At 36.4% G+C, this 72,089-nt stretch overlaps 1 protein-coding gene across 1 annotated transcript; it reads left to right on the top strand.

The window, feature by feature from the left end:
* Positions 1 to 21,866: 21,866 nt before the first annotated feature.
* On the top strand, positions 21,867 to 55,825 carry LOC145670544 (uncharacterized). Its single transcript, XM_081739348.1, has 2 exons — positions 21,867 to 22,253; positions 52,573 to 55,825. Exons 1-2 carry the CDS (start codon positions 21,889 to 21,891, stop codon positions 53,756 to 53,758), a joined length of 1,551 nt encoding a protein of 516 aa, XP_081595474.1. The 5' UTR covers positions 21,867 to 21,888; the 3' UTR covers positions 53,759 to 55,825.
* Positions 55,826 to 72,089: the final 16,264 nt, after the last annotated feature.

Here is a 72,089-nt window from a genome sequence, read left to right as displayed (position 1 = left end):
AGTACAATTGAACTTCGGAGTTTTACCTTCAACTTTTTTGACAAAATCTTAGCCTCGCTCGAGGTGTGGCTAGACCAACCAGCCCTCAGTGGTAATCGTACCTGAGGGATCACCTTGGAAGCTTTATTCATTACACAGTCAAGGGGAAGGTTTAGGTATCACATAGGTCCGGTTCGTCCAGGGGACCCCTTCGTGGTCGACTATGCATATTTCCCTGAGGCGACTCTTGAATAGTGATGGGTAAATTCCCGAGAAGATGTTTTTCGGGAAGATTCCCAAAATGGGAATTTTTCCTAGAATATATGTAGAATCACAAAGAAAATTGCATTCTATTACTATATTATGATTTCAAAATTAATTTCTTTTTCTGATCACCGTATATTATTATAGTTCTCTCCAGAGGGTTCTTTAAAAATATATTCTAAACGGTTGTATGTTACTTTATTAATATTTTATTAGATTTTGAGAGTACGCATAAATTTACATTTAGTTACAGTATGTTATATAAAAGTAAATATGAGGAAATAATGGTATATTAAGTCCACATATTTTATCGCCGCTAGACAGTTTAAATTTTAATTAAGTGGATTTTCTAAACTTCCCTCTACAACAGAGATTCTAAACATATTAAACTATTTTAATGTTATAAAGAAATTATATTGAGTACCAATATATTGAGAGAAGATACATGTCTCACCAATTTATTAACATTTGCGCATACATATTTATGTTCACAAAATTTGCAAGATACTGACTTATCTTTATAATATAGCAATAACATTGCCACACACGACCTTCTTCCTACTCATTCCTCAAATTCCATGCGTTAATTCACATGAAAAGATGTCCGAGTACCCCTTCCGAAATTCGAGTCTGAGACAGAAGACAGACCGATGTCTATTTGTGGAACGGACAGAATGGCAGGAGGACAAAATGGCAGGGGACATAATGACAGGAGGACAAAATGGCAGAGGACGAAATGGCAGGGTACAAAATGGCAGGCGGACGAAATGGCAGGACATAAAGGCTGAAAGTATAGTTTGAATTCTCGGGTTTTAAACTATTTTGTTTCTTAATTGGTAAATGAAGTTTTCAACATAAATTTTCGATATATTCATTATGTTCCAAAATTCGAACTGCTAATAATATTTCAATTCTGAGAATTCTAATGTAAGAATTAAGAGCGTGCCATCAAGATTTCCGCCGGAAGTTTGGAATGCTCATGAGGTAACTCTTGTTTAAGAATCCTCGCACAAATAACTTATGTGAGGGGTGGAATCATAAGTTTTTCCATTTGGTGGGACACAACCACCCAACAGTAGTAATTGCGACACCTGACCGCACTCTTAATAATCCAATTTTGGGGCCACATGGACCATAGTGAATGAATCAGGGATGCTTTGGCCTGGGATTGCGTCACCTATTGAAATTTTGCTTATGCTTATTCAGGGGCCATGCACGCTGGTACGAATGAGTCAGAGGTACCTTGCCCCTGCTATGACGTCATTGAATTGGGAGTTTTGGATCAGAGGTCATGATGATTCTTTAAAATTACTAAAAATATGGTCTTGATGATTCATTACGTTACGAAATAGTACAGGTTTACGAATGCTTTTTTTTCGTTCCCTTTTATGGCATAAAATTTGGAGATTGTTATATCTTTGATAAGATGGAGTAATACGGCTGCAAATGAAATCTTTAGTTTTACGTCCCACGCTTATACCGTTTAGGCTAAAGGATACGGTGACGATGAGAAATGAATGAAACTGTGGGAGAAAATTGGAGTATCCCGAGCATAATGTTGTCCACCACAAAACTATTTTCGCGGAGTTTGAACCAGGGACCATGTACAGCAGAGATGAACGCTCTACCATTGAGACACCGCACCTCTACTGGTATGAATGAATTAGAGGTAGTTGATTCGAGCTAATATGTTCGTTTGACATCACTGATCTGGGTTTTTTTTAGCTTGGAGCTTATGATGGCTTGTTTCGTTCCCTTTTATGGGTATAAAATTACCAAAACAAGGTTTGATCTCTTTCTTGATGATCTATTACATTATGAATTAGTAGACCCCAGTAATAGTATAAATTAATATTAGTATTAATATGAAACTCGAAAACTTTGGAGTTCCTTTGTGGCTAACCGGTTAGCGTATGCGCCTTTAACGTGGGGGACCAGAGTTTGCTTCCCGAAAGGAGCTCATGCGGTTCGGATTTCACGTTAATTAGTAGGTTCTATTTTCGCTGCTGAACTTTGGGAGGAATATTTGGTTTTTGGTTGTTATCCCTTTGATGAGATGGACTAACACTGGTGCAAATGAAATCTTTAGTTTTACGACCCACGATTATGCCGATTAGGCTAAAGGAGACGGTGACGATGAGAAATGAATGAAAGTATGGGAGAAAATTGGAGTATTCCGATCATAAAGTTGCCCACCACAAAACTACTTTGCGGTGTTTGAACCAGGGACCCTATACAGCAGAGGTGAACGCTCTACCACTGAGCCACAGCGCTCTCTACTGGTGCGGATGAATTAGAAGTATTTATATTGAGTTCGTTTGTGGATTAAATAAAACTGTTGGAAAGATTTAAAAAAGATTCTTTCTGCATTGACTTATAATCATATGTTGAAAAGGAAACTTCAACTATATCGTGTTACATATGCTTACGTATTCGTTGTCACAGTATCGTTGGCATTGTTTGTTCAAACAAGTACGATGTTTAATTGTCAAATAGTATGTAATGGTTTACTTTGCAAAGATACAGGAGTTCATTTCATATCATAAGACAGGGGTATATTGATGCATCCTTTAAAATTTGACAGGGGTCCACTCCCCACCCCCTTCAATTTAAGCATTTATAGGGCCTCATGGTAAATTTCGGTGGTCCTTTCATGCGTACAAAGTAGTACAACCATGTGTTCGGTTATTGACTTAGTCCGTTTCCTTTGATGAGTATTAATGATTGATTTTGAAGCCTTATTACGTTATATGATTATTTGGAGGCGTACTTAAGATTATTCCTTAAATTTGATATGTACTTCAGGATCCATTTCGTTTCATCTTAGGGATGAACATGGATATCTTACATATGCTGATTACTATGTTATAGACATTGCAATCGTCCTGAGTTCGATTCTTGGTGCTAGTTTCAGGAAACTTTAAGTTTAACGCCCAGCAAAACGATGGTGATCAGAAATATTAGGACGAAACAGGGGAAAAGCATGAACTTCCTTGACTGAGGATTGAAGCAGGGACCTCACACATTAGAGACAAACGCTGAGCCAACGTGCCCCATTGAGAAATTTTAGTTTGTTGATTACTACGTTATAGACATTGCAATCGTCCGAATTCGATTCTTGATGCTAGTTTGAGGAAATGTTAAGTTTAACGTCCCCTTGAAACGATGATGAAAAATGATAGGACGAAACAGGGGAAAACATGAACTTACTTGACTGAGGATTGAAGCAGGGACCTCACACAAACGGTAAGCGACCGTGCCCCATTGAGAAGTTTTAGTTTGTTGATTACTACGTTATAAACAATGTAATGGTCCCGAGTTTGATTCTTGGTGCTAGTGTTGGGAAATTTTAACGTCCCCTTGAAACGATGATGAGAAATGATGAAATGAGAAAACATCATAAACTTACTTGGCTGAGGATTGAAGCAGAGACCTCACACATCAGGAAAAAAAACGCTGAGCCACCGTGATCCAATGAGAAGTTTTAATTTTCTGTGCGAGCAGTTTTGCGTATGAAAAAGAATATGATCATATTATGTTACATTACACATTTCTGCTCGTTGTTAAGCAAAGAAGTTTGTTATTGTGAAATTGCAGCAAGTGCTTTTACGAAGAGTACTACATCATCATTTTTTCTCAGCTGACGGACTTTTAAAGCTCAACTTTAAATTTATGTCAAAGACAATTTCGTAACATATCGATGAGGGTTACATTTTTCAATCAAGTGTAAGGAAAATGAATCACATTTTAGATGTTTTAATTTGAATGTCGTAAGAAACTAACGAGTCAACGGTATGATGTCATGACCAGAATCGCGATACTAGATGTCGTAACGATTGATGTGTAAGGAGAAAAACGTGAATAATGTCACAACCAATCAGATTGTTTGTTACATCACGTTTCGGCTCATGATACATGATGAAAGCTGTGTTTTCATTGGTTCTCCGTGATGTCATTGATACATTTTCCCCGTTTCTGATTGGCTGATAGTGATGTCAATTTATAGTTGAACACGTTTCAGACCTAAATAAAATTCTTAATTTCATTTTTCAAGTCCTATTTCCACGAAGATCGTGAAATTGAACAGGTGTACCTCTTGTGACAGCGTGACTTTACTACGTTCCTTGAATTTGAGGTAAGTATCAACCGCGTTACTTAATATCAATGGAGTGTTTTTGAAATGTATTACGCATGATGATAACATTGTTATCACTGTTTATTTTATCATGAAATATTTAGCAAATGGAAGAATAAGTGGGAGTACCCTCACTTACTTGACCGGGGATCGAATTAGGAATCCCACACATTAGAAGTAAGCAGGAGAAGTGATGTGATTTGTGAATTTTGGTTTTAGCGTCCCTTCAGTAGTAGGGCTAGGAATACAGGTTAATGTTGAATCTGAACTCATACTGGGTGTTGAACCAGGGCCAGAGGTGCGTAACGCTAGCCACTTAGCTCAGTTTCTGAAAGTTACCATTAACGTATACAAAATTTTAGTTTTTCGAAAAAACTACGCACGAATTTGTTCCCCTTCAGCGTGCCTTTTAACAGTGAGACGTGGACCTTCAGTTTAATGTGGGATCTGATCTCCCGCCGAGAATCGAATTCGAGTCTTTCTTGTCTTAGCTTGAGAAAAGCAAGCGCATGAGATTTTGTTTTCGTTTTATGTTCGTGATACGTTTTAAAGTTCAGTGTGAGGGGAAAAATGCTTACTACAATGATTCTCTTAGCACAATTAGAAAAACAATTTCATTTATTCTTTTTATCACTACAGAAACTTATGTCAGTTCCATGTTGATGTTGGTCCCGGGTTTGATTTCCAGTATGACGACAATAAAAATTTTTAACAGTAGAACTATTTGAGATACGATAATTCTTTTAGGATTGATCATGTAGTCATTGATACCGTTAAACGTATTAGCGATCTCTGAATTCAATTTTAATTCGTGGTTTTTTCTTTTCTCGTTTTAGATATTTGTTTTCTTTGCCAATTACCTTACCTTTTCCTATTTGAATATGGCTACTTCTGGCTTTACTGTCTTGCGGGAAATCAATAGACATTATCGGCGTTTTAATCTCGAAGGACGAATGCTGGAAATTCAAATTAATGCTTCGACCAGTGACACCGATATTGTTGAGTGGGTTCAGGCCTCCTTTCAACAGATGTTGGATTACTTATTGGAAAATGTCGACGAATCATCGATGGTTGGATTATCGATTTTATCTCACGATGAGAAGAACAAACCGTTTTATTTATCTGTTCGGCGTGCAAGTAATCTGACACTGGAGACTTTATGGGCTTCCTTTGATCGCATCCTTCAAAGTAACGATAGTTTTCTCATGAACGAACCGTTCATTGTACATTTTCATCATGTGGATGTGCCTCGTGGATTTGGAAGAATGCGTCGAGGTCTTTTATCAAACGACGAGTTACTGAAACGCAAGAATGGCATTTTACGAGTGAAAAACACCGACAAGAAATGTTTGGCTTATGTAATTGTGATTGCTATTGGCCTAAAGAAATATAAGGATACGAACAAGAAACTGTACAGACAATATCAGGACCAGAGGAAGTGTGTCGTTCTCCCTGACGTACATGAACTTTTGTCTCGATCCTCAGTGAATTTAGAGCATGGGGGATCCGTGGAAGAATTGCGACAATTGCAACGCTACTTGACCGATTATAAACTTTCCGTATACACCAGCTATTCCGGAGAAGATATTCTGTATGAAGGGCCTGGTGGCGAAGACAAGATTCCAACCAATTTACTGTGCATCATTTCTCATTATGACATCATCACGTCATTAACGTCTGTTTTTTCTACTGGATATTATTGTGTAGCATGCCACAAAAGATATGATCATCGCACTGCACACGTCAAGAACTGTTCGGCCATGAATGAAAATGTTTCCAGAAACCACCATGCAGTAAGACCAATACGGAGAAGCAGTGAATGCAATCGTGAATTTTATGGTGAAACATGCTATACAAATCATCTGACTGTACCATATCATAAGGGCCAGCCAGTATGCAAGATGGTAAAACAGTGTGCCAAATATCTACGCATTTATTCGTTTGTCCATACAGGTGAAAGAGAACATCATTGTACAGATTATTTTTGTAATGTATGTCATAAACACATTATGTCTACCCACCAATGCTACATGAAGCCTGATACGAGTTAATTAAAACCTGGAGTTCCATCAGTGTTACATGTCAAGAAGGCTATGATTGTCTTCTATGATATCGAAGCCACACAGGATACTTTCTTCGATGAAGACGCGTTCATTCATAAGCTCACTGGTGGCCCAACAAGTATGTTAGAACTGTGTTCAAGATGAAGATATACATCATCCATGTCAAGTTTGTGGACAGCGGGAACATATTTTTCAAGATGATCCGATCAATGCCTTTCTTGCGTATTTACGTCAACCACGACCCAACATCAAACTTATTGTATCTTTGGCACATAATTCTAATTGATATGATGGTCATTTTATTCTTAAATCCTTAGTGGAAGAACATGAATTGAAATCTACTTTGATCTTGAACGGAGCAAAATTTTAAGCATGAAAGTGAATCACTTATCGTTTATTGATTCCTTAAATTTCATGCCAATGGCTTTAAGTAAATCATTTACCAGCGACCAAAGGATATTTTCCACTCTTTTTTAATACTGCTGCAAATCAAACGTATGTGGGAAAATTACTGGACATCCATTATTATGGTGCAGATGAAATGAAAGTGGATGAACGAGAAAAATTCATGACATGGTACAACGAACACCAGAACGATACGTTTATTTTCCAAGAAGAATTGGTGAACTATTGTGTCCAGGACGTCAACGTACTTCGAATGGCTTTTATATCTTTCATGACCACTTTTAAACAAGAAACCCACGTCAATCCTTTCCTGGAGGCTATCACTTTGGCGAGTGCGTGCAATTTAGTATTTCGACGAAATTTCTTAAAACCCAATACTATTAGCATTCTTCCTACACGAGGATACCATCACAGAAACAATCAGTCACGGATTGCTTTGCAGTGGCTTGCCTACATGGAAGAAAAAGAGGGCCATGCAATTCTACATGCGGCAAAAGGAAAAGAAGTTTATGTTGCTGGTTTTCATCTGGACGGCTACTACAAAGATCCCGACACTAAAGAGGAACACGTGTATGAATTTCAAGGGTGCAGAATGCATGCCTGTCCTCTATGTGTCCCTACAGGCCGTGATCAGCCCATTTATGAGAACTCCGAAGAAACAATGAACTATCGCTACGAGAGAACACAGCGTAAAATGAAATTATTACGATCCATGGGATATAAAGTACATGAAATGTGGGAATGTGAATTTCGTCAAGTGTTAAAATCCAATCCAGCATTGGCCTCTTCTTTAAGCACACATCCTTATACTAATAAAACACCATTAAATCCAAGAGACAGTTTCTATGGTGGCCGTGTTAATGCCATTAAATTGTATCACGTCGCAAATGAAAATGAAGGCGAAGAAATTAAATTTTTGTATATCGTTTCACTGTATCCTTATGTGAATAAATGTGGACGGTATCCAATAGGGCACCCACGAATATATCTACAGGGAGAACCAAAAATGCCCGCCATTCAAGATGTCAACGGATTAGTCAAGTTGAAGATTTTGCCTAGCAGAAATGTGTTTCATCCAGTACTTCCATTTCGCTCAAATAAGAAGTTGTTATTTCCGCTTTGCTGCTTGTGCCACAGCATTAAATCAAGATTCTGAATGTACACATTCCGACAGTGAACGAAGTCTAACAGGCACGTGGGTGTCCTATGAAATTCAAAAACCATTGATCTTGGGTATCATGTCATTGAAATTTACGAAATTTGGGATTATGACATCACCGTATATGATCCAGAAACCAAGACTGGCGGATTATTCAGCGAATACATTAACACATTTTTGAAATCTAAGCTAGAAGCTTCTGGATGGCCCACCAATTGCGTCACCGAAGAAGAAAAGCAGCAGTATATTCAAATAGTACAACAACGTGAAGGCATAACTTTGGATGCAGCAAATATAATTACAAATTCATCACGTCGTAGTCTTGCAAAAATCTGTTTGAATGCCTTCTGGGGACGACTCGCTATAAGAGAGAATTTCAGCCAAACGACCATCATTAATGACCCCAAAGAACTGTATCAGAAATTAACGGCTCCAGATATAAAAGTCAATCAAATTTTACCTGTTAATGATTCGTTGTTATACCTTTATTGGCAGTATGAAGATGATGTACCAGTACAAAATCACAATGCTAATGTTGTCCTTGGAGCATTTACAACGTGTCAAGCTCGTCTGGAACTCTACAAATATTTAGAATTGCTGCAAGAAAGAGTACTATATTTCGATACAGATTCCGTAATATTCACACAGCGACCATCAGACCCCACAATAGAACCAGAAGTATTTCTTGGTTCAATGTCAAATGAACTGGAATCAATTGGACCAAAAGCATACATTAAAAAATTCGTGTCTGGTGGCCCAAAACAGTACGCCTCGGAAATCTACGACCCCGACACGAAATCATCCAGTTATATATGCAAAATTCGTGGATTCACACTCAATTATACTGCAAGTCAAAAGTTAAATTTCAATAGTCTGGAGCAAATGATCGTAAATCAATCCAGTGAAAAAATCTCCATTAGCACGCCACACAAAATTTACAGAACCTACGATCATCAGCTTGTCACAAAACCTGAAGAAAAGAAATATAGTTTCAACTATAAAAAAGGCCTATTAATACCAGACACATACGAGACATTGGTTTATGGGTATAAAAAAGCCAGAACAGAATAACAGCCATATTTTTCCCTAATCCCAATAACATCATTTCCCAAAGACGGGGCAAAGAATCAACCGCAACACGGGACATGCTTCAACGAGGCCACAGCGGAGACAAACTCAGATGACATCACCTTGCAGAAATCAGTGGAGAGAAAAAAAAAAAAGGAATTCAGATACGTCACATTTGCGTTTCTTTTCTCACCTCACTCTCTCTTGATCAGTTAGTTCGATGTTAATAATCTTTTCTTCTTCTTTCACAGGAAACAAAATAAATACTACCACGTATGTTCATATGTTTTATTTTCTCTTTACAGAATTTGTACCCGTCACGGTCACGTCTTTCTTTGAAGAAAAATAAATGCACACAAAGATGAAGAAAAAGGAATTCTGTATTGTATGCTAAAAATAAATGTACAGAAACATGAAAAAAAGTAATTGCGTGTTTTATTTCACATCCTAAAATCAAATTCTTTTCATGTACTGCGATTTGAATTTCTTTTTTCTGAATCAGTTTACCGGTAAAATAAAATTTCTAAAAATGTTTTAGGGAAAAAATCAAACTAAATTTTTGTTTCAGAACTTTTTTCGAGTACGAAATAAAATTTTTGTGTACAAAATAAAATTGTTTCAGAAAATTTTTTTGTGTATGAAACAAAAACTGATTCAGAAAATTTTTTGTGCACAAAATAAATATTGTTTCAGAAAAAAATTTTGTGTACAAAACAAAATTGTTTCAGAAAAAAAGTTTTGTGTACGAAACAAACTGTTTCAGAAAAAAATTTTGTGTACTAAAAGAAAATTCTGTTCCAGAAAAAATTTGTGTACGAGACAAAATCAGTTTTCATCACGAAACTGCTCCGACTAAAAGAATCGATTCATTCTGATAGTGTTGGCAACACCGAAAAATCACGCGACCATTGTTACCGATTCATTGTTTTTACAGCGATCACAACTAGTCTCGAATCAACAATCCTACAGGTCTGATTCATCTCTAAATACAGCCAACTAAGCAATAAGGTTATGTTTATACATTTCAATGCCAATGCTTAGCACTGAGTCAGCAAGGTTTCTTTCAAGGTCAAAGTCGTACACGTAGTAAAAGATGATAACATAAACCTCCTTTTTTATATGAAACATAAACCTAGTGTGAAAACTGTTCGCACCGAAATGTGTAACGTTACATAACTTGTCCATGTTCTTTTCATACGCAAAATTGCACACCGAAGGGGGCATGGTGACTCAGCGCTTATTTGTGATATGTGAGGTCTCTGCTTCAATCCGCAAGCAAGTAAGTTCATGTTTCCACCTGTTTCGTCCTATCATTTCTCAACATCGTTTCAAGGGGACGTTAAACTCAACATTTCCTGAAACTAACACCAAGAATCAAACTTGGGACCATTGCATAGTAATCAACAAATTAAAATTTCTCAATGGGGCACGGTCGCTTAGCGCTTGTCTCTAATGTGTGAGGTCTCTGCTTCAATTCTCAGTCAAGGAAGTTCATGTTTTCCTCTGTTTCGTCCTATCATTTCTCATCACCTTCGTTTTCGCGGGGACGTTAAATTCAACATTTCCTAAGCTAGCGCCAAGAATCAAACTCGGGACGATTGCAAGGTATCCATGTTCACCCCTGAAGCGGAACAAAATGGATCACAAAGTACTTATCAATTTTTAAATACGTCTCCATATAACGTAATAAGGCTTCAAAGGAAACGATAGCTCCCAAATTTAAAAAGTAAACCATTCTACTCTGTTATTTAACGAAAATGTCTCGTGAAAGATAATAGGATAAGCTAAAAAAAAAAAAAACTTACAAAATTGATATTTTTATGCTCATCAAAGGGAACGAGGTCCTATACCCCCCCAAACTCCTGATATAAATCAAGGTGATCTTATGTGTCCTGAGTAGAGATGCAAGGGCTCGGAAAAAATCCGGCTTTTTTGGAAAAAACTCGGTTTTTTCTGCTTCGCTTTTTTGCTTGGGAAATTTAGGGCTTTTTTCAAAATTCTGCTTTAAATTGATAAAGCAGACTTTGTTTCGCTTCTCTATAACACAAAAAGTCATTTAATTAGTGGTTGATGCCGATAATAATATAAAACCTCGAAAGTAAACCATGAATTTCGAAAAGATATTTTAAACAATTTTACTTCAACATTTTTACATTATGAATTCCAAAGGATTAACCAATGTATATAATAAAAAAAATTAACCTCCTATATACAAAAGTAAGCAGAGTTGGCAAGAACCATGGTTGTTTCTGAAAATGCCAAAAACCCGTTTTTGGGGGGCAGTTTAAAACCAGGCTTTTTTGGGGTTTAAACCAGGTTTTTTGATTTAGATATTTTGCTTTATGTATTTATATTACATATTCACAGAAATAAGTTTGTTTCGCCTTGGTGTTATTATTCAACAACAGGGTTATGCTGGAAGAGGTTCCATAAACTTAAAGAAGTCCGGTCAGTAAATTTCTTAAATTGGGAAACTCCCGCCCTAGCCATCGGGAAAATCCCGTCATTCTTTTAAATGTAAAACAATAACGGGAAAATTCTGTAAAATTTAATTTGCATATAAAATTTAAAGGTCAACGTATTATAATCAGTACGCTAAAACTGAGGTATTAAATTACAAATTTAGCATGTAGATATCATTGAAAGTCCAATCCAAGCTAATGTTGGAAGCTACGTAGGTAATCGATAAATTTACCAATTTTAATCAATATATTTAAGCAATCTTGGCTTCTTTATAAAACAACAGGCATGCAGAAATATATAATTTGGTTTCGTTTCGTATTTTTAGCCTTAACATCCTTACGTAATACCGAGGTTATCAAGGAGAAGACTTTCGCTTAAAGTGACATCCGAAAGAGTACTTGGTTTACACATGAAAGAAGGGTTGTAGTTCGACCGAGAATTGAACATGGGACACCTTGATTAAAAGGTGAAAAGGAAATAAGACTAATGCAGATGGTTTGACATGTGAAACGTCACCAAGAAGTTCACACGATTCGCATTTTTGTTCTTTTAAGAGTAAAAACTTCTTTTAAAAAATACACAAAGCTAGCAAATTTGTATGTAGCATTTTTACTTCAAAATATTCCATACCCTCTTTTTGAAACAAAATAAAATTAAAGTAAAACGTAAGAGAAATGCTTAGATTTATATGATACAATTAAAGGCTGCACATCTGGAACTTTTGGTTCTGTATATTCTTGAAATTCTACAGTCAAGTTTTTTATAACCACCATCAAGGGCGCCCATCAGGGGGGTTAAGGGGGCGCTCGCCCCCTAGAGGAAAATGTACTTCAGAATGTTGAAAATCCAATAGAATTTTTACATTAGTTACAGCAAAATTTGAAACTATTTTTGAAACGTCGCTTATACTTGCCCCTCCTTGGAAACCACAACATGGGCGCCCTTGACCACCATCACGGTTTATCCAGTCCTCAAGTTTTCTGAATTTTTAACAAGAGGGATTCAACATATCATTACGGAACTCCCCCCCCCCCAAAAAAGGACTACGGAATATATTTAAGTTAAGCTAAATACAACTGCACAACAACATGACTGAGTGGTTGGCTTTTTCGCTTCTATCGGGAAGTCCGGGATTCAACCCAGCATTCGACCATTCTGACAAAGCCTTCCTTCATTCCATCTGTGAATGTAGAAATAGTGCGTGTATTGGCCGACTAGGAGTGTAGGAGTTGGCCGACTTCCTTTCTTATTGTTTTTAAATCGTTATTATTACTAATTACCAGCAGTGACGGTTTTGCGAAGGTTAGAGGATCGGTCTTTCGGACTGAAGCCTGTTCCCCAAAGTTGTGGAATGTCTAAAGCGAACGAAATATCTATTAATTATGCCGTTACTCATAAACTTTAAGCTCCCGTCAAATAAAAATTACGAATGTTTAGAAAAACTAAACATTAGTAGTAAGAAAACCCCTCCCAAAACACTTTTTTAAATTCGCCACTGATTCTCAGTATAAAATGATCTTCAAGGTTGTATCCGGAAGATTATTGCTAAACATATAAACGAAACGAAATATTAGTTATGCCTGTACTCATAAACTTGAAGCACCTCCCAAATAAATTTAGGACTTTTTAGAAAACGAAACAATCAGAGAAACCCCTCCCAAAATACTTTTCTAAATGTAGAAGTACGGTTTGACGGACATATCGAAAAACCTATATTTGACGGATATATAGGAAAACGTAAGTTTAAATTTTATGCTAGAAGCTGGAGTATTAAGCTCTTAGAAATGAAACACGAATGACAAACTAAAATGATCTAGAGAAGGAAAAAAAAAATGTCGATAATTCAAAAGTTGAAATAAAGTTAAATAGCCTCTAAAATTGCCCTCAAATACTACATTCTTCATGTTAGCTTTAATTCGTAAAATATGTGCTCCATCCATCTTGATGGTGAATTACAGAGCTAAATATGGCATTCAGGTCATGGAATTCTTATCTAACTATAAAATATACTATAAGAAAGCTATTTAGATAGAAAAATCATTAAAATGAAAAAAGCCAAAATTTCCAAAATTCTCGTTTTTTCCCCAAAAAAGCCGGCTTTTTATGTGAAAAAAAAACATCGATTCAAAAAAGCCGGCTCTTTTGCATCTCTAGTCCTGAGTAAACCTATGCATTCCCTGCCCCTCGAGTAAGCATAAGCAAAATTTCAATAGGTAATGCAATCCCGAACCAAAGCATCTCTAACTCTTCGCTATGGTCCATGTGGGTCCCCAAATTGTATAATCAAGAGTGAAATAGGGTCACACCGACGTCAAACAAACACATTAGCTCAAACCAAATACCTCTACTTCATTCGCACCAATAAGGGACGTGGTGGCTCAGTGGTAGAGCGTTCAAACCCCGCGAAAGTAGTTTTGTGGTGGGCAACATTATGATCGGAATACTCCAATTTTCTCCCATACTTTCATTCATTTTTCATCGTCACCGTCTCCTTTAGCCTAATCGGCATAATCGTGGGACGTAAAACTAAAGATTTCACTTGCACCACTGTTAGTCCATCTCGTCAAAGGGATAACAACCAAAAATCAAATATTCCTCCCAAAATGCAGCAGCGAAAATAGAACCTACTAATTAACGTGAAATCCGAACCGCATGAGCTCCTTCCGGAAAGCAAACTCTGGTCCCCCACGTTAGAGGCGCATACGCTAACCGGTTAGCCACAAAGGAACTCCAAAGTTTTCGAGTTTCATATTAATACTAATATTAATTTATACTATTACTGGGGTCTACTAATTCATAATGTAATAGATCATCAAGAAAGAGATCAAACCTTGTTTTGGTAATTTTATACCCATAAAAGGGAACGAAACAAGCCATCATAAGCTCCAAGCTAAAAATCCCAGATCAGTGATGTCAAACGAACATATTAGCTCGAACCAACTACCTCTAATTCATTCATACCAGTAGAGGTGCGGTGTCTCAATGGTACGGCGTTCACCTCTGCTGTATGTGCTCCCTGGTTCAAACTCCGCGAAAATAGTTTTGTGGTGGACAACATTATGCTCGGGATACTCCAATTTTCTCCCACACTTTCATTCATTTCTCATCGTCACCGTCTCCTTTAGCCTAAACGGCTATAAGCGTGGGACGTAAAACTAAAGATTTCATTTGCACCCGTGTTAGTCCATCTCATTAAAGATATAACAATCTCCAAATTTTATGCCATAAAAGGGAACGAAAAAAAAAAGCTTTCGTAAACCTGTACTATTTCATAACGTAATGAATCGTCAAGACCATATTTTTGGTAATTTTAAAGAATCATCATGACCTCTGATCCAAAACTCCAAATTCAATGACGTCATAGCAGGGGCAAGGTACCTCTGACTCGTACGCTCTGACTCATTCGTACCAGCGTGCATGGCCCCTGAATAAGCATAAGGAAAATTTCAATAGGTGACGCAATCCCGGGCCAAAGCATCTCTGATTCATTCACTATGGTCCATTTGGCCCCAAAATTGGATTATTAAGAGTGCGGTCAGATGTCGCAATTACTACTCCAACGGTGTGGAAACTCATACAAAGCCTCCAGAAAGAAAATTTCACCGTTCATTCTACCATTTCCTAGTGCGAATGAGGACAATATCCGTCAAGAAAACTAAAAAGGTTTATGTTGATCTGCAGCATAGATTGAGGAACCTATGTGTGAATGGTTTTTACTAGTGCTGTCGAAATCGTTTTTGCGTTTTCGGTTTTGGAAACCGCTTTTGTTGTTTCGGTTTTGAAACCCACATTTGCGGTTACGATTTGCAAAACCGCATTTGCGGTTTCGGTTTTGAAAACCGCTTTTGCGGTTTCGGTTTACAGAAAATTGGTTTTCTCAAAAACCGAAAACCGCAAATGTCACAAAAAATCAACAGCACTTGTTTTTACAGTGTATTCTAGGATATGTGTTAGAGGATGTTGACGCCACTGTAAGTAGCTTGTCATTCTTACGACTGCAAAATGTGTTTATAGTCTATATTACGATATATCCTATCCTAACTATATTTAAAACTACATGAGCTGACATAAATTATTGAGCACTTACTGTAGGGCTAAATAATTAAATTTGGTATGATTGTAGGTTTCCGGAACTAACCCAGAGGAAAATCGCCAAAAGTGAATATTTTTAATTTTTAGGGGTTCTGAAAAGGGAATGAAGAATTTCCCCGTGTTATTTAAATTGACCTTTTTTGGACATATAATCTCATGTTTTAGGTACTTAGAATTGGAATATAAACTTGAAATTCGGTATGTTTGTACGTTTTGATTGGCACTACCTAAGTGAGTGAGTAAAAATAAAAAAATCCAACTTTAGAGTGGTTTTATAAGAATCGGAAAAATCTTTCCCAAGTTATTTATATGAAACACCTTTTATACACCCAAATTATTGAGCAGTTCTTGTAGGGCTACAATTGTAGCTTTCCGGAACAATCCCACAGGAAAATTGCCAAAAGTAAATATTTTTAATTTTTTAGGGTTCTAAAGGGAGATGAAGAGATTCCCATGTTGTTTAAACGGACGTTTTCTTGGGATAGAAAATATTTTTTTTATTTTAGACAGTTGAAATACGAAAAGAAACGATAGAATAATGGGTGTAAGAGATGCGAGGCCGTAGACCGAGCAAAGAAAATGTTTCGGGGTGAAGTCCCCGGATGGCCAGATTCAGAAAATACGAAGAGCAAGTTCAAGAGATTCATTGTTGATGAAAAGGCCTATAGATAAGAAATGCGAAGCCGTAGGCCTAGCAGACCTGGAGGTCTGGTGGAAGAGCTCCCAGCTAGCCAAAGACTAGTCTTGCTATATAAAATTAATGATGATGTAAGTAATTGGTTATTCTGACGACTGCAGAGTGTTCCTTATAATCTGTTCTACGATATCTTTATTATTGAAAATTAACCCTTTGGGGATCTTATGGTACATTTTGTACCATACGCATTTTTCATGGTACATTGCGTTATTTCTCTTCTATTTGAGCTTTTTCGTCCGGGTTTTTTTGATTTTCAAGTCCAGAGACATTGTAGAAGACATTACGTATGGTTTCAGACCGTCCTGCGTCTAGACATGGGAGGTGATGACGTCATAATCTTAAAATGTATTTTTTCCCTTTTTAAGCCTATGTTCATTATTTTTTGGCGGGCTTATTTTTTCACGTAGAAGATTGAAATTTTGCACAAACGTTCAGTCCACCGAGTAGTATTTACCAGATTTTTTGTTCCGATGTCAGTGTTAAAACATGGGGGGAACCAGACGGGCAAAAGGGTTAAAAAAAGGGATATTTTTACCCCCAAAATCCCGTTTCTCGTCATTTTCTCGCCTCACATACATGATAGGACCACGTGAGTCATACCGTCTGAAAGGCCGTTCCATTCTGAAGAGAATGACGGTCGAATTATTATTCTAGGGTAATTAGGGATGTCTCAGAGATTTTTTGAAAATATACTTCTATATAGGGAAAAATGGGGCATTGTCGGTATATATATATATTTTTTGGCGTTCTTATTTTTGAACGTAGAAGATTGAAATTTTGCACAAACATTCAGTACACCGAGTGGTATGTACCAGATTTTTTGTTCCGATGTCAGTGTTGAAACAGGGGGGGGGGAACCAGAGGGGCAAAAGGTTAAAAAAGGGATATTTTTACCCCAAAATTCCAGTTTGTCGTCATCTTCCCGCCTCACATACACGATAGGACCACGTGAGTTATACCGTCTGAAAGCCCGTTCCATTGTGAAGAGAACGACGTTCGAATTATTATTCTAGGGTAATTAGGGCCGTCTCATTGAATTTGTATTCAAATATACTTCTGTATAGGGTAAAAGTGGGGCATGGTAGGGAAATTTTTTCTGGCGCGCCTATTTTTTCACGTAGAAGATTGAAATTTTGCACAAACATTCAGTCCACCGAGTAGTTTTTTTTTCGATTTCTGCGTAAAAACAGGGGGGTCCAGAGGGGCAAAAGTTGAAAAAGGGAAATTTTGCCCAAAAAATCCCTTTTTTCAGGAATATTCCGCCTTAGATACATGATGGAGACATGTGAATGGTACCACCTGAAAGACAGTTCTATTCTGTAGAGAATGATTGGCGGATTATAGTCCTAGGGTAATTAGGGATGTCTCAGGAATTTTTTTCCCTGAGATCATAGTGTTTTATGGTGTTTTGGGGTATTGTGGGAATTTTTGATAAAAATTCTCCCGCCCTTACTATTCAAGATAGAAACTTGAAATTTGGCACACACATTCAGTATACCAAGTACTAGTTATCAGATTTTTTTAAGATGGCTACGATCACACAGGGGGGTCCAGGGGGGGCCAAAGTTCGAGAAAAAATTTTTTCCCTCCGAAATTTTCACTTTGACATTTTTTCCCGCTTCTGGTATATGGTATGAGCATGCATGTGGTACCATTTGAAAGCCAGCTCTATTCTGAAGAGAATGAGGTATGAACCATGATCCTAGGATAAATAGTGACGATGCAGTAGCTGCTTGACTGAAAGTCTCAAAAATAGCCCAAAAAGCCAAGATCTCCAAAGGGTTAAGAAAGATGTACCGGTACGTAATTAGTCATTCTTACACCTACTAGCTGTTTTTATAATTTAAAGGATATGTTATAGAAAATTAGAAAAAAACTTTGTCATTCCTGTAACTGTAAAGGAATTTTATAGGTCTATACTATGATATGTTTGCTTTCAATCTATATTTTCTTGTAGTTAGAATTGTTATAAGACCAAGATATCAATTGGAAGATGGTTACAAAAAAATAAATTTAAACTAAGTTACGATTTGTTAAATTAAGTTTGGATAACTGATATTTACCGTCTTTTACTCTCTTGGTGCAATTTGGCTATATTTATATGCTTTGGGCGTTCGAGGCAAAAATGACTAAATCAAGAACCGTTACCTACTAACAAACACAATAGGTGAGACCTAAAAATACGAGCCCTAGGAGTTATAATTTTTGCCAAACTAACTTCATGCCATTTTGTCTTTCTACCATTTCGTCCGCTGCCATTTCGTTCTCTGCCATTCCGTCCGCTGCCATTTTGTCCTCCTGCCTTTATTTCCTGCCATTATGTCCCCTGCTATTTTGTCCTAAATTCACTAACGGTGATTCTGTGTGTATGAATAGTACCTTATCTCTATTTCTACATATTGTTTACATTACTTTACGAACTGGTTCGTTTTCACCACTTGTAAATTAGTTCTTTGCTTCTTTTTATTGCAAATGGAAATAGAACTGTAAAAATCATATGACTAATTATATAAATTACAGTCAACGAATTTGAATTTTTTAAACTCCAAATTATTTAAAACCTAGATGTATATCAGAATAAATGAAAATATAGTAATTTGTCATACTTTTCTTATAATTTGGAAGATAAAATAAAGAAATGGAAATAAATTCCTTCCCAGAAATTAATATGCGAGAGAAAAACCCGGGAATATTCACGTTTTTTTTATTTTCCTTCCCACCGGAAATATTCCCACTGCCCATCACTACTCTTGAACGAGCTAACATTAGTAAAAGTTAACATTTTACGAATACAATAAAAAAATAACTGGAGGAATTTAACTTGCGGTGGAAAATAATACTGATGTCAAAACAAAAGTACAAACACACTAACCACTTTTTGTTCGTTGTTACGAATATCATTATTATTATTATTATTATTATTATTAACAATAATAATAATAATAATAATATAGAAGGTCAGTGGCTTCAACAAGTATACTCCAGTGGCTTTATACTTGTGAAGACGAAGAAGTATTTTTTTTTTCAGAAAGCAATTATTCTGTATCATTATAAACCTAATCGTATATTTGATTGGAAGTACCGTCTATAATTGCCGGGAGAGTATCCTTCAAATATCGAGTAGATTGGCCGTATGCCGAGTGCATCGTGTTTTGTGTGCCCTGTGATGACGAGAGTTGTGTGGGGTTTCCTATACATATTTACTACACTTACACTCTTTTTTCCCTTTACACGTTCATACAATCCTTTCCTTTTTCTACACTTTTTTCCCATTCATTTTACACTCCTCACTTTTCTCTACCTTTTGCCCTGTCCAATTTGGCCTTCTGGCCCCTTTAACTGTTCGATCTTCTCTCCTTATTTTAACCTTTTCCTATTGTACCATACTTCTCTCCAAATTTGACTATTTCCCGATTGCGACATTACTTTCTTCACGTATTTTTACTTTATCATACTTACTACTTTCTATCTGTTTTATGACTTTGTACTCATCTTGTTACTTTTTTATAATTTTTGAACTATTCAAATCTTTACATTTTACACGTTTAATTACCTTTCTAAATTGCCGATATTCTTGTTCAATACAGTGGTAATGATATTATGCACAACTTTTGTGATGCTTACTACAAACAAACAATTAATTGCCGGGAGAGCGTCGTGAAGAAGAAAATAAGCAACTGCAGAAGAAGAAGATTGGAAATATAAAGTTGCTTTTGTGAACCAGCGTTGCCAGATCTAGCATAATGATACTAGATCTAGCATAATTTGCACATCTTTAGCATCTAGCATCTTGCTTTTAGCATCCTGTCCAAATCTAGCATAATTTCAGCAAGTTTATCAAAAAGCCGTAAAACCTGGAGATGTGAAAGAAGTTGGTCGTGGAAAGAAAAAGAACGGCAGAAATGTACACTCTCCCATTGATTGATACAATCGGTAAACCATACAGGCAGTATTATTTTCCGAAGCTAGAAACGGCATTGGGCTTTTTCTTTTCTTTTTCTTTTTTGTTTTTTTGGCTCCACCCAGGGTTTTCTAATCCTTTAACTGCGAGACATGAGCAAAGCTATGGGAGCCATTCTCCCCCCAACTTTTTGACAACTTCACCATCTTTATTTCTGACTTTATGACCATCTTTATTCCTGAAATGAAAGGTCCGAGACCGACCAAAAATCTGCACTCCAGCAGACAATTCTCAACTCCGCTTATGCTGCGAGGTAATTTTCTTTCAAAATATGTGAACAAACATTTTGCATTCATTTATACGATATATACGCCATTGAGTCTGGCAACGACTGCATTAGTTTATTGAGTTAAAGCTTTGTTGTGTGAAGTATTGAGTTCTATCCACGCATTCTTGCGCTCTACGTATTTTAAGTTACGTTATCGTATCTCAACTTCGTTTTTTTTTTAAACTCCTGAATTAGTAATTATGAGAATCTAGCATAATTTGACCGAATCTAGCATAATTTCGATCAGGTTTTGGAATAATTCCGAGCTGTGAGTCTGGCAACGCTGTTGTGAACGTTTTTGTAAATCATTTCGTTAACACTAGTGATGCGCAAAACGATTCATTTCGGAGAATCGATTCATTTACTTTGATTCACTAAAATGATTCGAACATTTAATTCGTTCATATGAATTGGTTGTCCGCGCATTCCTTTTGCGCAAGTGAATTGGTTGGGAATGATTCGCTCATTGAATCCGTTAGGTTTCCGCGCATCTCTTTTGCGCAATGAGTTATTCAATCATATGAATTGAGTGGGAATTATTCGATCATATGAATCGCTTGGGCTATTGCACTTCTTTTCTGCGCAACTTAATAAATTCCTTGGGTGGAGTACAACCTCGTGTATCATGTGTGCCAAATGACACGGCCAGCGTTTCATTGGGTGAGTGGAGTGGCTCGGGAACTCGTAAGCTTCAGTGCAGTTATGAAGTTTCAATAATATGCTGTTGTTCTATTCCCATTGTTGTTATTTTTGCATCCTGCTTTCATATTAGAGGTTGAGACAAACACTAAAAATGTTGCAATCTCCACGTTTTGTCTGCCAACTTCAGTTTTTCGAGGAAATATTTTGCTGAAATATACTCCGTAAGATTTTCACGGGATACAAGCAGTTATAACAATTTAGTTTCAACTTCTTATTGTCGTACATATTAATATGGGGAAAAATATAGAGCTCTGTATAGGGGACATTCATGCATTCCCCAATCTCCCACCCAAAAAACTATTCACACTCTTAAGAGGGAATGGGGAAAAGTGGTTCAAAATTTTAAGTATTTGCAAACTTTTAATGCTGTATTTATTAATTTTGTATTCTTCGAAGGCATAGTGCAGTGGTTTTGTCAAGTGATCATTTTTTTAAAAGAAAAAAATAGTCGAGTTTTCCATTGTAAATGAAAAATATTTAAATTATTTTAATTCCTTTGTAAAATTATATAGCGACTTTTTTAGCGACTTGGCCGGAGGCGTTTAGCGACTTTAGAGTACTAAACTAGCGACAATTCATACTGGCGAGTTGGCAACAGTGAGTATTAAATTCTTATTATATTTCAATTCACAATGGCTGGGGAGGCGTCTTTTAAGGTGGAATTGATGTGCAAAGAAGAAATTGCTTATGACCTACCTCAGGAAGATCCACTCGAAGGGAAAGGGTGGACGTACGAACTGATGACTGACAACAAAGAGTTAATATTATCTACAACAGAAGGAGAGGAAACAATGGACAAGGATACAGCTATGTGTTCTTTGGATGTGAAACTAAACGTTGATAGGGTGAAATCAGAATTAGCAGTAGAAGAAGATCCTGCATTTGAAAGTAATATAGAAACGCTAAGGAAAATAGTGGTTCAGGAGACTTGCGCGTCGTACTCTAATGACTCCCAAGAATTAACAACAAAAAGTTTAAATTCAGTTCGGCCAGAAAGGTAATGTTCAATTTTGCATATACTAATTGGTTCAGATTGATAATACGGTTACATGCAATTGAAAACTTTGTTGGTTAAAAGCTATACTTTACGAGAAATATTTAGGTATAGGAGATACCTCGAACGTAAATTAGTAACCTACAATTTGGAAATGGCATGGCACACATAGACTAGCTGTATACCAAATAAAAGTAATAATAAGATCGATACCACTCATACAAATTTTATGTAGTTCATATCTTGATAAAATAATTATTTCTTTATTATTGATTACACATTTTTCACATATTTGTTTCACAAATTGTTGCACATATTTAAAATATGGGTGCTCGACGATATTGTTTATTTATATAGAGACTTAAGTAAAATAACAAATCGTGAGAATGGTATTTATCCGAAAATTTTCCAAATCTAAACGTGGAATGTACTATATTGGAACAAAAGTTATGGACGTTTGTGTTTTTACTTAGGATTTAGCTCAAATGGGTCTAGTCTAATTTTTCCGGTGGGCTTCAAAAGACATAAGCAAAATACAAGATAAAGAATATTTTCACCAACAATGAATGTTCATTAATTGTAGAGGTCCATACATCATCAATCCACTTCATAGCTGCACTCATTTCTTTCAAGGAAGTCGACATTTTACATTGCCAGGAATCATTTCTAGGGTATGGACCTCCGTTTCTCAATATAGGATCACTTTAGGGGCTTAGTGAACGTACATGATATATAAATTATTGTAAAAAGAACGCCAACCAGCATGTGCTAGACGGCAGGTAAAAATAAGATTGCTATGTAGATTACGGCACTACGCAGAATGTGAGTAAACGAGGATACGCAAAATTCTGTACTTAGGATAACTTATATGAATTACGTTTTGAATGCGTTCTTGTATGTTCCTAATTATTTTATAGGTAACATCTAGTGATGGGTAAATTCCCGGGAAGATATTTTTCGGGAATATTCCCGGGAAAATTCCCAAAATGGGAATTTATCCGGGAATTTATGTACAATCAGAAAGAAAATTGCATTCTATTACTATATTATGATTTCAAAGTGGAATTAATTTTTATATCACAGCATATTATTACTGTTGTCCCCAGAGGATTCTTTAAAATGTATATTCTGAACGGTACTATGTTACTTTATTAACACTTTATTATATTTAGAGAGTTCGCATAAATATATATATATTTACAATATGGTCTATCAATTAAATGTGTGTGAAAAATTTATATAGTAAGTCCTAATACTTTTAAACCTCTAATCAGTTTAAATTTATATGTAAGTGGATTTCCTAAAATTGACTCTACTACTGATATTATAAACACATTAAATTTATAAATGTTATAAACAAATTAGATTGGGTAAATGCCAGAAGATACATGTCTCACCAATTTATCAACATTTGCCATACATATTTATGTTCCCAAAATTTGCAATATACTTACTTATCTTTATATTTTTAGCACGTTACACTGGCATACACGACATTTCACTCTACCTATTTCTCGAAATTCACATGTAATACGTTAATTCACATGTAAGAGAAGTCCGAGTACCTCTTCAGAAATTAGTGTCAGAGATAGTGATTGGTAAATTCCAGGGAAGATATTTTTCGGGAATATTCCCCAAAATGGGAATTTTCCGGGAATTTATGTACAATCACAATGAAAATTGCATTCTATTATTATATTATGATTTCAAAGATAAATTCGTTTTTATATCACAGTATGTTATTACTGTTGTCCCCAGAGGAGTCTTTAAAATGTATATTCTGAACGATCTTATGCTATTTTATTAATATTCTATGATATTTAGAGAGTACGCATAAATGGATATTTATTTACTATAGAAAGTCCTATGAAAGTAAATATATTTCAAAAATAAATTTACATGTAAGTGGCTTTTCTAAACTTGACTCTACTATTGATATTATAAACATATTAAATTTTTAAATGTTAGAAACAATTTTGTCAACATTTGCGCATAAATATGTATGTTCATAATATTTGCAAGATACTTTCTTATCTTTATAATTTTGCATGTTATATTGCCACACACGACCTTTCCTCCTGCCCATTTCTCGAAATTTCGTGCGTTAATTCACACGTAAGAGAAGTCCGAGTACCTCTTCAGAAATTCGAGTCAAAGGGAGGAGACAGGCCGACGTCTATTACTAACGGTGGTTCAGGGTTTATTAATAGTACTTCATCTCTATTTCTACATAAGTTTACTTAATTCTTAATTACTTTAAAATATGGTTCCTTTTCATCATTTGTAAATTAGTACTTTGCTAATTTTGGCTGTTGCTTAGCATTGGGGGCCAGCTTTTGCACCTACTTTTTTGCGATATTCTATTCCAATGCGGTTGTTTTATGGTTTCATACGTTAAATTACGTTACCAATATTAAATTCAGACAGCACTACAGAACGTGCGTTAGCGAGTGAAGGCGGGTTAGAGCCCGGCATGGCACGTTGTTTTATATCTTCGTTACCAACAATTTACTTTCTTTTCTCACATAAATCACTTCCACTTATCTTTACGGTTTGTACAAATCCCCTACTGCCCTAAAAAATTGTGTTCGATACTTTCATGACTACTTGAACATCACTATCAACTCATTTCTTCCGTAAATCATCCTACTTTTTGCAAGTTTTGGGCCCCCAATATAAACAATTAGCCTACTTTTTAGTGCAAATTCAAATGGAACTTTAAAAATCATATTATTAGTTATATAAAGTACAGTCAAAGAATTTTAAATTTTTATCCTCCAAATCCTTTAAAATCTAGAAGTAAGTCATAATATACTAAAATAAAGTAATTAGTCATATGGTCTTATAATTTGGAAGATAAAGTAAACAGTTGGAAATAAATTCCTTCCCGGGAATTTATAGGTCAGGGAAAAAACCCGGGAATATTCCCGTTTTTAAATTCCTTCCCACCGGGAATATTCCCACTGCCCATCACTAGTAACATCCTGAAATGCTTTCTTTGCTTGTATATTTGTGTTCCAAAGTAACACAATATATTAGGGACGTAACTTCTTAATTATATGGATTCCTTCATTCCCGAACATCTTTCTAGTTCCGTGTTATGATTTGCCACATTGAATTTTGATACTTTATTTCGATTACAGTTGTTACTAGTGGAATATTCCCGGTGGGAAGGGCTTTAAGAAATGGGAATATTCCCGCGTTTTTTTCCCTGACCCATAAATACCCGGGAAGGAATTTATTTCCATTTCTTTACTTTATCTTCCAAATTATAAGAACCATACGGTATGACTAATTACTTTATTTTAATATATTATGATTTAATTCTAGGTTTTAAAGAATTTGGAGGTTAAAAAATTTAAAATTATTTGACGGTACTTTATATAACTAATAATATGATTTTTTTAAGTTCCATTTCCATTTGCACTAAAAAGTAAGGTAATTATTTAGTATTGGGGGCCAAAGCTAGCAAAAAATAGGATGATTTACGGAAGAAATGAGTTGATAGTGATGCTCAACTAGTAAAAAAAGAAAAAAAATCGAGCACATTTTTTTGGGGCAGTAGGGGATTTATACAAAACGGAAAGGTAAGTGGAAGTGATTTATGTGAGAAAAGAACGTGAATTGTTGGTAACAAAGATAGAAAACAACGTGCCATGCGGGGCTTTAACCCGCCTTCATTCGCTAACGCCCGCTCTGCAAAGATGTTTATATTTAATGCTTGTAACATAATTTAACATCGAAACTATAAAACAACCGCACTGGAGTAGAATATCGCAAAAAAGTAGGTGTAAAAGCTGGCCCCCAATGCTAAAGAACAGCAAAAATTAGCAAAGTATTAATTTACAAATGATGAAAAAGAACCATTTTTTAAAGTAATTTAGAATTATGTAGAAAGAGAGATGAAGTACTATTAATAAAGCTTGAACCACCATTAATTATAGACGTCGGTCTATCTCCTCTCTCTTACTCGAATTTCTGAAGAGGTACTCGGACTTTTACATGTGAATTAACGTATGGAATTTCGAGAAATAGGTAGAATGAAAGGTCGTGTATGGCAATGTTACATGCTAAAATATAAAGATAAGTAAGTATCTTGCTAATTTTGTGAACATAAATATGTATGCGTAAATGTTGATAAGTTGGTGAGACATGTATCTCCTAGCATTTACACAACGTAATTGGTTTATAACATTTATAAATTAATGTTATAAATTAATGTGTTTATAATATGAGTAATAGAGGCAAGTTGAGCAAATCCACTTAACATATAAATTTAAATTATTACTATATAATTTGTTCACACATATTTAAATGATAGAACATATTGTAAATAAATATACACTTATGCCTAGTCTTTAAATATAATAAACTGTTAATAAAGTAACATAATACCGTTCAGAATATATATTTTAAAGAATCCTCTGTGGCCAACAGTAATAATATGCTGTGATTGTGGCGGTATATCGTTTATAACACACTGATACATTCCGCTACTCTATTGTTAAAATATAAGTGGGTGGGCGAGTGATAATACAGTGCTTTAATAGCCGTCTTAATTGCCTTGCACTATTGTTCACCTTGCGGGCCCCCAGCTACACCCCGCCTGGATCCACCATGCAATAGCACCGTCTTTATTGCATACCGAACCCGCGCACAGATACACCTAGCGGCACCCACAAAGTTAACCTGTCACAACCATCACTTTCAACCCACTTTCCCAGAATTCGGAGATTGAAACGTGCTCGTGTAACTCAATGTAAGGGCACTATATTAAGCTGTATTTACAACGTTAACACTAAGTATTTAAATACACTTCTGAACAAAACATATAGTTACTAGTTTACTTAAAACGCTTCGTTCTCATACATACAGGTGATCAAAGAAAACGCAAGGTTTCATGCATAACTGGAAATTTATATATCTAATTCAACTGAACATTGTTAACTTTTGTGTAATTATTAATGTTCTAATCGTACGATTTTATCTTTGCCGTAGGCCCTGTTTTCAGTTGCCGCGATTCGCGATTAAGTAAACATTTTCTGAGAGGGAAAAACCCTTTGTTTTATTTATTTGTCCCGTAGTCCATTTCCATCCTGATTTTAGGTAATAAATTTTGCACTATTAATGACATTCATGGTATTGGATGAATTTCACTTTGAATTCATTGTTCGTTATAAATAATTTTTTAAAGAACTTCTTTTATCAACATATTTACGATATTTTTACCAACTTCCTTCACCGATGTTCCTCTTCGAATGAGTCCACTGTTGCCAGTCCCTCTTCACCAAGGTGCTCCCACTACCAACACCACACAATGGATAACGTAATCGTTAAAAATAACCATGAAGCACTGTGGTATAGGAATGCAGAAGGAGTAAATTTTATAACCATATTTCTAGAAGCGAAAGGAGTTTCTGCGTCGCGAAGACGCACACATACATATACACTTTTGTTTGTTTGCGAAGAAAAATTCCTCAGAGCTGCCTTTGTACGAGGTTTACTTAGAAAGTTATACATATATATATATTTTAACTGATAATAAATGAGGCGCTCGGCAAAACGTTTATTTTGAAGGAACCGAAAAATAAACAGAACCCTGCAACACTCATCACTTTTCTGCACTAGTGTACGAGATAGTTAAACAATTCTTAAAAATCATTTATTCATTGGTTTTAAAAGGGTTAATCCCTAGTCTTTTACTGCGGGTTACGTATACAAGTTTTTAAAGTTCACTCGGAAATACGATTAAAAACGCAAGGGCCATTTTAGAACTGTTTTTGGAACTTACGAGGACCATAAAAAGTTTCAATTTTTTTTTCAAACGAGCATAATGGTAAACACATTAACATTTACTAATAGTTTTTACTCACATTATTTCCTACACAGCATGATATCACAAATTTAATATACTAATACTTTTGTTTAATTCTATTCAATAATATTTAGTATTATTTAACATTATGTGTTATTATTTAGTATGCACTAACTCAAACACTTAAAATAATTATTAACGTATTACAAGATACTTAACACAATTACTTATATACCATCTAACTCGATTGTAATTAGTTTTTTTTACATAATGAATAATGCTTTTCTATGATATTCATAAAACGAAATCATTTAAATACACCATTTGAAAGAATAAAATTTACGTAATTACATGTATATATTTTATTAATTCGTAACTGAATGAAACTTTTTTATCAATGAAACAATATATTTCGAGATATTCACGATAAAATTTAATCAACATAAGAATCAATAGCATGGTACTAATACAACACGAAAATATCAAATATAAATCAAATTGCAATAAAAAGACAAGTAAACATTTTCAAAATATTAAATGCATCATGTTACTTATAACTATAACAACACTAATAATTATAATACTTTACATTTATTGCATTCCGGTTAGACGTTAACCAGGAATGGACCGAGCAGTGGATGGTTTGTTAGACCATTACACTTTTACAATGCTTGCCCTCCCCGAGATGAGGTTTAAAAGATCGAATAAGAGGTTAATATTAAAAATAATATAGAGGGGTACAATACGAAAATAGTCTACTCCGGGGTTTAAACAAATATAAAGTTTCCCAAAATGGGGGGAACCTCATCTCATGCCTTGGCAAACCACTTGGCATATTATTCCTTATTTAATAAAAGGCCTTTTCCGTCCGGAAGTCACATAGTAGGACACAGTCGCCTACTAACGCCATAACGATATATAAATGTATCGAAGTGTATATACTTTTTTTATCCCAACTTACTAAGTTTAGGATTTACAAGATGATTAATGTAAACGACAAAGCATAACTGGAACAATTAAGTTCATCTGTTAAATATTTCAAATATTTATCACATACTATCAATATTTTTAGTAACTTTTCGCTGTTTTCGTTCCGACTTTTGCTACGGTTAAACACAGATAAATCTACTTTCAAAACATTATTAAAATTCACATGAATTGTTGTTTCTGGTTCACACGAATCTATATTTAGACAATTTGGAGTTATGGACTCTAATTTTTTTTCATGTACATGTTTTTTGGCAAGTTCTAACCAAAGTTGTTTAGTTTTTGAAATCGGTTTCCAAACTTTCATACGATTTATTGAATGAGTTCCTAATGATTCACCAGTAAGTGGGTCCATTAGTTCAAACACCTTATCTGTAACCTTTTGTTTACAAAGTAAAGGCCCCTTGTACAGATGAAAAAACTTGCTAATTTTCTTACTTACAGCTGAACTAAGATGACTTTGAAGCAAAAAACCAAATCGTTTTCTTTTATAACATATTTACCTTCTTGTGTTTTATTATATTTTTCATTTCTTTTTCTAATGTTTTCTACGAAAATCAGCCATTATAAGTATTTTCCCAATTTAGAGGTTCATTTTCATCATATTTATCATTTGTAATTATTCCAAAATGCCGAAATACGTAATGCGATTTTACATTGAGATGAAGACTTGCTGGACTTACTCCTAAACTGCTACACACAGAATAGTTTAGTAAAATAACAATTTGGGGAATATACTTCTCCCATGTTAAGGTTATCATTCCACAACAATTTAAACAAAGGATTAGTTTCTCAATGAATTTTCTCCACAACAGAACTCTTTGGATGATACGGACTAACATAATGGATTTTAATCCAATATTCTTTCATTTTTTTCTTGAATTTACTAGAAACAAAACAACTACCATTATCTACTAGGAGAGATAACGAAACACCCAAAATTGGAAAATAATACTGTTCTGGACATTTTAAAACACATCTCGCGGTTGCATTTCTCATAGGAAACATTACATAATATCTACTAAAAACATCTAACACTGACAAAGCAAACTTACTTCCATTCTGAGAAGCTGGATACGGACCTAAAATATCAATAGATAGCATATCTCGTATGTTTTTTACTGCTACATTCTGCAAAGGTTTACCCGGAGGTGATGTTTCAGCTTTTGTCAATTTACAATCCATACAGTAACTTATGAAATCAATAACGTCTCTCCTTAATGACTTCCAGTAACATACTTCTTTACTAAATGCAATTGCTTTTTCAGCACTAAAATGACCTTGTTCATGAAAGTACTTAATTTCGGGAACCATGGAAGTAGGTATACAAATTTTCCAAGAGTATGGAAAATGATAGTTTTTATTTAACAAAACATCATTACTTATAAAAACTTTGAATGTTTCTATTTTTCACTTTTACATACGGGTCATCAGGATTAGGCAGAAACTGGATTATTTTTATACTCTAAATGTTCTTGTTGTTTGATTTTCAATTCTTCGACAGTAAGATTTCCAAAACGACGGCAAAACCTCAAATTTATTAATTTCATGTTGTTCAACTTTTGTTTGTAATATTACCCGTGAGAGAGCATCACTCGCCTGATTATTTTTAGCCTTGATATAAATTATTTCTACCTCGAATCCTTGAATTTCAATACTCCATCTCGCTAAACGTGAATTCCAATTTCTTATGTTATGGAGGTATACTAAAGAATGGTGATCGGTGTAAATTTTTATGTGTCTACTATACAACAATTGACCCCATTTTCTTAAAGCAGCAACAATCGATAAAGCCTCTTTTTCAGTCGTTGTGTAATTTTTTCAGCTTGTTTTAAAGTTCTACTATGAAACCCAAGAATATGGCGTTCGCCATTAATTTCGTGAAACTAAATATTCCCTAAAGTCACTGAACTACAATCTGTAATGATACAAAAATCACGATCTAAACGTGGATGAGCTAACAATACTTTTTGAGCTAAATCATGTTTCAATTGTTGAAAACTAATTTCACACTCATCATCCCATATCCATTTTTTTCTTTCTCAAAAGAGCAAAGGTTTAGCTTTATGTGCAAAGTTACTAACAAATTTAGAACACCATTGAAACAAACCAAGTACTCGTTGTAATTCTTTCAAATTTCTAGGGCGAGGAAGATCCTTTATACATTGTACGTACGATAGATCTTTTGTTATGCCTTGAGAATTTACATTAAAACCCAAAAAAATAAATTTTGTGTTATAAAATGAACATGTTTTCAGATTCAACGTCATTCCTGCTTCATGTACTTTAGTAAATATTTCATCTAACAAACAAATTTGTTTTTCAAAAGACATTGTCGGTACTGAGACGTCATCGACATAACAGACCAGTTGATCATACAATCTGGAACCTAACACTGTTTCTAAACAATTCTAAAAGCTACAGACCCATTTAAATATCCAAAAGGAACCCGTGTAAATTGATACATTATGCCGTTCCAGTAGAAGGCTGTGTAAGGTCTACATTCATCAGACAAACTGACCTGCAAGTAGGATCCAACAAAATCAAGACAACTAACAAATTGAACACCTTGAAATTTTAATAATAGGTCATCAATCTTCTTTACTTTTAACTGTTTAACTTTTACATGCTTATTCAAGGAAGTCAAATCGACTACAGTACGCGGTTTTGATGTATTCTTTTTTGCTACACATAACAACGGATGAGCGTGAATAGACACACACTCTTTTACAACTCCGTTTTCAAGCCATACTTTTATTTGTTTTTCTATGTTATCTTTAAATTTAAATGGTAAGGGATATTGTCTCTTAACAATAGGTTTGTCAGTGTCAACTTCGATAGTGTATTCGAAACGATTACATTTACCTGGCACATCACTGAACACACATCTATGTTTAATAAACAAATTATAAAGTTGTTGTTTTTGTTGGTTATCAAGATCATCAATTTCATTTACTTTTTCTTTAATGTCACCTACAGAAAGAAAATTTTCAGTTTCTGGAGTATTATTTTCTACTACAGTTCTTGGATTGGTTTGATTTAGAAAATTGATTTCGTACATACCATGAGATTTTTTATTTTATTTTCAATATCACTAATCTGTTTTCCATACAACTCATACAAAATTTTTATTCCTGTACTAAATCGAAATTTAATTAAAAATTCACTATTTACAACTGGATTTTGGTATCTTTCACGTAAATATTCATATATTTTATCTTTTTCATTAATTTCATTTAACCATTCAGTCATACATTGTTGTTTTCGCTTAAGCAAATTCTTTATTACGGGACATTTACTTTCTAAAGGGTGGCTAACATCTTCAGACTCACTTTCGCAAGAAATTTCTGAATAATCAAAATTAATGACTTTTACATTGTTTACTGACTCAAACTCATGACCTTCTCCCTTTTGCCTTGTCAAAATTTCAACGTGGTTGCTATTCCTAGAAGAAAGCGAATTACCATTTTTCAATTCAATTCCGTTTTTCATAGGTACCCTAACGACATTCTGGCCGTGGCCTAACAAAACTATTTTCTCAGCAAAATCTATCTTTACGTTTGCTAAAGTAAGAAAATCTCGGCCTAACAAACAAGAACAATTTAAATCATTTACAACCAGAAACCTTACGTCATACATCAAAGGCCCTATTTCTAAACAGAGGATAATTTCACATTTTACTGATTTCATTCTTTTACCAGAATAATCAACAAGTACAATACGGGAAGAGGTTTTAGTTGAGCATTTGAAACAATGGCAGAAATAGATTTCCACGATTTTAAGCTGAGCAGGCTAGCAGATGCTCCAGAGTCACGTAAAGCGTAAAATTCTTCATTAAATATTTTTACCTTTATTTTTGCAGTAGCCTGTGACGAAACAATTTGTTTACAATTTCTATTACTATCCCCTTCATCCTCGGATGAACTTTCATCACTGTCCCATTGTACAACATTTAAAAGTTTCAATAGTAACATACAAAGTATGACAACCATTAGTGAGTGCATTTGCGTTATTACCAAAACTTGTACTGACTTCCCTGTGATGAGCACCCTCCACACAGGGAGAATTTAGTTTGGGTGAGGAAAACGAACTTGTCCGTTTGAATTAAAAGGAGTAGAATTTACGAAAGGAGGTCTTGGAGAGCTAAAATTTCCTTGATTTACAAAATTTGGAAAACCAGGTGAATTTCCAGGCATTTGGCCATTAGGAGAATGCATTCTCACAATACCATTCGTATTTATAGGTTGATTGTTCCCATCTGAGGAGTGATGAAACTGATTACCCACTGGGAAATTCACTCTAGGTGGGATTTCCTGATTACAACTGCAAGAATGCGCATCAGAATGCACTTCTTCATTATTATTGTTATAGCGTTTTTCTTAAATCCGAGTTTATGCTTGTTATTTGTATTTTGCTGAGTATTTTCACGTGGAAATTTATTACCGTTTCCATTATTCTTACGTTTCTTCTGATTCTCATTGAAATTACTATTAGTGGATGTCACGTACCTCCACGCGTATCTTTGTCGATATGATTGTCTATTCTTTCTTTTTTAACTCCAACGTTCGGAAAAACGTGATTAGAATGTGGGAAGTTTTTTTTACCTGACTTTCTAGAAGAGATTGTTTTATTTGTTCTACATCGTTAACAATAGCCTCAACTCTGCTACTAATATCAGCCTGCGTTTCTTCCACTGATTTCTGCGATATTACCGAGTTTCGCATGCAATAATACTAGATTCAACTACCTCTAGAAGTTTTGACATCCAATTTTCACATTTATCCGTCTTTTCAACCAGTTCACTATGCACACGATCTACCTGACTTTCTAGAGATTTTAGTTGACCATTCAATGTACCTATTCTGATTTCACACTTATTTTGTCTTTGATTAAACGCAATTAAAGCGTCATCAAAAGCGTTTATACATTTTGAAAATTCTTCATTTCGTTTCTCCGTAACGTTTAACTTTTCGACAACAGATTCTAATTCTACGTTACATTTATTAATTTCTGATTGTATTTGTTCTGTGTATTTCGCAAAATTTTCTTCACAAGAACGTTTTCTTTGCAACTCAATTTGCAACTTTTCCTCAAAGTCGGAACGTAAACTCTCTATCTCTTCAGTAGCTTTGTTATTAATAGAAACAAAGCCGACTTTATTTTCTTCTGTAATTCTATCTAACATATCGTGTAATTCCGCGTTAGATCTTTCAAATTTTTCAGTCAAATCTGCATTTGATTTTTCAAATTTTTGATCTACATTCACTGACAATTCTTTAATTGCCTGAAGCAATGTTTGTAAATTAAGATTTTCACTCTCAGACATGTTGACAATTTAAATACACACAATTTTAAAAAAATAATACTAATGCTAAAATACCGTTAGCGCATACTAAACCCACTCTATTTAACCCAGACGAAGCTACACATAAACACAATATATGTAACTAAAGGTTACATTAGTTCCGTTGCCGGGCGACATTTTGTAACAGTAACGGGTTGAATTCTTATATGTTCCTGTTTTGGAAGACATTTTGTGGCGGTCGTAGGTTCAATACTTGCTCGTCCCTGTTCGGGCGCCATTTTGTGGCGGTATTTCGTTTATAACACACTGATACATTCCGCTACTCTATTGTTAAAATACAAGTGGGTGGGCGAGTGATAATACAGTGCTTTTGTTTCAGTGGTTAGGAACATTGCCGTCTTAATAGCCTTGCACTATTGTTCACCTTGCGGCCCCCCAGCTGCACCCTGCCCGGATCCACCATACAATAGTACCGTCTTTATTGTACACCGGACCCGCGCACAGATACACCTAGTGGCACCAACAAAGTTAACCTGTCACAACCATCATTTCCAACCCACTTTCCCAGAGTTCGGAGACTAAGACGTTCTCGTGTAACTCAGTGTAGGAGCACTATATTAAGCTGTATTTACAACGTTAACACTAAGTATTTAAATACACTTCTGAACAAAACATATAGTTACTAGTTTACTTAAAACGCTTCGTTCTCATCCATACAGGTGATCAAAGAAAACGCAAGGTTTTGTGCATAACTGAAAATTTATATATATCTAATTCAACTGAACATTGTTAACTTTTGTGTAATTATTAATGTTCTAATCGTACGATTTTATCTTTGCCGTAGGCCCTGTTTTCAATTGCCGCGATTCGCGATTAAGTAAACATTTTCTCAGAGGGGAAAAACCCTTTGTTTTACGTTTTTGTCCCGTAGTCCATCTCCATTCTGATTTTAGGTAATAAATGTTGCGCTATTAATGATATTCATGGTATTCGATGAATTTCATTTTGAATTCATTGTTCGTTATAAATAATATTTTAAAGAACTTCTTTTATCAACATATTTACGATATTTTTACCAACTTCTTTCACCGATGTTCCTCTTCGAATGAGTCCACTGTTGCCAGTCCCTCCTCACCAAGGTGCTCCCACTACCAACACCACACAATGGATAACGTAATCGTTAAAAATAACCATGAAGCACTGTGGTTAGGAATGGAGAGGGAGTAAATTTTATAACCATATTTGTAGAAGCGAAAGGAGTTTCTGGGTCGCAAAGACGCACACATACATATACACTTTTGTCTGTTTGCGAAGTAAAATTTCTCAGAGCTGCCTTTGTACGAGGTTTACTTAGAAGGTTATATATATTTAACTAATAATAAATGAGTTATCCTTTAATGTTATATGATATAAAAATTAATGCAACTTTGAAATCGTAATATAGTAATAGAATGCAATTTTCTTTCTGATTGTGCATAAATTCCCGGATAAATTCCCATTTTGGGAATCTTCTCGGGAATATTCCCCAAAAATATCTTCCCTGGAATTTACCCATCACTAGTTGTTACTAGCTACCGTATCAAGAGGTTACTTTGCACATCGGGCATTACTTCCCACAAAATATGAAGAGTTTCACAGTCCTCTGTCGTTAAAAGCATGAACTGTAAACATGAAGTTTCAACTACCATGTAAGATAGAACCTGTAACTGTGTTTTGGCGTTAATGTTGGAGGTCAGCATCAGTTCTAATTACCGGGAGGGTTTGTTGTTGTACTTGTATGGAAAGCAGTCACTGTAAAGACCGCTAAATTTTAAAAGAATTTCCGTCAATGTTAAGTCAGTTTCGTAGAATACAAGTGTGCATAATGGGACTTTGATGTAATTGTTGAAATTGAAATGTGAAATGTTTCATTGGTGGAATTACTTTGCACAACATACAAAAAAGTATGTTGAATACACGTTTCTGTGCAATGTTTTCCCTTCAATATTTAAACAGTTTACTTTCTACACAAAACTGCATGCATTTTATTAATATTGATATTAGAATGATGGAACCGGTTTCAGTACTTAGTTTGAATTATCGATATTTGTAAAGAAAATTATGTATTTTCTGGTACCGACTCAGGAACCACATTCTAATAGTTTAGCATATGTCCCACAAAAGTGCCAACTCACGAACATAAAAATTGATCCTCGTGAACTTATTTAATTTGGTTATTCCTTTTGTCCAAGTTTATCATTTGAACCGTAATCAGTGGAAGATTTACGGGGTTTGTAAATTTTAGGCTGCATGATTGCATGACCCAAGATTGCAGGCAAGTACTTAATTAGACTCAAACAGTGACTTTAATAGGTTCTTATCGGTTCAGTCACTTGCTGGAACTTTCTTTCTGAGTCACTTGTTGGAACTGTTCGTGCCTTTTGTGTGACATCCTTTTTGAAAAATTGGTGGTAGTTCATATTTTTCTCACTAGGTGTCTCTGTAGTCATATAGTAGTGTGTTACTGTGACGTCTCATGTTCTGTCTGCTTGTATGTGTGGAATGCAGTGAGCGGGTAATTGAATTTTCGTTTCATAGCGACGATCGAGTTAGCAAGTGCGATTGAGAAAACTTAACATGAATTTAATTTGAACTTGTTTTTAAACAAGTTTGTATTAGGTTCGGATATTAACTCATATCGCTTTGCAGCATTGTGTGGTTTATTTGAGTTAGAGAAAACCTGTCATGGTTATGGCCGAAGGCTGAAAGTATTTCCGACGTATGGTAAAAGTGGACGTTTATTTTTGTTAGTCTTGTTTGTAATAATAACAAGTGTGCTCGCTTTAATATATGGACGTCTGTGCGGAAAGGAACATTTTTCAGCAATGTGAACTTGAGTATTGCGCATGTATTCTTGCTATCTTATTTTTTCGTGAATCATCAATTATGAATTCATTATTCATGAGTGTTCTGGTATGGCGAAACGGTGAGTGCTTTCCATTTTTAGTTGATATTATTTTTATTCTTGATTTGCTTTGGATTTGAGTATTTGGCAAAGTATTTGTTTTGTTCCTGGTGGTTCCATTATCTTGGTGAGATGTAATTTATTTTTCCTCGTCATGCTGCGTTTGTTATTGGTTGGTTGGGTTGACCAAGAGGACGGCAGGATTGGAGCTGTTAGTAAGTATATTTAGAGGGATATATTCCCTAAGGCGAGGTAGCAATGGTATGTTTAATATGTATTTTGGGTGTGGGGAGTTTAATGGTAGAGTAAGACTTACTAATGTTATTTGCTTGGGAGGCAGCGCCACCCTAGATTTAGTGACAAAAGTGTACTTATTGCTTGCGATGCTGCTAGTAAGGATTAGGTTAGTGAGAGAAACTTGTGTTGGCCCTGGACGCCCTGGTGTGGTTTGGTTTTTGTTAAAATGATGCAAGGTTAAAACGTTATGAAAATAATTAATTTGACAAAAATGTGCTTTGAGAAATTCATTACCGATTAGGGTTGGAAAATTTTGCAAGGGGATTACCTGAAAGAGAATTTTGAATTTTATGCCTTGTAAGTTGACAGTAAGTGACACAGCTTGCGTAAGTGTAAGAGGTGTGTTATTGAGGCCATGAACGATGGTTTGTAACGCAAATGGTTTTGCAGATGGAGGAAGACGTGAAAGGGGAATTAGAGATGATTTTGCCCCGCTGTCCAGACAAAATTGATGTTTAAAACAATTTATATTGCCATAAATAAAGGCCAGTTGCCTTATGTATTATATGGGTATGTGGACTGGTGTAGGAGCCTGCGGAGCCGTCACTGCGTGGCCCGCTTGCTTGCAGCGTTTTTTGAACGAGATTTTTTTTGACGGCGGTTCTGGGTTGTGGGAGGGAGCACCTGGGGATAGGACCATGGGTATGGAAAAGGAAAAGGCGGTATTTGCTCATGATTTGCCAGAACTGGGTGCTGGGTGGGATAGGATTTGTTTTTAGGAGTGGAGCCTCGGGAATCACGGCGGTGGGATTTGGCTGTAGTATCACATGGAGAAGTATGATGGGCGCAGTGATGGTCACACTTATAAGTCACCGGAGTGCATCCATGAGATGTGCAACAGTTGTGCTGGCTGCAAGATGATGGAAGGTTGCGAACCGGAGAGGCGTGAACGGGAGAATGGTTCCCATTGGGAGGTCTCGAATGGGACCTGTTCCTATTGAAACGGTGATGGTGACGATTAGCAGAGCGGCCCCGCGCTGAGGAACGATGCTGATAGTGCTCGTCGTCACGGGATCGGTCCCGGGGGGAAATACTTCGAGAATGTTTTCGATTAGGTGTTGGGTAACGCTCGCGAGAGGGGTCACGTTTTTGGCTAGGGGTGTACCTATCTTTAGAGTGATTGCGGTATGACCTATTGTATGAGTGGTTTTGCTGACCACTGTGACGTTTGGAGCGTTCACTAAAGGAAGGCTGATACGACCTGGGTCGGTCGTATGTGGCGAACGAAACTTGGGGTGGCGGTGTTTGAGCATTAGAAAGTGTATTGAGTTGAATTTGGAGGTTTTTTAATTTGTTAATAATACTTGCAAGATCGTTAGTATTGGATGAAGGAGTTATAGCAGGAGTTGGATTGAGTCCCTGATTGCGTTGTGATACTAAAAAATCAGCTTTTTTACGAAGAGTTGCAAATGATATGAGGTCATCAAAATTATCAAAAGTTTTATGGGAAAAATCAACTATAAAAGAGGGCAAAAGTTCTGCAATTGCATCAGCCAAAAAATCCTTAAAAACGAATTTAGCGCCAGTTTTTGTATGCAAGGTGCGTTTTTCATATAAATAGTGGGTAATGGGTTCGTCCGGGTGCTGCAACCTATTTTGATAAATTTTTATGGCAGAGAGTCTAGCTAATTGTGGCCCAAGCTGCTTTAGAAACTGATTTTTGAGGTTATTCCAAGTGAGCGTCGCGAGAGCTGTTCTATGAGTTTGAAACCAATGAGAAGGAGGGCCCGCTAAGCAATGTTCAAAAATTGATTTTTTCTTTGCTTCATTCCACCCATTAATGGCTGCGAGTTTATCAAATTTTGAAAGAAATAATTTTGCGTTTACCCCGGAAGCCGCGGAAAGAATGTCAGGAATACTAGTAGGGGAGAGAGGGGCCCTAGCCATCATGAATCAAATAAAATGCTCACAAAAGAAAGAAAAAAATGGTTTTGAGAGTCAAAAAACTGCAGAAAAAGTAAAAAAAAAAAATAAAACAGCATCAGATATAGCCAATCTAGAGCAAAAGAAAACTCATTGCCATCAAAACATGTCTGAATAAAATTTGTCATTCATCATTTGCATCCCCGCCGGGGAGCCATAACACATTTAAATATAAAAAATAAATAAATATAAAATTGGTTTTTAACGTTGTAATGGGTAAAGTGTATTAGTATACCACAATAATGGAATGGGTAGTATAGTGGGATTATAGTGTATTGCTTGTTACATGGAGATTATTACCTAAATGATTTATGACATTTTATTTAGATGTGACAGATAGTAAAATAAAAGAATTGAATAAAAATAAGAAGAAGAATGTATAATGTAATTAATTAATATTTAGAATAAAAGAAATAATTATATATAGCTATAAGCTAAATGCACAAATATATTACGGTATTAAAGAAAGAAGCATATAATAACTACAAAAACATGTGAATTGTTAATAGATAATTTTGACTTGCTATATTATACCATACATTAGTTATAATTTTTTTTTTTTGAGTTTATATTTAATGTTTTGACGACAGCTACTTAGAGACTTTATGTTGAAGCTTTGAATGGAACGAAGTGAATTTGAAATGGTGGAATTTGAATGAATGATTTTAAAAAGAATGTTTTTTTTGGTTTATAAAATTTGTTTTTTTATATTTGTAAATGTTTTTGTTTGTTACAACTAGTTGGCACTATATTTTTTGAATTTTAGACCAGTTAAAAAATAGTTTTTTAATAAATGTTATTGTTATGTATATAAATATAAAGGTTATTTTTGTTTTTTTGTTTAGTTTTGGAAAATACGTGTATTTGTTTACCAGAATATTATTAGATATTGTGTTTTTAACTTTTTTTGCAAATAATTGTGAGAACACCGATGCACCTATTGAGGTTAGCTAGGTGTTACGCTATAGTTTGTTATGGGAAAGTTTATTTTCCAGTTTATACAACCTTGGCCTCAGGTTATTTTTATTTTTGGATGTTTTGACTATTTGCACTGAAAAATATTATTTTAATTGTCCATTTTGTTTTATATTAATAAAAAAAACTTTATGCACTATTAAGTAATAATTCACTTATTATATAACATTAGTGATGAGTATTTTTTTAATTCCTTCTTACGTTAGCTTTATAGAACTGGTTTGACTAAATATTGTTTTTTGGGATGTTTTTATGGTACTTGAGTGGGGGGTTGGGGAAGCGGTAGCCCCCATTTAGATATCAATATTGATAGCCACCACTTCACCTGGATTGATTAGGTATAGTGTTTAGTAACATTTTGGCCCTTGTACTTATAGGATAATTCTTAACATGTACATTACTTTGACTCGGACACTAACTATTACCGATTCATCTAATCCAGTTCCGGGAGCAGTTTAGGAATGATTCGTAAACTGCTCCGGTAACAGGATCAGATGAATCGGTTGGAGTCACTGTTTGACTGAAAGTAAAGATTTGCCTAAAAATCTATTGTTAGTGATTCCTACATGTATAAGTTGCAAGCCCACTCCCCCACCCAAAAATCTTTTGAGTCTTTTTGAATCAAGCCTCTGTCAAACTACTTTTCTGGATACGCAACTGTTCATAATTTATTTTCTAACAACAAATTCATTTTGGCGTCTACGTAAATAGGAAATTTACCTAAATTTAAAACACAGTAGGCTCCAGTGATAATAATTTCCTATTTAAGTGTTATCTTGGACCGGTGCAAAGTAACCGCGAGTAGAGGCTGAAACGCCTTCTCCCAGTTTTACGTTTTTTATGACTTTAAAACGTTACACATTTCAATTTCAACTACTACCTCAAAGTCCCTCTATACATGGTAGTATTCTACGAAACTAACTTAACTTTGATGCAAATTCTTATCGATGATATCTTTCAAATTTTATCAGCCTTTACAGTGACTGCTTTCAATACCTCTACAAGAACAAATTTTCTCGGTAATTGGAACTGAATTTAACCGCCAACTTTATAGCCAAAATACAGTTACATGTTCTATCTTACGGTGGCAGGTGAAACTTCCTCTATACTGCTCATGGTTTTCCCGACAGAAAACTGCCAAACTCTTTTAAAAGTTTGTGAAAAGTAACGCCCGATGTGCAATGTAACCCCATCTTATGGTAGTTCAAAGTAGTTTTATGCAAGACATCATAGTTTTTAATAAACAGTAGATTATATATCATTATTTGGTTAACCTTAACTGGGGAAGAGGAAGTGCTAAGAAGATGTTATTAATTTACTTTTCTCTCTGTCATCACGTTAGGAGTATAAAGCTCGATTCATATACTAATTTATAACAGCAAGTTGATATACACTTATAAGTAACATTATGAAGAAGGGCTATACATGTGAAAGACCCCAAAGTGTTAGGAGGAGTAGAGATGAGAAAATGATCAAATGGGGCTGCTATCAGTATCGAATCCATAGTCTTCTGGCGCAGTAGGTTTGGCTCATTGGTATTTATTTTGCTTAATTTTTATAATAATTATTATTATAATTATGATAAGGAATTGCAAATGTACCGGGAATAGACATGGAAATCGCAAGAATGTGTTTTATTAATTTATTCTCATCGCTTTCTTATTTCAAAATTCTTTGTATATGGATTTTTTCCTGAAGCTAGTGTTATTTCGCCTGGCATCTGGTAAAATACAAGTTTGTACAGTATTAAATAAGAATTTTTACCTAATACTGCGCAAAAATTCGTATTGTGTATCATTTGTTTAATATAGCATACAAAAGATATAACCGAAAAATATATATTAATAATCATAACCTATTGAGTAATCGAGAACAATACATAATGATTCCAATGATGTATAAAAATATTTATAACAATTTTTAAAACATTCACCACTCGAAATCGAAAATGATATCAATAATCACTACAGTTTGGAAACACGTCCCAAATAAATAAAAAAATAAATTGTTTGATTCATATCTAGGCCCATTCATTCTGTAAGATCCTCGAAAATTTTGGAGGAGATAAGGATTGGAAATATTTTCCTAACTTGTTTCGGATTTTACCGTTTACTTGCAGCTATTCTACAACCACCTTTACGGGAAAAATATTTATTTATTTTCATTTTTAGTAGTTAAGTTTAACAAATTAGGAGTTTGTTCTTTGTACAATTTAGAAATTTGTAAGAATATCCCTAGCTGGAAACTATAAAGAAAGTTTCAATTCGTTCTATTTCAATCCCTTTTCAATTCAAATTTTTGTTTGCGCTCCTCTGAGCTGTGATCGTGTTTTTCCTGCCGGTGTTGAAATTCTGTAAACCTAAATATTCATTTGCATTCACCCCAGCTTTACCACGGTAGGTCACGATCACTTTCGCACTTATATCTTATTGAAACCGAAGTTGTTCACGCAGATCAATAAAACGTAAGTACTGTAAAATAAAATATGTATAAACGGTGGATTTTGACAAAAGTATCAACGGACGAGAATTACTATACAATATAAATCACAAGACCTATGTAAAAGTATAATATTCCTAGATACGAAATATACAATTAAAATGACACAGAAAATTACAAGCAATCAAGAAACTATTATTCACGTTCTTTGATTATTTTAACCTTTCCTCTCCTAATTCTGTTTGAGTACGTTCAACGAAGTGGTGGCTTTTAAATATATTAACGAATCAATGTTTTAACTCCTCAAAGTTAATCTTCGACTGGTCAGGTGATATCACTCGGGCCCTGGGGTAGAATTCACTAGATAACAGGTTCACAGAAGGTTCATTGGGTGGAGGCTAGGATAAGTTTGGAACTACGGAGGTTAATTTCGCTGGTAGTAGAAAGTGATAGTCTTAATTGATGATGGTAGTTCCTGTTACTTGACGATTCGAACTCAAACGCTTCCTTCTATTACTTTTGTGAAATAACGCACCCCACTCGCCTTGGTGGGTGCTCTGCAAAGTGCCAAATAGGCACACGTACCACACACACACACTGAGCGTTCTAGTTAGCAAACCAAAGCTTGTATATGGCCAGCCGGAAAAAAACCGATGTTCACTCCTAGCGTCGGGATCAGAATTATTATCCAATAAGCTTTTAGTTATAAATTTTCGTAGGTGGAAAGTGATGAATGTCCCGAAAATCAGACTCAAAGGAACATTCACTAAGTACGTTATTATCACGTGAACAGTCCTTGTTCCTCGGCCATATATGGCCGTAAAAATTGAAGTGAGGCCTTCCAACACTAATGTACGAATACCAAACCGATGAAGAAAGCGTCAGAGTTGCACCCTTTAGGACGGTAATAGAGCCTATCGCAGAAGTATGTATTTGACATCCTGGTATTCCTAGTAGAAAAGGTATGTAACTCGTGAGTATTTTGTTTAATGAAGAAGGAAGTTTTAATATCCGTACCTACAAACAATGAAATTAATTTTGATCGTAGCATTAAACATGTTTCAAACTTGGTGATCAGAACGGCTCCTACTCTGCGGATGATATAATTTCAGATCGTTTCATTTATTTTACGCGAGTGAAATGAATTGAGATCTTATTTGAGAATATAAAGGAATGTAAGAATATCTCAGGTACAAACAATGAAAAATTTCCCAACCATTCTATTTGAAACATCTTTCGAACTTCAACAGCTATTGCCAGTTATTTTGCTTCTAACTGCAGTGAATGTAATTTGATATCACATCTTTCTTATTAGGTGAGTGAAATAAATTTTGTCACTCTGCTTTTAGATTTTAGACAGTAGTGAGAATGGCCATAGATACAAGTCCCGCAGGATTTTGTATTTTTTATTTAAGAAAAGCTTTGGAATATAAGATTAAGAATAGATTTATCAATACAAAATAACTATGCAAAGTATCTTTTTTTACAAAATAGAATCTTAATATCTTTAAAAAAATGTGCCCGACGTCGGTTTCTTCTTTTTGGGTTTTCTTTAAAGGGGGTGGTCATTATGACTACAAATCGATTTCTAAGTAACGTTAGTTTCAATTTTTTGTTATGGGGCAGCAGCATTTTATCAGATAATATTCTCGTTGTACCTTGAAAAAGGGTATTTTATAAATGATTTTCGTTCTTCTATATGCTGACATCATCACTATTATTTAAATTCATTTCAAAGCGATCTTAACTCAAATTTCATTATGTTAATAAGATGTACTCATAAAATGCCAGCAAAGCGTTATTTATAAATTAGCCCTGTACAGTCCAGATTAGGAATGTTATCGTAAATACGATATTAAGTACATCCCGCCTTACGAATAAAATTTTTTAGTAGCATAGAAAACTACACGGTCTAAGCTGTATTTCATTCTTGAATGCTGGTTTCCATTAGGAAAGCAGGATGATGGCTATAAATCCAAGGGTTTATGAGAGAAAGATATAAAGTGGTGGGGTATTATTACAATTTCAAAGTCCGAAATTGCGTCCTAAATAAATTTCCTGTTTAAAATTTCCAATGCTGTCCTTCCTCTGCTTTCCACATCCATCTTTCATGTGCAAAAGCTGTAAGGAAATCATAAAACATGACATCTATGTGAACGTACCAGATTGTAGAGTGATATTGATGGTTCCTTAGACGGGCGTCAGTGGCGGTGGGCACACACTTTGGAAAGTAACTTTCTAAATTGGAGGAAATAATCAAATAAATAAACAGTAATCCTTTTTTCATTCTCTAAAAATTTTAAAGGTTAAATTCGGTATTTCTTATTTCTCATCTCTTCCGGGGTTTAGTCCGAGTTCGGGTGAAGTTCACGCTTTTTCTGCGCTAAATTTTTAATTTTCCATCTGTGCCGGTTACGCTTGTAAGCTGTAATTTAGCACGTTCCGTGTACTTTTCCAGTTAGTTTCTTTAATTTGCGGAACTTTTCTCCTTTTTACACCGCATTTACTAAATTTCCACGTAATGACATGCCTTTGTTTACGACGATTGGATTTACGCTGCATTGCGATACCAGTCATAAATTGCTTTTTATGTTTGCGCTTAGTAGTACTATATCTGCCATGTAGTTTACTATACAATATTCGTACGTGTTTTCACTTAAGCTTTTTAGTACTCTTCGGAGTCGATGTATACTTTTTCCGCAGGTTTGAGTCGAAATAAGCTCGCCTAAAGCTCGACTTTAATTTGCATGTAGTTCGTCTTTGACCGAGTTTAGTTCGTTCCGAGTTACGCTTACCAAAGCACTTTTCTTTTATTCTCTACTTATTTCCTATTGCACGCCTAATGCGTGGTTGTGCGCGCGGTACGTGGAGGTCGACGAACATTGTTATCATCACGAGCAATCAACTGTTCTACATTTTTAGTAGACCTACACTTGAATTTTCGCTCTTTACGCAATAGTGAAGTACTAGCTTGAAAATTCACACATTTCGGCAACTGAAAAGTAATAAAAGTTGCATGTGATGTACTGATATTATGAATACGTCTGCTCATTTTAATTCTACTGATTATGCTCCTCGAAATCTAGTTTACGTTAACTAATGTATTACGAAAACTCAACTGTGTATCATTGGATATTTTATTTCTCTTCTTGACCTTGGTGTTACATTTCGTCTCTATAACGGAAATATACTTTTGACTTCGTGTGCTTTATTGGAAGTATTACTTTTACGCTTGTTTACGGTAAACATTTCCGAACGATTGATATGTACGAGACGTTCATTACGTAAAACACAATTCGCTTGGCGGGCCTACAGTCTAAACTGTGAATTTAAAGTCGTTTCCTTCTTCAATACTCAAACCTGATAAAGTCGGAATGAATTTGCAGCAATAAAATGCAACTCACGTTAGACATGCACGGTTACAAAAACAAATTTGAATTTGTTAAGTCGCGCAAAACCATTTGCCTGCGACACAAAACCGACAACATTGTAACTTCGTTATCAAACGAAACCAACAATTGAACTCTCAAGCCTTCCCTGACTTCTTCGAGAGGGCGGATACGCGCAACCTCAACGCTAGCGCGTATCATGTGTGAAATATTGGCATCCCTTGCCGGCAAAACAATTACATTAGAAGCATAATTGTCTACAGGTACACATAACGATTCTTCCTTTCTCACTATCTCTACACTGCACATTTTCTTTTCCTGACTGTAATAGACTTTCTTGTTTATTTGGCACATATCTTCCACAAAGTGGGCCGGCTCGAATTCAAGAGTATTTATGGTTTCTTTTCCGCCTTGCACTTCCTTGCACCGTTGTATTCTGTTTGCTTGCCTACACTCAACCTGTGCCCTTCGCGTGTATTCATAGAACCCAGTGAGACCTTTTTTTCATTCCACTATACGATTTTTAAACTCGGCAGTGACTGAATATGATTGGCCGCGTTAACTAATTCAGAGCGTACCTCAGTTAAGAAGTTATTGGTTACTTTGATATTATTACGTATACTGTCTCCTTTTTGCATTCAATTCGCTCTTTCCTACGCTCCCAAATCGCTTCTGGTATAGACTGTTGAAATTTACCTACTGTTTCTGCTTTTTTTTGTCCTACACGTCCAATATTCATTTCCATTTTCTGAGCAATGGTTTCTAATTGTTTCCCTAATTCGTCTGTCAACATTGCTTGAAATTGTTCTAAAACACTAGCCTCCATATTGTTATGAATTACGAGCAACTAATTCAAAGTACAGAAATATAAATGTCTAAGTTTAATATGAAAATAAGAAACGTGTAGTTAGAAAACGAAACACTAAGAATTTTGATATTACGACCATTAACAACCAATCCTTCTTTTATTCACAACTCAGGTTTCACTTTGCGAAGTGCTTCAATATAAAATTAACACAGATATAAACTAGTACCATATACAAAACATTTTCTCTTATTCATAAATGCATGTGAAGGTGCATAGTGTAAAACATGTATGTGTGTGTGTGTGTGTACTCAATCAGATGTTTGCTATCCACTCACATCTATGTAGAATTAAAAATCAACAAGAATTTTTTTTTGAGCTACATTAATCTCTTTGTCGCTCTCCAAATCAAAACTATTTACTTAACTTACATGAAAAATCTACATCACTTACTTTTTGTTTTTATCTATCCCTGTTCTTTATTTTTAATTAATAGTGGTCACGCATGAGCTGATGAAAATTGACTGTGGACACTAGGCTAATCAGATTCAAAACTCAACACGTTATCTGTATAACTAATGGTATTGTAAAAGCAATTGTAGGAAGATTATTATAATTTAATCCGGAAAACGGTCGCCATTTGGTTGAAATCGTGTTTTTTGGTAGTTGTTAAAAACCTTTTAAATGTAATGTACAGATGTAACTACGTTGCTGCATATCAATATACGTAAATTTTACTATCTCAAGGTATCAGACTATATAAAATCGTAACTAGAAATTGGTATACTTAATGAAATCACGTATCGTGCAAAATTTTATAAGATGTTATATCGTCCCTTTGTTTTTTTGTAATCATAGTAACAGTTTGTTGTAGCTGCAAATGCAAAATGTTCTTCCGATTTTAAAATTTTCTGGCACGAAACGTAACGTATATAAATAATATTAGTGACAACGGGTCTCTATTTTCATTTATAATAATGAAATGTTTATTCCATATAGCACAATATAAGTATTTTTGTATGTACCTGAGTTAACTCTGATATCGTATTTATCGTGACGGACATAAGTCTTTGACCAGGTAATGGCGACTGTTTTGGAACAAATGCAGAGTATGATAATTAAATCTGTCATATATGTGTACTAAACGCAATGTTAACTTGAGAGCCGAATCACAAGCGCATTAGTACATGTTGGCGCGCGAACCTTTTCGCAGGGAAGCCTTTGTATGTGTGTGTGTGTTTGTGTGTGTTTTGGTTGGGTTCTCATTCGCCAGGGTTTCAACTGGCGCTGCTCTGGGTCTCAGCTGATATGCGCGGAGCGGTGATTACTCGTTCTTTTCCTGCCGCTACGAAAAATGTTTCTTAGTTTATTTGTTTTTAATAATTCATGAAAACAAGACAATAGTAATAAATGTTGGAAATTCGCACGTGATGTATTTGCAATCCTCACAATTAAAACTCGAGAGCATAAAAACTATTTTGATTATTAATTTCAATTGATTAAGGTAAGAAAGGATAAGAAATGAAGTTACTCTCATATATCTACCTGGAAAGGGTCAATCATAAACAGAAACACACAAGCAGCCACCCTCCCACATAATAAATTAAAAATACGATATTTTTTTCTTCCTCAAAGCACAGCAACTCTACGTTAGCAATGAGTAAACCAGCTGCGAACCGGCAACAATCATATCAACAATTTCTTCAATAGTTTTGTCTGCATATTTTTCTCATAGTCGAGAGTACACATTATTGACAATTTACATTGATTGACTTTAAAGAGGTTTCCCTTCCTCGTGTTTGCGATAATACTGAGAAGATAATTCGGATTGATTCATGATTTCAATTTCGCGCTTAACACTCTCCATGGTTTCAGTTTCACTACACCCACGTACCCACACTAACACACGCGCAAAGACGATATTTGGCAGAGCAGTGTTACTCTGCACAAAAATTGCAGAAGTTACATGTGAGTCCCGTTATTTCTTTTGTTTCATTTATCAGCAGGCATAGAAGTTTCTTACGGGGTAGCAACTCTATTTAATTTATATATCATATAAAAATATTAAGCCATTTCCTATTCATTGTGGACGATTTCTAACTTTGATCTATTAACTAATTTTACTGGTCTTCTGTTTTTGATATAAGATTTTTCAAGTTTATAATCTTGCAACACTTGCAAGAGACTCGCATCTTAGCTACCGGCTTTTCACTCTTTTCTTTCCTTCTCTCTTTCCGATTCTGAGTCGTGACGTCATTTTCATAACCCGTTATTAATAAATCTAGTACCTTTTATTTTAAATATTGTTTCTGTATTAATATTTTTATATACTTGAAGTCAATTAGCTCTTCGAATTGGTCTCCTAAGTAATGTTTTACGTATGTAACGTGAAGAACTATGTAACATGCGCGGAGTCGCCCGAATTGAAGTTGCGTATCTCGGCTATCAGGATAAGGTCGCGGCGAGTTTAGATTCGTATGCAGAAGATAAATACTTCTGGGTCATGATCGCAGTGGGCCATGGTGAGTGGTGGGTCGTAGTGGGTCATGGTGGAGGTGGGTCGCAGTGGGTCGCGTGCTGTTGACTAACGATCGACTGACCCACCGACTCAATGACTGACTCCAATTGTGGCACTTTTTAGAATATCCGTACAGATTTTGGAAAGTACCAGACGATATGAAATGGTTGCATTTTAGGTTAAGGTATTTCTAGTGTGCTGTTTCATTGCTGAATGCAATTACGATTGGCCATGACTTTTTCTACATATTGTTTTGTGAGAAAACGTTAATGAGCAATAGAGTATACAACTGTTTTTCGATTCGGATTGGTTTGGGTTAACAGCTTGAAAATAAAATCGCTTATTGTCCAACGATTATACCTGTTAGGTTAAGAAAGACTATGATTGAAGCAAGTGAATTATGATGGACGAATTGGTGGAATGAGGAATTGGAATTGTCCCGAGAAAACCCACGAGCACTATGTTGTCCGTCTCAGCCTTAATTGTCTTGAGAACGAATCAGGCACTCCACCCATCACATTGTTTAGTAGGCGGGGTCTCACTTTCGATTCCCGATGGGAAAGCCTTTGAAATATAAAATGCCCTCGATGAATCTTTGTTTGTGTCCCTGTCGTTGTAGGTTATTTAAATTATCTGTAAAACGAGAATAACCAAATTTAATAGAGATAATTTACAGATATATTTTCCGTCTTTTTAAAATTTAATCTTGAATTCTCTGGACTTCACTATTTTTTCATGACCAAAATCAGTGATTCATGGTTAATAAAATATTGGAATCGTAAACGTTTGCAATTTCCTATATAGACGAGCGATTCTTGACTCTTACTTAAAAGAGCGGTCTTAGGGCAGTGGCTTGAACATTCGCTTCGTGTGTTAGTGGTCCGCGGTTCGATTCTCCGAGGATATTCAGAAAAAATTATAATTTAGAATTCTCTTATTTCTGGTGTATAATAAAATGAAGAAATGTCAATTTCTCTCGTTCTTAGAAGTTAGAGTTGAAACGACTTCCTTCAAAAAGTAATTCCATGACTTCACAGTCTACAATCTCGATTACTACTGTCTGGAAACTTCGCTTGTTTCGCAAACAATTCATGAATAAATAGATAACAAATAATAATAGATAATAAATAAATAATATAGATAACAAATTCCGTGTGAGGACACATTGTATTAAAGCCTGAAAAATCGCCCGTAGCGTAAGCCAGAAGTTACAAAATAATCGGGATTGGAGAGAACTGTCAGGACCCACAGCACATACCTTCTCCATACGTTCCTACAACTAGCTAAATGTTATAACGGAAAGTTTCCCTACAACTAGCTAAATGCTATAACGGAAAGTTTCCCTACAACTAGTTAAATGTTATAACGGAACGTTTCGAGGCAAATTTCGTGTAGAAAGTAGGGATTCTGAACTCACAAGAGCCGTAAGAAAATTTGTTTTTAAGTAATGGTATTGGCGGCTAAGCTACAGAAGACGTCGATGATGAGAATGAGAGAAAAATTGGAAGTGGGAGGAGGTACAACACGGAGAAAGCCTATGAACACATTGTTTTTGAGCACAATGCCCACTAGGTGGGACAGGGTGGAACAGGTTGTATTATTAAATTAACAACACTTCAGTAATAATAATAATAATAATGATATTAAAAGTTTTTAAGTTGCCCTAAAATTTGTCAAAACTTACTAAAACGTAGGTTTTTCGTGGAAGGGGTTTCGACCTTCCATAGACACCTCTACAGCTACTCAAATTTAAACGAAAGCTTTCCGCTAATATTTCGTGTAGAAAATATTCTACTGTACGTTTTCAGGAAATTAATTGTAATAAAAAGAACTGAATATAATTGAACACTAAAGCTTGTAATAAACTAACTTGTGGAGTTTGCAGATTTAATTATAAAAGCTTTGCTACAAAAATATACACACAGACCATAATTCAGTGAGCTCTGAAATACAACGTAACAAAATAATATATAAGCTTGAGCCTACATAGCAATTGTTGTTTAAAGAAGCACAATTTCGAGAATCGAGATAATACGAGAAATGTTTACGATACTTTTCGTCTCGTCTCGGTTCTCATCTGCAAAGCATGACAATAGTGTGAATTAACCTTGTCCCGTCTAGCATTAAAATGTTAAGTCACATCCCGATTTTGTTTTGTTTGTTTTAGAATCGAGCTGAGAAAATCGTCTTTTCATGGGCAACATTACACTAAACCGAAATCTTTTTTTTTTGCCTAATATCACGTTTCTGCTTGTAACGATATGACCTGGGCGATAATAAGTTTTTAATTCTTCGAGTTAATTGTTATTATTACCAGTATTATTCCTGAAAATTAGACAGTTCAAGTGTGAAACAAACGAGTATTCAAATATTTGAATGTAATAAAGCGTGTGTTTTCTCCGATCAATCGCCATCAAAATTCCTAAAGCAAAAAAAAAAAAAAAAAAAAAATTGCTCGACGTGTATTCGATCAAAGAACCTCCAGATTACTGGCAACCGCCTAGATCACTGAACCACAATCAATACGCTGTAAATTATTCGTCTTCTGGTTACTTCAAGTTTCTCTGCCTCAGCGTGGAATGTTGTATGTTATATTTTTTTCTTCGTTTCAAAAAGCCTTTCATGTTCCTTTTGTGATATAAGTGAATGATCTTCGGTACACATTATATTAATAAGTTGACTTGCTCTTAAACCACGATGTATATGGTGGTTCAATTTGATATAGTGAAACAAACTGCAGCCTCCTATTTTGGGAATAGAGAGATATGGAGACTTCTCTGTGGTACTCTATTTCATATTTCTACAATATTTTATGTAATGAAACAAATTAAGCATAATCTTATCATGAAATAGAGCGAATGATGATATTTTTTGTGCTACTTAATCATTGTCTCCATTCACATTTCCTTGTTGAATTTGTTACAGGCGCAATAACGTATTAGCTTTCCATGGGGAAGAGGATACGCTTATTACATTAAAGGAAGCAATTTCTCATTCAGATGTGGAATCACATATTTCGATGCAGTTTGGCAAAGGATTTCATAGATCACGTTTGTCAAGACATGTGCTGCCAGAGGAAAGTGAAACGCGTCATACGTACCAAAAGAGTGATAAACGCTTTAGTCGAAGTTCAACTTTGTCAAGCGGTAAGTTAGTGCATATAGGTGAAAAATCCCACATCTGCGGAGTATGTGGAAAGGAATTTAGTGTACTTTCAAGATTGTCTACGCACATGTTAATTCATACAGGAGAAAAACCTCACATTTGCCGCGAGTGTGGTAAGGCATTTACTCAACGCTCAACTTTGGCTACACACATTTTAATCCACTCAGGAGAGAAACCTCACAGTTGCCAAGAGTGTGGTAAGGCATTTAATAGACGTTCAACTTTGGCTACACATATGTTAATTCACACAGGAGAAAAAGGTTACACATGCCAAGAGTGTGGTAAGGCATTTAATCAACGTCCAAATTTGGCTACACACATTTTAATCCACTCAGGAGAGAAACCTCACAGTTGCCAAGAGTGTGGTAAGGCATTTAAACGACGTTCAACTTTGGATACACATATGTTAATCCACACAGGAGAAAAAGGTTACACATGCCAAGAGTGTGGTAAGGCATTTAATCTTCGTTCATCTTTGGCTACACACTTCTTAATCCACACAGGAGAGAAACGTCACACGTGCCAAGGGTGTGGTAAGGCATTCAATCATCGTTCATCTTTGGCTACACACATTTTAATTCACTCAGGAGAGAAAGCTCACAGTTGCCAAGAGTGTGGTAAGGCATTTACTCGACGTTCAACTTTGGCTACACATATGTTAATCCACACAGGAGAAAAAGGTTACACATGCCAAGAGTGTGGTAAGGCATTTAATCGTCGTTCATCTTTGGCTGAACACATCGTAATCCACACAGGAGAGAAACGTTACGCGTGCCAAGAGTGTGATAAGGCATTTTATCATCGTTCATCTTTCGCTGCACACATTTTAACCCACTCAGGAGAGAAACTTCGCAGTTGCCAAGAGTGTGGTAAGGCATTTAATCGACGTTCAACTTTGGCTACACACATGTTAATCCATACAGGAGAAAAAGGTTACACATGCTAAGAGTGTGGTAAGGCATTTAATCATCGTTCATCTTTGGCTACACACATCTTAATATACACAGGAGAGAAACCTCACACGTGCCAAGAGTGTGGTCAGGCATTTACTCGACGTTCAACTTTGGCTACACACATTTTAATACACATAGTAGAAAAAAGTTACACATGTCAAGAGTGTGGTATTGAATTTAATCGACGTTCATGGTTGACTATACACATGTTAATCCATACAGGAGAAAATTATCACACATGCCAAGAGTGTGGTCGGAGATTTAATCAACGTTCAAGTTCGACCAGACACATGTTAGTTCACTCAGAAGAGAAACGTCACAAGTGCCAGGAGTGTGGTAAGGGATTTAATCATCGTTTAGCTTTGGCTGCACACAGGAGAAACTTCACACGTGCCCCGAGTGTGGTAAGGTATTTAATCGACGTTCCACTTTGGCTACACATATGTTAATCCATACAGGGTAAAACCGCACATGCTAAGACTTCGTTAAGGCATTTAATCGACGTTAAAGTTTGACTGGACACATCCACACACGAGCAAAATCCAACACGTGCAAAGATCCTGGAATTAAATTTATTTAACGTTGATACGTGTTAAGCCACACAGGACCAAAATCTCACACGTGAATGATGTGGAAAAGGATGTAGTCTACGCTCAAACCTTGCAAGGCATTTTAATCCACAATTGAAAAATCAAAGAGATGCAAAGAGCGTACCATGTTATTTACTCAAGGTTCACATATAGCAAATTAAATGCTAATCTACACAGGACAAAAATCTCACACGCGCGGAGTGTAAAAAGACATTTACTGGTAGTTCACATTTGCCAAATCGCATGTTGAAGCACAGTTTAATAACCAAAGGCAAGCGTAGAGTGCTCAATAGGATTTATCTTCGATTCAGCTTTGGTAAGACACGTAAGTAGGCATAGTATATAGAAAAGAATTTGACGCACTCACAAGTTAAGTAAATTGTTGGAAGGAATGTTAAGTGCACTATAAATACCCTGCTTAAGACGTCTACAATAGAATTCAATGTTAAAGGAATCAGACCACATTAAGCCCTACCTGGCATTTGTAAAGGAATGTGAGTTTTGGAAGACAAGTTGTTAAGTTCGTATTTTGGGGGCAGATGTTACGGGAAATTGGTTCCGCATGTACCCTACGAACGGCGCTTCTGCATTCCCGCCACAGGATTGCTGAATAGTAAAAAGATGGCTGACGCCCAGGAAGATTCGAATGACGATTTCACAAGTGAATGTTTAAAGGTAAAATCTCCGAATATACCCCTTCCTGAGACTTCTTATATGTAAGGGAGTTACGGACATCGATAATGAGGGTGCACCTTCCTCATCAGCTACAAGTGTAGATCCAGCGGAAAAACATGTTCCATGTCTATTCCAACACTATTTATATTACCTGTTTCCAGGACATTCTTTCATGCTCACTCACAGAAACTGTGAACAAATTGAAGATAAAAGCGATCAAAAAATCCAAGTCCTTGTCTCCTCCAAATCGGTTAAACTGATCACACAAACTTTAGGTTAAAATCGTATTAAGGGTGTATGTGTCAAAAATGACTCACTAATAATAGCAAACATGATTGCACTCCAGTTGCTGACGTCTTTGATTTCGAAGCGACATTAATGACACTCTTATCCAAAGTGTTAATGACTTCACTGGAATTCGTGCTGTATGTTCGGAAAGAGGGTGCGTACTAAAAGTTCGTCACACAGTATCTTCTATTCCTTTTCGCTCACAGTCATTTCTGAAGCGCGGGATGATAATGTAAAGGGAATGTGCATGTGGGTTGTTAAAATTGAAGTTCGTACTTATGTTTCGTATTCCTTACCTATTCTTTATTGTGTGCTCAGAAGTTGTTGAGTATACTGACTTACCAACTCTTCACTCGTTTTATAAGAAAAGTTGTTAAATGAGGTTTTAAGTTTTATTCAAAAACCTACTGTTTATGTTATGAGTATCTGGTACTGTAAGACAACGTCACACCTGTCGAAACGAACCAGCATGCATAATTTTAAACCATGGTATCGGTATTTTAATACTTCTATAAAATTTAAAGCGCGATCCTGTAAAATCTAGCAATAGTGAGTTAGCAACTTCTGATTCTAGTGTGTCATTTGATTCACGTTCAAGCTTGGCAAGACAAATTTTAATATACATAAGTGGAAAACTTCACACATACGACGATTGTGGAAAAGTAATTGGTCTATGTTCAAGTTTGGCAGGACATTTTAATACACAGATGAAACTCTCACACATATAAAAACACACAGGTGAAAGGAAGATTTATATGGAGCTCACCTTTTGCAATGCACATGTTAAAACACACAGGAGAAAAAATATAATTAATTACTAAGGAACAAACTAAAGCGTTCCAAGTGTGTAGAAAGGACTTAATTAAAGTATATTTCGCAACAGATATATTAATACAGATGGGGAGGAACTGTTCGTGTCAAGACTATGAAGAATGGTATAATCGAAGTTAAATTTTGAGGAAACATGCTATCTCATACAGGCAAAAGATGGCTGTGCATAATTGTGAAAAGCGTTTACATGAAGTCCATATTTTGTTAGTGGAAAGACATTGTAAAATGTGTGAAACTAGTTACTGAAAATTCATGTTTGTACATAAAAAGTTATATTCAAGTTATACACGTGATAAAATATACAAATGCTAAACATCTTAGTTGTCAAAAGTGCGATTTAATTCGTTCAATATCTCCTATAAATCTCACGTACTGCCAATTCACGTTTCCGCTGGCGACAACGGCAATTCGGCCGTGATTGATTATTCACATTTTTCAGCATTGTGCATGATGCAAATTGTATGTTTTGAAGCATTTAGGTTTAGTAAAGACAAATCATTGGTGACCAAAACTATATGTTTAAATTAAATTACAACACTGCTAAATATGAGTGAACACACTGACCAAACACAAAAAACAGCATCTAACCTAATCAACATCCATGTCACTGAGCTTGTTGTGATAATGCTGATATTTATTGCAGGAAGCAGTAATGATTGAGTGCTTTTCGGATATGTTTTTCCACAATATGTAGACTCAAGGCAGGTTCAAAGTTAATCAACATCCACGTCACTGTCCTCTTTCTGAGTTTGCTGGCATGTATTACAAGTAGTGGTAATTGTTGACTGCTTTTTGAACATTTTTTTTCCACAATCATTACATTCAAGGCGAGTTCTGTTGTTTTCCCTTTACCTGCAGATGTAGCAAGTATCTCTTCAGATTGGTTAGACTGGTTCATCATCTGTAGTTTGTTTTCTGTATTGTGCCGAGTACACTAGCATTTTTTTTTTTTTTTTTTTTTTTTTGCAAAGTTGATATTTTAGGAGGAGCTTTTAGGTTTTCATTTATTAGTTCTAATGCTAACTCGGACAGATATGGTCTCCTTATATTATTTTTGATGTTAGGGCAGTTAAAAACGAAACAGCGGCTCAAAAATAATAAAACTTTTATTTACATGTTTATGTAAAGGCGAAACAAGAAAAAAAAATCACGTTTTGGCTCCCTCTGTCGGCAGATTGGCCGTCCACACTCCATTACCAACTTTGGGATTGTACTGAACGGGAAGTAATGTCTTTGATAATTTTCTCGCAGAGGATTGATATGTTTCAGAGAAGCGAGATATTGCTTTAATATGACAAATAACTTTCTAATCCACATTTAGATGCGGGAGATAAACGGGCTGTTTTCTAAGAACAGGGAAAACAGGTTTTCCTGAAACATCTATTAAAAATGAGCGATAGTGGAAAAGAAATAATGTATGATGTCGAACGCAGAAAGGTCTAGTTTATTTTGTCCTGGCCAGAGGCTCTCAGGCCGGAGAGAAAATAAGAATAACTCATTCTCTGGAAGAGTAATAGATAAATGAGATATAGTGGACTAGTAAACGCATTGAACAGGGAAGTACGTTGATTATGTAGTTGAGAATTTATTACAAAAGAATTCATTAAAATTTACTATTCTTCCCTCAACTTGTGCACCTGATACATCATTGTATTTTACAAGAGGTATGCTAAAAGTTTTAGACCTCGGTCTGATAAGATACCAAAATTGTTTAGTGTTGTTGATGCTGGTGTCTGATTTTATTGAAATTTCGTCTAGGTATTTGCTGCATCTCAATAGCATTTTATTTATTAAGTCCTATATCAGAAATTCTTTTAAGATATGTATTCATTTGGAAATGCACACCACAGTTCACAAAGCTTTTTTTTTTTATTTCGTAATGTGTGGCGACTCTGTTCGCCGCGCCTTGTTTTAAATTTCATTGTTTTTCCTTTTTGAAAAGTACAAAATATTTATTGTTGCATTAAAAACATGAGCGAATGAATCCAGTGCCTCGTCTACTGTTGCATCTAGTGAAAGTGTCCACTTTAACGCCTGTTGTATTTTACAAATTTTGCTCAAAGCGGCTTTCCTTCAGTCAGGTACAAACTTTCTTTTTGAGTTGCATTGCTGGCTTCTGGGGTTCGGAGTACGATAGGGAACGGGGAACTCGCTGTCTGGGAGAAGGAACTCTATATGAGATGACGCATTCTGTCGGAAAAATAGAGATGACATAATCTAAGCTATTATTTTTACGCGTGTTATTAAAACTGTACTACCCCAAATCGAGTGCTTGAGTAGAATATTCGACAAAGGGATGTCATTTGTGTCTGACGTTATCCCATGTTTACTGTAGATCCATATCTAAGCCCAAGTTATAGTCACCAAAATGAGAAACTATGTCACTTTGTAACATCATCTGGAAATGATTTGTGGCACATTTCAAGTAAACTTTGAGGAATGTTCTTATATGGTCTGCAGAAACACCCGACGAAGCTTGTTTTTGGACAGACTTACCTCTGCTCAAATACTTTCACAGTCACGTACGAGATCATTCTGTGCTTTGCTGCTCCATTTATTTTAATACTACAAACAATCCGCCTCTATGGTCTTGCGGTAGTTTTTCTATGTAGAGAATTGGTTGAGAAACGGCATTCCACCGTTCCTTACCGATACTTTCAGACATGTTTCACTCACCACTAAACAGCAATAATTACGGCACAGTCCGTAAAATTGTTTTTAATGCTTTGCATATTTCGGTAGTATAGTTTAAAGGTGGTTTTCTGTTCACTGCACTTTTAAGCACCATTCTTCTGTACATCACCACATTAAACGCAGAATATGGAGCACCTGATTTGGAACATTTCTCTAGCGTGGGATCACGTTTTCCAAGTCACTCTTACTCATTTCTTGCCATCTGTGTTGAACATTGAAAGTATATTAATTGAGTGTTCTGCAGCAATAAATGATAACGATATTTCACTCCATTTCCAACTGGAGATACTATCGAACGCAGACTCAAGCCGTAACCTTACTACTGGGTTCACAATGGAAATGATAAAGCAGAGAGATAGCACAAATATTTTTCCCGAAGCAGGAGCACGAATTTTAACTTTTCTACGGTTTGATGTCATCTTTTTGAAATTTATGGATAGACGATCCTAAGTACATACAAAGATTTATTACTGCCAAACTTAACATACAGATTTACGGTATGGATAGCCGCATCATCCAAAATCTATCAAAAACTTTTGATCCTCTAACCAAAAGTTTTCCACATAGCTTTCCTTGTCCGATTACCTAGTCCCACTCTGGAGCTATACCAACGCATAAATATCCCGATATTACAGTAATGTATCGAAAAACTAAATCTCACCTATATCAACAAACGCTTGCAAACTCATCACCCTTTATTCATGCAATATATAGTACCTCAATTTAGCCCCCACACCAAATCGCTATCAGCGTACCCCTTGTCCTTAACGTTTACACTCTGTCGCTACACTTTAACCTCGTGAGATTCATCGTTCTTAACCCTACAGTGGGAACATTTTGCCTCCTGGACGCAGGAAAACTTTTGCCTGATAAGATGTGAACTAGGATTTAAATTTTTATTACATTTCCAATAGTAAATACAAACACCAGACAGTGGATACGCTATAAGCGAAACTACATTCATTTTTATTGAAGCAATATTTTTCTTGTTATAATTAAGTTCGATACCTATGTGACTATTTTATTGGTTAAAAACCGGCACTGAAAATAAAATATTTATCAACTAGAAAGAAGTAAACCAGGATTTCTCCTGATAGCCGTATATTACACATAGGGAAATTCACGTTTCAATTCTGCAGCAGTCTCCACACATCATTTTTGCGTGACAAACAAATCCACTTAGAACACTTTTGGCAAAATATCTGGTCTTACTGTGATTATACATGTAACATCGTCCTCGTTTTCCTACTTGAGGAGGTACAGGAGCATCTTCTTCTAGAGTCAATCCAGACAATTTTCCCTCCGATTTTCGAAGCTCTATGGGATTTCGTTTATTCAGTGCTCTCTGTTTCAGTTAACTTTTCCCAGTTGCTTTACGTATTTTTGTTTTTGGAATTTAGTCGCTGTGTTCGCTGAATGTATAACATTACCATTGATCGGTTCTACATTTTAGAAGTGATAAAATAACGTCATTGGCCATCATGTAGTGTTTCTGTCTTCGCCATATTCAGTACGTATCTGGTCTACTGTGTCCACCCCACCTTTAATATCATTGTAAAATGTGACGATCTCTTGCTTCCTATTATCTCCGGTATTCTCATCTAATTTGATGTGATTGTTAGGGATGCGCTCGAGTCGAGTCGAGTCGAGATTTAAGCCTGTCTCGACTCGTCTCGAGAAAATGCTGTCTCGACTCGGCAGTCTTTGACTCGACTCGACTCGAATTCGAGTCGAGACAAAATATACGAGTTAAAATATATGCACACATCAGTCAGAACATTATGACTACCTACCAAATCGTCAGTATGTCCATCTTTGGCACGGATAACAACGGTGACGCGTCTTGGTATGAACGCAATGATCCTTTGTTGGTCGCTGGAGAGAGTTGGCACACATGTGCACACACAGGTCACCTAATTCCTGTAGATTCCGGGGAGGGGGCGATGCGCTCTGACGTTACGTTCAATCACATCCCGGATGTGTTCGATTGGGTTCAAATCCGGCGAGTTGAGGGGCCAGCACATACTTGGAAGTCGCCCTGTGTTCCTCCAACCACTCAATCACACTCCTGGCCTTGTGACATGGTGCATTATCTTGTCAAAAATGCCACTACCGTTGGGAAACATGATCGCCATGAAGGGGTGTACGTAGTCTGCAAGCAGTGTGTGATATACCTGTTACCCAGAGCACAATTAATCCGCCGCCAGCTTGTCTCCGTCCTCCAGTACAGGTATCCAGGATCTGTTCCCTTGGAACACTACGAATCGCACCCTTCTATAGTCATGATGAAGAAGGTATCGGGATTCATCAGACAATGCAACGCTCTCCAACTGCGCAAAGGTCCAGTGGCGATGGTCACGTGTTCATTTGAGTCGTAGTTGCTGATGTCGTGGTATTAACATCAGAGCTGTAGCTAATTTTGACGCCTGGGGCGAAATAGAATGCGGCTCCCCCTACACCAAACTTTTCCTTCCTTTTTTCTTTTTGTTTCTTGCGTAAAGAGAAGCAACTTTTTTTTTGTTATACTACCTAGGTATGTTGATTTTTTTTATCAAGCTGCTTGGACAGACCATTGCAACAGCCAAAAGCGATCATTATGTATTTTATTTTTATTTATTTATTTTTTGTAAGTAAGAGCTGTTGTCAAATTTACAGTACAACTATCTGTAACGTTTCATACTATCGATACTATCGATGAAATTTCAATACATTAGAAACTATGTGCTTTTAAAATATTTGAAATAGGTGATAGCATTAATTTTCAGTAATAATTAATTAACTTTTTTAATTTTATTCTGTATGTGATCACACAAATAACATTTTAATTTCGATTCTTTTAATATCAGCAATTAAACTGGTTGAATTTGTTAATGATAGACTTCCTTTTATTACTCTTAAGGGTCGGTGATGTGATATTATTTTTTAAAAAATGTTCATGCCACAACAGAAATGAAGGATGACGATATAAAAGACAATTTTTAAGAAGTATCATGGATATTCGACCAAGTTCCGCGATATCATATGAAAATTCTATTAGGGAATTCAGTCCGAATAAGGAAAGTTATGACAACGGCTTTAGTTTCGTGAATTTTCGAACATCCAAAAACCTTGTCCTGAATCGTACAAAATCCCCACATCGCAGCGTTAATAAATACACATGGACCTCGCCAGATGGAAGAACACACAATCAAATTGATCACGTTTTAGTAGATAGAAGAAGTGTAGCATAATTTATGTTCGCACGTTTAGAGGACCCGACTGTGACACTGATCACTATCTGGTAGCAGCGATAACAAGAGAGACTATTGTTGAATAAAGAGAATATTCAATATCTGAAAACGGAGAGGTTTAGTTTAAAGAAATTAGAGAGAACCAGGCGAGAGGGAAATACCAGATTAAAGTGTAATAGATTCTCCTTTTTCGGAAGGTTTTGAGAGCACTAATGTTGAGGATACTTGAGATAGCATTAAAATTTCACCAGGAGAAAAATTGAGGCACGCGGAAATATGTAGGAACAAACCATGAAACAAACCAAGAATGCATCAAACTAACGGAGAAGGGGAAATAGCAGAAACTACGTTGGCTACAAAATCCGAACGATATAACTACACTAAATTTAGCTGACATCAGATGGGAAACTTCCAAAATGTTCAGAAGAGAGAAACGCGATTTTCAGAAAGCTAATGAACTAGAAGATAATAGTAAAAAAAAATTCGATACATGTTCAAGGGCACCAAGGAATTTAAGGAAGGGTATCAACCTCGCGCGTATATATTAAAGAGAGATGACGAAACAATTCTTACTGATACAGATAGCATCTTGAATAGACGGAAAGATTTCTTTAGTAATTTACTTAACACATAGAAAGAAGCTAATGTTTGTGGGGAAAGGAAAATGCACAACAGAACAATACATTTTAGAGCCTAGCAGAGCAAAAGTAGAAATTGCTATAAAGAAATTAAAGAAACACAAATCTCCAGGTGTAGACAAAATTCCGGCTGAGTTAGTTTTAGCTAGAGGGGGTGTAGAAGGCCGAGTACCTTCTCCTTGATCTGCATGTCAAAATGCAGATGAGTGCACATTTGCATATCAATATTTAAATATATAGCAATTTGTGGTCAAATTTATTGCTTATTAATTAGCGTTCATGTTAATGATTATCTTATTATTATGAATATTAGTTGGGTAAACACCGAGCGTAATACGAGAGTATTAATACAATATTGATGTATATTTTATGTATGTATTCTATTTCCTTTATAGGCTATGAATCATTTATCTCTTGCGTGCATCTCATTAATGGGACGTTATAGTGTATATGTTACATGCGTTAATAAAATTAAATAGTCATCATTCTATTCAACATATGATTAAAATAATGAGAAATCATATCATATGCAATGGATTCATGTATAGAAGCTTGAACTTTGGGGCTACAGAGCTAGTTGGACAGAGAATCTTTTTTTTCTTGGCGACACTAGTCCGCCTTGAAACTGCATGTGAGGTCTATGACAACTCACGTGTGAAGAAATCCCTGAATGACCAAGAGAGGATGACTCATTAATTATAGGAAGTACTCTGTTAACTTCCTATTGTATAGCAATGATGAGGTGGATACATTGCTTACAGACGCTCTCCAGGCTTTGTTGAAAAAGTCGTAAAATTTTTAGCGTCAACATGATAGATTCTGAATTTCTAAAGGTGAGATTATCACACCTTTTAAAAGAATCTCAGACGTCGCAAGTTCGTGGCTTCGCTTCCCCAAAGTTCGTTAGTCGGAAGCAAGCGGATCTAAGTATTTCTCCCAGGATGCACTGCACTTTTAAAAATATGTATTTTGTTTTGACTCATTTTATGTGTAAAATATTAATATTAACGTATTACGCTCACTAGTTCTTGGAAAGACCGTTTAAAATTTGACTAGATTTGTCAACATGTTTCCCTTCGTTCAAGACATTTAGTTCTTGTATATTTTCAAAATTAAACATAACCTAAGATGTTTCTTCTCTCTCTCTCTTGCAATAATGGCTACCGGGGTTCATAGCTGACTGTTTTGAGGGAAGCCAGAGGAAAAGAGACTTCCTACGATTACTCAGAGAGATGACAGCTGTATATATTATTACCAATGTATTCTGTCTATTATTTTCTTTATTTTTGTATAGTTTATCATGTGTATCTATTATTCAAAATATTGGTTTCAGTGAAAATATCAAGTGTTTATAATGCTATCGTGATGGACTTCTGTTTGGTGCAGAAGATTTAAATCGGCCGCTCTTGAACGTGATGGCAGCACCTACCAAGTGGTGTCTGGTTAGGTGTGCAGGCGGAAGCTAGTTTTCTGCGGTGTTGGAGGTTTAGACCACCCACGATATTCGCCTGAGGCATCAAACCCTTTGTGGGAAAATTCTTAGAAGAGCGAGTCGACTATTTTCTTAGAATTGTTGAGTTTAATAACCTGTTCATGTGCTGAGCAGGGGCAGTTGTTTCATAGACACAGAAGAGTATACCCCTAAACTATCGTGTGTGCAGTTTCGAACTTCTCAAGTATTTAGAAGTACTTTACCCAGAACATGTGTGAAGGTTCCGTTCTTCCCAAGGAGTTCTGTGAATAATATACATGTACCGACATGTATCGGGCAGCAATTCTTAGTAGTGGACAGTGCTCATCAATATCAAGTTTATTGTGCAATTACTAAGAGTGCTACAGGACAGTGCTATTCTCCAAGATTGAAAATCACGTTATGTTCGTTAGTTTTACCGAAAAGTCAATCTTTTAAAAAATCGTCAGAACTATGGCCATTTTTGGCTATATCTTGGCTAGCATTGCTAAGTAGCATTTATTTTGCCAACAGAACTTAGTAATAGTGCAGTGGCACTGATTTTTAATTCCTGGTATGGAATAGAATTTTCAGCATCAAATCTCTATGAGATATTTACTAGGCCTCTCACGCATTTCGGCAGTGCCATCCTTGGACTTTTTAAAACAAGGAGTCTAGCAATCATTTAATATTGCTACTATGCTGACAGTCCTTGAGTCAGTACCATCAACATAGTGACCGTCCAGTTGGTCCATCTCGTCACGAACATTTCGATTAAGTGGAATGGAAATGTGGGAGCTACCATTGTGAATTTCCGTCATGGACAGTGTGTTAACCCTTCTGTAGAATAGACTACCCATAAGTGGACAATAGGGACATTGAAATCGGCAGGACACTGCATCGTATATGTATAAATATGAATCTTCACGTGTAAATTGTGTAGTAAAATTGTTTTTCTCTTATCATCATCCTCTCTGAAAGACTGTCAGAGACTGTGAACTCACAAATATGAGAAGTGAAGTGTGTTTTAGTGTATCTGCTTTGCAGATCGTTTAAAACGTCAGACAGACCTCTAGTTTTAATAATTTTGTTTTTTTTCTTTCCTATAAATTTTTACAGTGTAGGTATTTTGTGTAAAATTCACCTAGTGATAGTGGTGCACCAAAGAATAAGTAAATTCATAATAAGTGTGTGTAAAATGGAAGTGTTGAGTGTTACCTGCATTCATCTATGGTTTGCATAAGAGGGAATAAATCTTCATCTACCAAAAGTATAGCAAGGGCGTCTGCTTTCCTGTACGGTGAGTACCTGAATGCTAATCCCTATGTTTTTGTTTCAGGAGTGAGAGTCAAAGAAACATCTCTCCTTACTCTTGTACATCTGACCATCTTCCTGAATGGGGCCCAGGAAGAAGCACGCCCAAAGAACTTAAAAGACAGTTATGAAGGCTGCTACCTGTTTGTTTGAAGTTTAAAAATTTTTTTTACCTTTGTTGATTTTGAAACTCTTTATAAGTAGCTTCAAGACCGTAACTGTTGTCAGAGAATACCCTGAGATTTTTGTTTGTTTTTATTCATTTATTTATGCTCTACCGACAATTAAACGTGGCAGTGGCGGCTTCTACAGGAGATCCTATTATTTCTCCAAACAGGGATGTACTTATGTTAATGCATTTAATTTGCATATTATTTAGATTTACCTTATTATTTGAATATCCCTAGCCACTCCACCTTATATAATTTATCATTATTGTGTTGGTGTTTCTGTGGTATGCATAGATTTCTTCTATAGCTACCTGCACCTAACAATATATGTGGCGCCCAGCGTGGGGCGGGACTTCACTCGCTGTTTTAGCAACAATATTTGTGGCTACCCAGCTTCAGGGCACGATATCTCACGCTCTTGCGCCAAATATTTGTGGTGCCAACAGCGTAAAGGGCGAGTGAGTATTTTCTCTTACAAAATACTCATGGTCAGAGTACTTTTGGTTAAAAATTTCGGTTTATGTGTTGTGAAACCCCAAAATTTTCGAAGAACTACGGTGTGCTTTGAAATGTGTATGTATGTTTTGTGCCTATGATTTTATTTTGTATATGCTTTGTTAGAGAATTCAGGCTCATTAGAGTTTAGGGGGGAAGTACTTTTTGTTTCTATTTGTTGTACTCACACATGGTAGTAACGAGAGCACAGGCTCGTCAGATTGTAAAAATGGAAGATACGAGTGATAGTGTAGTTTTAGCGCAATGCGCTGACGAGCACACCGGAAGTGAGATAGAAAACACAGATGTGGTGGAAACGGTTCCGCCATCCACCGGTAGGGAACCGGAAGTGCCTTTTCGGGAAGAATTAACTGAACCGACTGTCAATCCGAGTATTGTGGATAGCCCAGTCACGAACGAAATAGGAAATATTAGTGGTATAAACCTCGCAGCCATTTTGAGCGAGATATTACAAGGCCAAAAGAAAATAGAGGAAAGTACGAAGAAATTGGAAGAAAATGCTAAGAATCTTGAGGAAAAATTAGGCTCTAAATTAGAAAATAGTTGTGGACAGTTAGAAAGAAGTTTAGAACAGGTCCGTAATGAAACAAGACAAAATAGCGAGAGGCTAGAACAGAGAATAGAGACCGGCCTGGAGCAGGTGCACAGGGAGACAAGAGACATGCACCAACGACTCGAACAGGCGATCGAGTCAAGCAATGCCCGCCTCGAGCTCCAGTTAGAGACCGTGAGTTCGAGACTTGAGCACAGCGAGCGTGAATTAACTGAGCGGTTGGACGTCACCACCGTGGAGTTAAGGGGGGAGATTGAAGGCGCTCGAGAAGACCTAAATTCTCGCGTTGCTGAGACGGCCAGCAAAATGGAGGAAAACTACAATGAACTGAGTGAGGGTTTACAGCGTGTCTCGTCTCGTGTCGAACAGACCACGCAGAACTTTAATAATCAGGTCAGGAGAGTGGAGGTGAGCTTCGCTTCCCAACTTGCCAGACTTAGGGGAGAAATCGAGCAAGAGACGCAACTCGAGGAGATCCGATCTGAGTGCAACGGTAGCATCAGACAGATGCACGACACCGTACAAGATGTCTGCACTCAACTCAAGAAAAAGATGGAGGAGTGGAAGAACTCTGTGCAGAAAGAGACGAGTTAGGTGATCGAGGGACGTCTCGCTAACATCTCCGTCTCTTCCACCCAGGAACGTACACCATCTCAGAATAACTCCTCAAGGCGCGACTTGCCCAGTTCTCAACCTGGGAACCTGGAACAAACCCACGAGACAGATCCATTTCCCGTCGACATCTCGCTCATGTGATCTTGAGACGAGACAGAATCTGGCCACGGCGCTCTGTCTCATACATCGCGATGTAACCCTACCAGTATACATCGGAACTGAATCTGAGACTGACACTTATAATTTCATCCAAGATCTTGACCGCTATTTTGAGGTCACAGGGGTACCACAGGACCTGCGACTCAGTTTCTTACCCAGGGAGCTCAGACACACGTCCTACCAATGGTTTCAAGTAAATCGGGGTAAGATTCATTCATATGAGGATTTTGTTAGTGAGTTCAAGAATTGCTATCCGAGCGAGGAACGTTTGGCAAATTTACGGGCCACCATACTAACTTCTCATTATGACAGTCGGGTGCACAAGTCCCCAGCGGAATATCTGCTGGACTTGCTGCACAAAAACAGCATATTAGAACCTAGGATGACGGATTCAACCCTTTTGAAAAGTTCTCCCGAGGCACTTTCCCAATTGGTTATTTCGGGCCATTGTCTCGTCTCGCCCGAAAACAATTGCAGAATTGTTAAACTTGGTGCAGGAACTGCAGTCCTCGATGACGAATCGAGAGCAGTTCTTTCAATAAAACCCAAGGAAGGAGGTCAACATGCTTCAGGTGAGCACGGAGTCTGAACGAAATAGCCCCCCAGGCCATAGCGGTAAGCAGTTGTCTCGTACGCAAGCAAAGCAAACACGAGAAAATCAGCGTCCTTACCAAAGACGAGGCAACAGACAGCACAATAACAACCAGCGATCGCCACCCCGTAATCAGAGGAACGGAAGTGGGTCGTCTGGCTGGTCACGTGGTGGGAACTCACACACCCACCAAAACACTCGTGGAGCCCGCGGTAGGAGAGGAAGTATGCGTAACACGGATACACAGCAACGAAACTCCTTTAGAGGGGAGGAAGAAGAGATACAGTTATTAGAACGTTATGGCCGTGCGCCCCCTCCACCGAACCAGACGAATAATGTTACCAGGAGTAACCACTCCTCATCTCCCTCCTCCAGGGAATGAGAATTGTCCGCACGTGCTTGCGGCAACGGTAGGCTGGACACGGAGAGAACTTGTTCAACCGAGTTGACAAAATTATACCCCAAGTATGTGCGTAAGTCAGTAACCTGTTTGGAAAATGTAAACAATGAGAATTCTTGCGAGACTGCAGTGAAATAATTTTGTACTTCAGAAGAAAAGGAAGAAGAAAGTTGTGATTTTTGTATAAAAATAAAGAACACGAAGCATTTTGATGAAGGCAATTTTGAAAAGAAATTAGGTTTGTTAAGTAGGAATGGAGAATCCATCGACTTAGACAGGGAAATATACGAGGAAGCTAATGGTATATTTAAGAACCTGTTTGACACTAGTAATGAACCGTCACCAGCGAATAATGTCATTTCACTCCCAGAAATTAATGTTTGTTTATTTGGCAAGGATGTAAATTGTCTTTTGGACACAGGAGCGACCTGCTCCGCTATTTCTAAGGAATTTTGGGACACAGTCTCAAATAGCCAACACCCACCTGCATTTTTGAATGCGAAAAACATAAGGGTAACGTCGGCTTTTGGTAATAAAGCAGCGACATTAGTAGGCCAAACTCTGTTTGTCATTGAGATACAAGGGAAAGAATACCATACTTTGGGTATTATTATATCAGGTTTAAATAGGTCTTTGATATTAGGTTCCAACTTTTTCACCGAATCTCGTGCCGTGTTAGACTATGACACCGGCCTTCTGCATCTAAAACATCCACATGATGTAGAAGTAGCATTTAGATCTGTAGATTGCGAGACTAAATATCTAGTAGTTCGATGTTTAGAGTGGAATGGTCAGTGCAGCAAAACATTTAGTTTAATGGATGAAATTGAAAATGTTAATTTTGATTATTTCCCGTCAGATGAAAGACGGAAGGCCATAAGGGTTAATGCACAAGAGGAGTATAAGACCTCAAGAGAGCAGGCAACTCGTGCACCAAACTTGGATGATGGACGTTTCCCAAGTGCCCAAGAATTGGCGAATCACGTATTCCCACCAGAGGAGTGGATGAAAGTGAAGACTCGCGCCTCCCATTCAGATATTGAAGAGTTTGTTTCGAACTACTCAGATCTCTCAGCCTCACAGAGAGAAAGTTTAAAAGCTGTGCTGGTCAAGCATCAGGCTTTGTTTGATGTCAAACCAGGTTGCATAGCTAACTACGAGCATGAGATTGGAGTAACGGACGAACGTCCAATAAAGACCAAATTTTATCCTTACCCTAAGCGCTATCGCAATTTAGTATCCAATGAAATTTCGAGATGGCTCGCATGGGGAGTGATAAGAAAACAACCTACTGCATATATCAATCCGTTGGTTGTGACTGCAAAGAGTGATGCGCGTATACGTGTATGTATCGATGGTCGAGCTTTGGCGAAGATTTCTGGTGATTTATCTGACCGACCAATGCCTCCCTTGTCTGTTCTCCAAGACATCTGTGACAACTCTTGGTTCAGTTGCGTAGATGCAACCGAGATGTTCCTTCAGATTAAAGTGAAAGAGAGTGATCAAAAGTATCTATGATTTTTACATGAAGGTATTTCCTACGTGTTTCAGAAATTACCTTTCGGAACGAAACAGAGCCTTGCTTCATGTATTCGTGCACTTGATATGCTTATTGGAACTGAAGCGCGAGAGTACTGCGGCGCGTATGTCGATGATCTGATAGTCGCCGACAGGAGCTTCAGTGAACATCGTGTACACCTCGACAGAGTGTTGGGTTTACTCACTGCAGGTGGCCTAACTCTCAGGCTAAAGAAATGTAATTTTGCTAGAAAGAAATTAAACATACTTGGTTTCGAACTTTCTCAACACGGAATTGGAAAAGATCCGGAGAAAGTGAAGTCGGTGTTAGAATTCAGAACACCTAGAAACGTGAAGGAACTGCGTTCTTTTATTGGTTACTGCCAGTATTACCGGTGCTTCAGCAGAAAATACTCGGAAGTTCTCTATCCGTTGTTCAGTCTGCTGAAGAAAAATGTGAGGTTCAAGTGGGAACCTGAACATCAGGCAGCGATGGAGAAGATCAAGGAGATCTTCCAAGAAGAAGTCGTACTGAAGACCGTCCTGCCTGATAAGCAACTGATCTTAGAATCCGATGCGTGTGATGTTGCGTGTTCCGCTTTATTGTACCAGCGTGAGGATAATGATGACATTAGGGTCATCGCTTTCACATCACGTGTGTTCAACGCAGCACAGAAGAATTATTCGGTGACTGAAAAGGAATTTTTTGGACTCATAGATGGGGTTGTGAAGTTTAAACAGTATCTAGTAGGAACTAAATTTAAAATTCGCAGCGACCACCTTGCTCTTAAATTTATTCTGTATTGTAGACTTACAAACCAGCGCATCACCCGGTGGGCAATGTTGCTGTCCAATTTTAATTTTGAATTTGAGTTTGTAAAGTCGAATGAAAATTTGAGTGACTATCACTTAAGGTACCCTCCTCACACAGAAGAAGACCTCAGTGTTGCACGGAAGCCTATCTTCCAGGAGTCACTGATGACCATACTGACGGAAATTCCTTGTGAGTTGAGGAAGATGATAGCCATACTACCCGAGATGCAGTCTTCTGATCCAGTGTATGGAAAGATCAAGAAAGAAGTAGAAGAGAAGACGAACTCACCAAGAGTGAATGGTGCTTGTCACCGTTTCGAAGTTTTGAACGGACGTTTATGTAAACGTGACCGGGAAGGAGTTCGCATATGCATCCCAGAAGTGTTAGTAACTCCCTTGCTCGATTATTACCAAATCCGATCGAGGGCACATGTCGGCTAGCAAGTTACTACCACTTCTGACTGAATTTTTCGTGTGGCCAAAGATGAGAGCAAGCGTAAGGAAATACTGTGCTTCCTTCGAATTATGTCAAAAGAGCAACCCTCCCCACTGTTATCGTCCGGGACCACTGAATCCCGTCGTCGTAGAGAAGCCAGGCTACCTGGTATGCACAGATTGGCTTGGGCCAATAACAAAAGGAATTGGGGGAGTCCATTATATTCTCGTTTTCTATGATGCATTCTCGAAACTTGTGGGATTATATACATGTAGAAAAGCCAACAGTATCACCGCAGTAACAAAGTTGAAGGAATATTTGAAAGTCAATCCTAGTGTGGAACTCGTCTTGACTGACAGAGGGTCACCTTTCCAGTCTGAGCGCTGGAAAAATGAGTTAGCAGAGCTTGGTATCAGGCACATAACCTCCACACCATATTATCCTCAGGGAGAAATGGCAGAGGTTGCGGTTAAGGCAACCGTACGTTTACTACGTAAATTGTGTCATGACAACCAAAGATTGTGGCCCAAACACTTGGAGAAAATAGAGAAGTGTTTGAATTCTGCGAAACACTTGACCACTGGCGTGTCAGCCTATGAATGCCATTTTGGACAGTCTATGTCTAGAGACATAGCAAGGCTCTTTGAAATCCCAGAAGTGGATCAACGCCATGACGTGCAGTACTATATAGATATAGCTAAGAGAAATCACAAGAAAAATGCTGCTGCACGGAAAAGAAATTTTGACAAGTCACACCGTACAGTAGTGTACAATGTGGGTGACCTTGTGTTATCTAGAGTTTTCCCGAAGTCGGATGCTCTAGCAGGTGTTTCCAAGAAGCT

The sequence above is a fragment of the Thermobia domestica genome, chromosome 14 (genome assembly GCF_964235325.1).
Source record: "Thermobia domestica chromosome 14, izTheDome1.hap1.1, whole genome shotgun sequence".
NCBI classification, from domain to species: Eukaryota; Metazoa; Arthropoda; class Insecta; order Zygentoma; family Lepismatidae; genus Thermobia; species Thermobia domestica.
This window is presented reverse-complemented; position numbering and strand designations above follow the sequence as displayed.

Coding starts and splice junctions, on each gene's coding strand:
- LOC145670544 (XM_081739348.1), top strand. CDS start 21,889: ATGGCTGGGGAGGCGTCTTTTAAGGTGGAATTGATGTGCAAAGAAGAA. Junction 22,254..52,572: donor AATTCAGTTCGGCCAGAAAG/GTAATGTTCAAT, acceptor AATTTGTTACAG/GCGCAATAACGTATTAGCTT.